Source organism: Astatotilapia calliptera, chromosome 9, assembly GCF_900246225.1.
Source record: "Astatotilapia calliptera chromosome 9, fAstCal1.2, whole genome shotgun sequence".
Taxonomy (NCBI): domain Eukaryota; kingdom Metazoa; phylum Chordata; class Actinopteri; order Cichliformes; family Cichlidae; genus Astatotilapia; species Astatotilapia calliptera.
In genome coordinates this window covers 3,257,309-3,329,397 of record NC_039310.1, presented here as the reverse complement: position 1 = coordinate 3,329,397, position 72,089 = coordinate 3,257,309, and the positions used below count along the sequence as shown (strand labels likewise).

General features: G+C 43.6%; 1 protein-coding gene across 4 annotated transcripts; it reads left to right on the top strand.

Moving 5' to 3' along the window:
* The first annotated feature begins 16,827 nt into the window (after positions 1 to 16,827).
* Positions 16,828 to 57,409, top strand: LOC113028780 (polypyrimidine tract-binding protein 2-like). Of its 4 annotated transcripts, none has more exons than XM_026179225.1 (14): positions 16,828 to 16,848; positions 18,496 to 18,523; positions 21,123 to 21,183; positions 22,215 to 22,387; positions 22,642 to 22,782; positions 23,022 to 23,168; positions 23,243 to 23,353; positions 24,339 to 24,549; positions 32,574 to 32,689; positions 34,521 to 34,554; positions 35,197 to 35,289; positions 55,359 to 55,575; positions 55,818 to 55,895; positions 56,027 to 57,409. In XM_026179225.1, exons 3-14 carry the CDS (start codon positions 21,144 to 21,146, stop codon positions 56,154 to 56,156), a joined length of 1,491 nt encoding a protein of 496 aa, XP_026035010.1. In that variant the 5' UTR covers positions 16,828 to 16,848; positions 18,496 to 18,523; positions 21,123 to 21,143; the 3' UTR covers positions 56,157 to 57,409. The 4 variants fall into 4 exon arrangements, with proteins under 4 accessions (XP_026035010.1, XP_026035009.1, XP_026035008.1 ...); XM_026179224.1 differs by lacking the exon at positions 16,828 to 16,848 and adding an exon at positions 17,268 to 17,471 and having other exon boundaries at positions 21,123 to 21,141; XM_026179223.1 differs by lacking the exon at positions 16,828 to 16,848 and adding an exon at positions 17,268 to 17,471 and having other exon boundaries at positions 24,339 to 24,537.
* Positions 57,410 to 72,089: the final 14,680 nt, after the last annotated feature.

The window sequence follows — 72,089 nt, the reverse complement described above, 5'->3', positions numbered from 1 at the left end:
GCCTCGCCTGGTCCAGCTTCATCCGAGTCTTCATCCTCGTCTGGTCCAGCCTCCGCCTCGCCTGGTCCAGCTTCATCCGAGTCTTCATCCTCGTCTGGTCCAGCCTCCGCCTCTGCCACGCCTGGTCCAGCTTCTGCCTGTGCTTCGCCTGGTCCAGCTTCATCCGAGTCCTCATCCTCGTCTGGTCCAGCCTCCGCCTCGCCTGGTCCAGCTTAATCCGAGTCTTCGTCCTCGTCTGGTCCAGCCTCCGCCTCTGCCACGCCTGGTCCAGCCTCCGCCTCTGCCACGCCTGGTCCAGCCTCCGCCTGTGCCTCGCCTGGTCGAGCTCCAGCCTGTGCCTCGCCTGGTCGAGCTCCAGCCTGTGGCGTTGTGGTCAGACTTCCCAAAGGCCGGGTGTGAAACAACCTTGTAGCCCTACTTGTATGGCGTGTAGCAATGGTCCAGTATCCTATCTCCCATCGTCGGATACGTCCAAGGTTCGCTTTATTAAAGTCTCCCACTATAATGAGGGCTGAGCCCGGATCTCTGTTTTGAAAGGCACTAAGCACATCATGTAATTCGGAAAGAGCAGTGTTGGGTAAGTTACTTTAAAATAGTAACTTAGTTACATTACTAGTTACTTCTCTCAAAAGTAACTCAGTTACTTCAAGTTACTCGTTACTTTCAAAGTAACTAGTTACTAGGGAAAGTAACTTTGGTTTTACTCAGAATTCTCCTGTTAATGTGTTGCTTCCATAACTTTGCCAGTCTTCTAGCTTGCTTACTTGCCACAAGTGCACTGTGCCACCTACCAATAGAAAGGAAAAGATAATGTGCACATTTCCACGAGAGAAATCCCACGCCTGGACCGTCGTTGACTGCTGCCATGATTCTAGCCTACGTCACAGCGTCATGTGCACCTTTTACATCCAACACAAAAACTGCAGTCGTGGTGCTTTCGATTGTACTCAGAACTCGGAAATTCTGCCTTCTGAATAGGAAGATGTAGGCAACACCAGACTGCAGATGAGCTGCATACAGGGCTGGACTGGGACAGAAAATCGTCCCGGGCATTTTGACTAGAGACCGGCCCACCATTATAGGAAAAATCATAAAGCCTTTGAATGAAAACAAACACTGTTGTGACAGTGATGTACACTTTTTTGATGGTATATATGTATCAATCTATCAATCGTTTGTTGTAAGACTCAGATAATTATTTTTTAAAAGCGAGACATTTTAAATGAGAATAAGAAAGAAAAGTATTTCTTTGGGCCCCCCCCCGGCAACACTTTGCTAGACCCGCCCCTGCACAGTTATCAGCTACCTAAAAAAGGATCCTGGTGTTATTTGTCTCTCAGAAACAGTTCATAACTTCCCTTCAACTCATTCATGTCACCTAAAAGGTAAACCTGTTTCTCCATCACCTGTTCAGCTCTGATGATCCAGTAAGGACATCTCCTGGTTTCATCCTCATGTTTCCCTCTCACCAGATAACCAAACCATATCATGACCAGCAGCTTTACAGCTGTGGCTCCAGCAAACATCAGCTGATACTAGAAATTAATATTAAATAAATTCTAACAACAGCTGATCAAGCTTAAACGTGCTGCTGTTGTTTAGCGCGACATCGGCTGGTTTCCTCTTTCGGCGCAAAGTGAGCGATAAACAAACAAGAGAGCCGATCAGCTGATCATTGATCAGTTTCATGATTGAAATAGAAACGGGAGTGGGAGGGGGGAGAATGAGAGAAGAAGAGGCAGCTGTGCAGCAAAGACATAGAATAACTCCAGCTTTGTGTCTTTTTCATTGTAGCTGAATTACGGGACAAACTGTTCCTTTTCACCTCAATAAGAAACGCGTAATATTTTCTCTGAATACCAGACGGGACGGTTGGCAACTCTAATAACTTATGAACAAAATAAAGTTCAACATCATTAACTTCATAGCACCACCCAGCTGTATAGAAACTCCGTCATGCTAGCTAGCACGCAGTACGGAAAAAGTCAGAATAACGAAAATAAACTCCACCTAAACTTGGTTTATATCTGACCCAGAGAGACTGCAGGTTATAACTTCTTACCTGAAGTTCAGTTCACACTTGGACCGGCGGCCGCCTCGGGTCTCTTTTCCTTCTGCGTCCCCTTTCCTTCATTCACCTGCTGGCCTCCACCACTTGCTAATGTTACTGAATCTGTGGAAGCTCCGCGATGCCACCACACGAAGTAACGAGTAACGAGCCTATCTAAATCCCAGTAACGACTAATGCGTTCCTGATTTTGGCATAATAACTACTTACCGTGCTCGTTACCACAATGGTAAATGGTAAATGGTAAATGGCCTGTATTTATATAGCGCTTTACTAGTCCCTAAGGACCCCAAAGCGCTTTACATATCCAGTCATCCACCCATTCACACACTGCTGATGGCAAGCTACATTGTAGCCACAGCCACCCTGGTGCGCACTGACAGAGGCGAGGCTGCCGGACACTGGCGCCACCGGGCCCTCTGACCACCACCAGTAGGCGGTAGGTGAAGTGTCTTGCCCAAGGACACAATGACCGAGACTGTCCAAGCCGGGGCTCGAACCGGCAACCTTCCGATTACAAGGCAAACTCCCAACTCTTGAACCACGATCACCCAATAATAACGTAGTTACTGTAACGCGTTACTTAATAACGCGTTAGTCCCAACACTGGTTATATCGCATCAGCAGAAGCTTCTCAAACCTTCTATCAGACATTCTGTTCCTTTTTGGGGGAAAGCACCAATCCACCTAAACTGAACAGCCACTGGTGCACTGGATGGAGTTAGACTGTTGTATTTCATGTACATCTTTGTGAGATTTGGGAACTGATTCAGAATCTCGAGCTCATAGTCTGACCTTAAAAAGTCAGTTACTTCTTTTTCTGCTGAGAAGCTTTCTGTGGGCTGATTCTGAAATTCAAAAAAGTCCATTTCAGCTGGGCTGGCTGGCATTTGGGACATATTAGTGTTGTCAGTTGCAGGAGCAGCTTTACGACACTCTGTTATCAGGAGCTCCTTCACATACTCTCTCCTACGCTCATCTCTCAGCCAACAAAGTTTAAACTTGGGACAAGTGGCCGCTGCGAGAAGTCCTTCTTGGCTGTCCAGAACAGCATCAAAACGAGTCTTCATGGCCTGTAACATACAACATGATGCATCTAAGAATAAAATTATTTTACTATATAATTACCTATTGTCATTATTTTATGGGCTTTACAGCTCTAAACCATCTGTATTTTCTATTATCAATACTGTATGAGATTTAATTTTGGTTTTGTTGATATTATGATTAATATTCATGATTAATGATGATCAATGTCCCTGATATTTAACAAGGGGTGAATACTTGGTCTTTTATTCTATCATTTTAATAATTGTACCCGCTGCTTAAAACAAAGTATAACATCCACCCACTGTGAATGGTATAATAAATTTAACAAATCCACCCAAAGCAGTTAATAATAATCTTACCTTTACAATGACATCTGGAAGGCTGGCTGTCATAGAGGTCATCTTTCAGGGCAAGGGTCTTTGACATCAGGCTTGTGAGTGTTGGCAGTAAAGCCCCGTAGGTGCACTCATCCCCTTGTAAGATGTCCAGAGCCACTGTCAGGGGCTTCATCACAGTACAGTACTCTTTCAAGAACTGGTACTCCCTTTCATTAAGGCACTTGATTCCCAGTTTTACACACAGGGGATTAAGTTCATTCAAGGGAATTGTGATGATTCTAGAAATGGCCTCATACAGGGAATTCCACCTTGTGGATGTCGGTACCATTAGTTTCCTCCGGCTGACTTCCTCCACCTGTTCAGAGGCTAATGTTGATCGACTTGCTTTAGTCCAAAGAGCAGAACATTTTGCAGTGCTACTCCTATATGCAGCCTTGGTGTCTGCACAGGAATTTAGATGTTTGTCAACATCGCTTGCTGAAATCGAGTTAATTGTGTGCGATGCACATCTGTAGTGTGGAGGGAGGCTGAACTGTGCATCACCAGATGCAGCTGAAAGAGCTTCTATGACATCAGTAAAGGTCGGTTCCTCGTCATCACCTTCTTCATTTTCAGATTCAGACTCCAAATTACAGGGCTGACATACTCTGAATGCTTTGGCAAAATTGGATGCATTATCCGTTACAGATGCAATAACTTTGCCTTGTAGTCCATATGATGAATGGATTTCTTTGAGCTCTGCTCCGATTACATCATAGGTATGGCTGCCTCTAATTCTCTTGCATGCTAGAGCGGCCTTGTTGCGCTGTAATGTGGAATTAATCCAGTGAACTGTTACACCCATAAAACTTTTATTATTTACCGTCCAGATGTCAGCAGTGGTGGAAACAAACTCTGCCTCTTCGAGTGTAGCCTTCAAGTTAGAGTTCATTTTGTCATATTCTCTCTCAAGGTATCCTACAAATGACTTTCTCTGGGGCAGCTTGACACCACTTTTAGTTGGTATTTTTTCTACGATGCGTCGGAATGATTCAGAGTCAACAGTGGAAATCAGCAACATGTCCTCGACGATATAGGCAGCGACGAGCTTCTTCAGTTCAGCGGCACTAAGTCCTGTCGCTCTTACGTCTAGTTTAACCTGTTTAGCAGGAGTGAGTCCATCTGAGGTTTGCCCGGTGGAAGTAGATGTGGTAGCCACAGCGGTCACGTCAGTGAGGGGATCCTGGGGGTTTTCTGTCAATTTAACATTCTTGTGGCAGCGTGCTAGGTGCTTGCTCAGGTTGGAAGTGGAATTTTTCGACGTAGAAAGAAGTTTTCTTCTGATGCAGAGTGTACAACGTACGCTTATGTTTTTGTCGCTTTTTAAAGAGTCAAATTCAAAGTAATGTCAGTATTTCCAAGTATTAAATGCTGCACGATCGTACTCTATCCCTCGCTCCATGTTTTCTATTGTTGACACACATGCTACCACAGCCGTCACACTCGCTTACGTCATTGTCATGAGACATTCTCGCAAAAAAATCACGGTTTTAGTAACGCAGTAACGCAGCGTTCCTACGGGAAAGTAACGGTAATCTAATTACCGTTTTTGCAATAGTAATCCCTTACATTACTCATTACTTGAAAAAAGTAATCCGATGTGCCCCGTTTAGGGCAGCTATTGTTAACTGGTGGAACTGACAGAATTTGACCTATAAGGTGACTCAGATTTTTAATGTCAGGGTTAGCAGGCAAGACACCTGGACGATTTCGAGGTAGTAAGTACTGGGCAAGAACACTCACCCACATTGGCTGCAGAACCTTGCATTATGCACTGGGTAAGACTCATAGGATCAGGGATTAGAACATTTTGATCAGCTGAAATCAACTTCCTGTATACGGTTTTATGTGGGTCTTGCTGGAGATCAACAATATAGGTCAAAATGCCCCTTAGGGTGGTCCAGAATGACCAAACCGAGATCCTGTGGGACTTCCAGATACAGACAAACAAACTGGTGAAAGATAACCAAGTGGACAAAGTAGCAGTGGACAAGCAGAGAAAGGCAGCCATAGTGATAGATGTAGCTATTCCAAGTAGAGCTGGCCGATATATCAAAAATTTATCGTTACCGAAATTTATGACTCTCATCGACGTCATTTTGCCCATGTCGGTAAATTCGGTATTTAAAAAAAAAAAGAATGTGCAGGTTGGCGTTGTTCATGTCCCTTTAAGACTCTACTACCTGTAACAAGACGAGACACGGGTGAACAAATGGAGGACGATTTAAATGTTGAAGCAGCAGCGACGGAGGTAGAGCTGGTGGAGGAGGAAGAGGAGACGCTTGTTAACAAAAAAATGTTCAAGCCCTGCCTAATTTTAACTATCAGTGTTCTATTGAAGTTTTTTGCAAACAGCACTATTTAATGTTTTTGTTTAACAGTTTATAGTTTTCACGAGTCACATGGCAGTGCTTAGTATTTATTATAGTTTTTTCTGTGTTCAATTGACATTTGTGTTTGTGACATTATTTGTTTACAAGTTATATTACCTCAAGGCCTTAGCAGAGATAGGCCTTTGTCCATGATGGCATTACATTTGCACAATCATTGTTTACTTTGTGAATAGCCAATGTGAAACATATTTATTATTAAACTATTTTGTTTACAAGGGATACACATTTTTTAGAGAGCATGGTTACATATTGTATCCTACACTTTTTATTTTGTTCAGTTAATAAATCTTAACCACTAAAAGTGCTTACTACTATTGTCTTCATTTATTTTCAGTGACATTTTACAGTCCTTTAAAGTGGTAATAATATAATTGCAATGAATAGGTCTAGGGGGAATAATATTATCAAAATAACTGGAGGAACTATGCTGCCTGCCACAGCCCCATCAAATGAAAAAAAAAAAAAAACGTTTGTTTTTTTGGCACTTGGGGTGGTTATCGTCCATTTATCGTTATCGAGGTTAACTGCTCAATTTATCGTGATATTGATTTTAGGCCATATCGCCCAGCCCTAATTCCAAGTGATAACAACATCAGGCAGAAGGAACTTAAGAAGTTGGAGAAGTACCAAGGGCTGAGAGAAGAACTCAAGAAGATGTGGAGGGTGAAGGTAACAGTCGCCCCAGTGTCAATCGGAGCACTCGGTGCAGTGACACCCAGGCTAGGCGAGTGGCCTAAATCCCATGAACAACATTTGAGATCTCTGTCCAGAAGAGTGCAATCTTAGGAACAGCTAAGATACTGTGCAGGACCCTCAGACTCCCAGGCTTCTGGTAGAGGACCTGAGGATAAAAGACAGGCTGCGGGGTTGAGAGGGGATTTTTTTTTTTTTATACAAAGATAGGTTTAGAACAAATATAAGAACACATTATTAGTGTGTACAAATAAGACCAAGCACAAATAAGTGCTCGGTCTGCCACCATCAGCTGGCCTACTGTGCCAAGCATGTAGGCTTGCTGTCCCCTCTGGCAGCAGACTGACAATGAACCTTAGCAGTCATGGTATTCTGATCAACTATCACTCCTTCATTCATTCATGACTCACATCACTTGCAAGACACTGAAGCACATTTTGTTATGCTAACATTACAATATTTTCTTGTTTTGAAAGGACCATGAAGACGATCGATGGTGGTGAGCATCAGGAGAATCCAGAATAATGCTGACCAGACTTTCTTACTTAGACTTAGATCATCCCGCGCCGATCAGTGCATCGGGCGACAAGAGAATGCCATCGAACTTGGTCCATCGCAGCGGTTGCTGCTTCATCCCATGACAGTTTGACTGAGCATAAATCTTCAAGGAACGTAATCCCCCACATTATTTTGGGTCTTTCTCACCGTCTCTTTCCATTTCTCAGGTTCCACAGGACATGACGCAGGTGGGTCTCGGGTTCAGTAGCCGAAGGATGTGACCGGCAAATCTAAACCGACGCTTGGTGACTTGGACATGGAGCGGCTCTACTCCTCTACACGGTGATATACTTCCTTGTTGGTAACGCAATTCTGATATGTAATCTTGAGCATATTGGGCTGTTGGAAGACATTGAGATGGTGGTTGATCTTTGCAGTCGATTTCCAAGTCTCCGCTGTGTACCGTGCCGTCGGTATAACAATGGTCTTCAGGAGCCGCAACTTGGTTGGTAAGGGCAGTGCGGTGGTTGTCCATATAGGTCATAGTCGTTGAAAGGCAAATTGATTGAATTGAACTGAAAAGCTGCCCATGCTTTCCCAATTCATCACTTGACGTCATGCTCCATGTCCCCGTCACTGCTGAGAGTGCAACCCAGGTACACAAACCTGTCCATCTCTTCCAGCTGCTGCTGCTTATTCACAGTGACCGCTATGTTTGATGGTGCAGCGTAACCAACTCGCAGAATCTTCAACTTCTCACTGCTAGTGGCACTAGTGGCGCTAGTGCCGACCAGCACAAGAATATATTGACCCACATCTTAGACGATGTGGAGGAGAAAGAGCCAAGCTGGCTGGAGTGACAAGCAGGCAGGCTGTTAGACTAATGTTAGCTCAACAGTTAAGCTAGTACAGCTCACTGGGAAGTAGATCTCAGAGTGTATTTAGCTGGATTAGCAGATGTTAAGGTCAAACTTTATACAAATCAGCAGTTCTGAAGATTGGATCACAGTTGAAAATTCCAGCAGAGATGCTAGAGGGGGGACTGCAGTCCAACCTGTTAACCTGTGAATTTCTGGCTTTTCATCTGCTTGTTTTTGCCATGTTAGATAGTTAATTAAGAAGGATTTTGGTTTGCATCATATTTCCACTGAATCCCCAACTGATTTCCTGTTGGGTGATTATCATTAACTCAGAGCAAGAGAATAAGTGCATCTTTGAATTCAGTTGTGGTCATCCATTCTCCAACCTTTCCTCACAACAGATAAAATCAAAATCAGCTTTTGCTCAGAGTGGGTTAGTTATAATTATAAGTATTGTTTAATTGATTTGATTATTGTTTTAATATTTGATGTTGCTTTTGCTCTTGCTAAATTGGTTTAATAAAATTTCCTGCAATTGAAGTACAAATTGTGGACATTCACTGTGTAACCTTTTGTGAATCAATAAAGGCAGAAGTCTGAATATTATTTTTTGTTAGTGCAAATAGCTCTTACATGTGTCCCTAGCAATAACATTAAAAATAATCTTTCCTTGGAGCCTGCTGTCCAGACTACTAAAATCATCCTGGAAGTAACAAGCAGTGTTGGTCAAGTTACTTGAAAAAAGTAATCAGTAACTAATTACTGATTACTTCCCCAAAAACGTAATCCCCTTACTTTAGTGATTACTTATTTTCAAAAGTAATAAGTTACTTAGTTACTTTTAAAAACACGATTTACAACCTGAAGAGGTGATAAAGCGATAGATCTTTCAGCCCAATTCTACTTTTTCTACATAATCCATCATATAAAATGTAATCAAATGGAAAAGTCTCTTTTTAAAACTCGTTTTATTAGTTTTAATCTTTTAACTTTATGCATCAAGCAAAAATTTAATTATATGCAACATTCTCTGACTGGAAGAAATTTGTTTAACATTTAAACCTATTTTCTGCACATTCTAGCACATAAAATAAAACATTTTTTGTGTTTACACTCACTCTTTCAAATAAATGCAAGTGAAACACAGCAGAAAATAAATAAATCAAAGACTCAGCGGTCATGTTGCTCTATTTTCACCTGTATAGCAGGTGGAGGTTTGCCCTGGTGCAGGTGTGTCGCAGCAGTCAGTGGAAGAATCCGTGAGTTTGTCTGTGAATTTCCCATTACGTGATAGCGTATTTGGTGCTTGCTCAGAAGTTTAGGGTTTTTTTCGCTGTAAAAAGAAGTTTTCTTCCCACGCACAGCGGACACTAATGTTTTTCTCACTTTTTACGAAATCAAACTCAAAGTAAGGTCAGTGCTTCCACGCTTTAAACGCTGCACGCTCATACTCTATCCGCACTCGATATATGATCCATTGATGATCTGCACACAGCTGTTGTCATGAACGTCGCACTCGCTTATGTCATTGTCATGAGACACTCACAAAAAAATCACGGTTTTAGTAACACAGTAACGCAGCATGCTTACGGGAAAGTAACGGTAATCTAATTACCTTTTTTACAATAGTAATCCCTTACTTTACTCGTTATTGAAAGAAGTAACCGGATTACAGTAATGCGTTACTGCCCATCTCTGGTGATGACACAGCCACTCCATCTCAAGTCACTGCTGCGCAGACTCTAGCTCCAGAAGTGCAACAACAGCACCACCTGGAGGAAGCTGGATATAAGTCCAGAATCAGCTGCAAGCAGAAGATCTTTGGTGATTTTTACTAGAGCTGTTTCTGTACTGTGACATGAACGAAAGCCGGACTGAAACTGTCCGTACAAGTTATTTCCAGTAAGATGATGATGAACCTGTGCAGCCACTATCTTTTCAAGAATTTTTGCTAGAAAAGGGAGATTTGAAATTGGCCTGAAATTATTTCGATTGAAGGGATCTGAACCATTCTTTTGCAGTATTGGGTTTATTATTGCAGTTCTAAGAGAAGATGGAACAGAACCAGATATAAGAGAGGAGTGTACGATATTAGCAATCAGTGGGGCAAGAGAGGGGAATGAGAGTTTAACAAGATTTGTCGGCAGTGGATCAAGTTTGCACGATGATGACTTTAAGTTAGTAATTATGGAAGATGGCTGAGTTATTGTGGGAAGTTCAAAATTGGATAGAGAGAATGACAGCTGAGAAGGACAAAAAATGCAGATAGAACAATTGACCACATCACAGCACGAGGGCAAGTGTTGGTAAAGATTCTCAATCTTGGTGTAAAAAAAGTCCATAAATTTGTTGCAAACTGCAGCAGAGTGTGTATGTATGGCAAAGGTATCTGGGGGTTTAACAATATTATGCAATGTAGAAAACAAAGTGCAAGTGTTTCCTTCAGCGGATTCAATAACAGAGGTGTAGTAAGCAGATTTAGCATGATGAATAGCTTCTTTATAATGTTGTATATGACTGAGATACATATCCTTGTGAATAGTAATAATAATAATAATGGATTGCATTTATATAGCACTTTTCTAGGCACCCAAAGCGCTTTACAATTCCACTATTTATTCACTCTCATATTCAAACACTGGTAGAGGCTACAGTTGTAGCCACAGCTGCCCTGGGGCAGACTGACAGAAGCGAGGCTAACATATCGCGCCATCAGCCCCTCTGGGCAACACCAGTAGGCGGTAGGGTACAGTGTCTTGCCCAAAGACACAATGACAAGGACAGAGAGAGCTGGGGGATCGAACCGGCAACCTTCCGGTTACTGAGCCATGGTCGCCCCAAAGTAAGTCCTGTTTTCCTGGAGAGACGTTCCAGGCGGCATCCAGTAGCTTTAAGGTGGCGAAGTTCAGATGAGTACCATGGCACAGAGCGAGATAAAGAAACAGTTCGAGTTTTTTGGGGAGCTAAGGTATCTAATAGGTTGATAAGTTCATTGTTATAGTGAGATACCAGGTCGTCTATGGAAGCTGAGGCATCAATGGAAGGTAAGTTATTAATGCCATGGGAAAGAGCTGATAGATCAATGCCCCTAATATTTCTAAAAGTAATTGAGCGGTTTTGTTTATTTTTGTATACTGGGAGACTAGCATTGAATAAAACTAATTTATGGTCTGAAAAAGGCATGTCCAATACAGCACAATTTTTAGGGGTGAAACCAATACAGCAAACAAGATCCAAAATGTGTCCTTTGGAGTGTGTGGGAACGTCCATATATTGGTGTAAGCCAAAATTTTCCAGACAGGATTTAAAATCTCTTGTGGCTGAATTTGATGTGTTGTCCATGTGGATGTTAAAATCGCCCAGCAGTAGTATATTTGGAGATAAGAGTAGGATTTCAGCGAGAAAGTTAGAAAAATCAGTTAAAAAGTCAGAGTTGATTTTAGGTCGTCGCCGGTTCGATATGAGGGGAAGGAGAGGGGTAGACAGGCTTTGACAAGGATAGTGGGGATAGGATCAAGCTGGCAGGTAGAAGGCTTTGATTTGCTGATGAGATCAGCAATATCAGTTAGAGACGGAAGTTGAAAAACAGAAAGGAAATGAGAAGGGGGGAATTAAGACGGAGGAACTACATTGAGCATTAGGGAGCAAGTCTGGGTGTATTTTATGAATTTTTTAAGTGAAGAATAGCATTAAAGAGTCGCAGAAGTTAGATGAATAGAGATGAGCGGGCAGAAAATCAGGTGGCCTGTAAAAGGGGTTGAATAATGAGAACAGGGTCTTGGTGGAGTCCTCACTTGAACAGATAATGGTAGAGTAATAGGCAGATTTGGTTTGATTGATACATTCCTGATAAAACAAAACATGGTTATTATATTTCCTTATGAATAGTAAGGCTGGTTTTCTTTTTTGTGGAGCAAGAGAATTCAAAATACTACTGAGACTATGCCTACGGTTAGGGCGACCACAGCTCAGGGGGTTGGGAAGTGCATCTGTAACCAGAAGGTTGCCGGTTCGATCCCTGGGCTCTCTGTCCTGGTTGTTGTGTCCTTGGGCAAGACACTTTACCCTACCGCCTACTGGTGTTAGTCAGAGGGGCCGATGGTGCGATATGGCAGCCTCGCTTCTGTCAATCTGCCCCAGGGCAGCTGTGGTTACAACCATAGCTGCCTCCACCAGTGTGTGAATGCGAGAGTAGCATTGTATAGCACTTTGGGTGCCTTGAAGAGCGCTATATAAATCCAATCCATTATTATAATATAATACTAGATCATCTTGAATAGATTGTTTAGAGACAAGCAGCTAGAGAGAGTAGAGACAGGCTATCAAGATTTATATTCTTGATATTCCGGAAAGAAATAACACGAGGATTGTTAATTATGGAGAAAGTCATGAGAACATTAAAGGAGAGAAATAGATGATCCGAGATTGGCAGCTCGTCAGCTGTGCAGTTGGAGGGGTTAAGTCCAGAACAACTTACGGTCTGTTATGAGATCCTGGATGAGATGTCCTTTGTTCGTAAGCAACGGATTCTAAGCAGGCCAAAGTTGACGAAAGTACTGTCAGACTGGATGAGAGTGTTAGCCGACCTAGGCAGGTTAGCCAAAACATTGTGCTCAACAGACCTGCCGGGGTTCCGTTGACAGCGACCATAGGTGGACTACTGGCTTGGAATTATGCTGATGGAAATACCGACGGGAGCCCCGATGTATGTACTTTCAGCAATGGAGGAAGGCAATGTCCGTGTGGAGATGAAGAACAGCCAGCGGTGGAGCAGCCAGGGAGAAGCGGAGCCAGAGAAGCTCATCAGCTGTATACTGATGGAGCCCAGTGCCGAGTCAGTAGATTGATGACATAAAGATCCAGACCCACACAGACTGTGCATAAATCCTGAGAGGCCACATCACGGACTAGAACAACTTGACAGAAACAGAGACACCGGTGGGCCGCAGAGACAGGAACAGGACAGGAATCCGGTAGCGACAGAGTTAGCGACAGAGTTAGCGACAGAGTTAGCGGTGAGTAGCGGCAGCAAGTTGCGCCAGCGTTTACTCAACCAGAAGTATGTATTTATACTGAGATTCAGTATAAATATGTTATCTGTACATTGTTGTATGTATATGAATTTTTTTTTATCTGTTAAATTTACCAACATCAAGAAGTCACAAGGACAGGGAGACCATGCCATGGCACATGTTTAAACAAGGAAAGTTTATTGATATCCATTCATCCAGTCTCTTCCACTTATCATTATCAGCGCTGCGAGGAATTAAACAAATAGACACAACATTTTTTTAGCCCAAAAAAAAAACATATTCAAAGCACCACAATGGTAGCCCAATATCAGAAAGAATTGTGAACTCTTTAAAGTGGGGAGTCAAGCTTCTCTTCATATTTTTGGCCACCAGATGCCACCAAAGAGGACTGTGTTGAAAAGCTTCTGTCATGGACTGGGTCTTTTGACCCAGCATTTTGAGTTTGCTGCCTTTTAAAGGCATGAAACCAATTATGTTCTTGTTTAAAATACAAACAAGAACACAATAAGACAAAAAAGGTCATCTGTTGTATTTAACGCCATGTTTCCATGTTACTTGTGTCCAGATTTTTTAATGTCTAATTCTAGACATTATGATTATGCTCAGGATTTTCTATGAGTATGCTGTGGTCAGTGCTATCCTTTGTGCTGTTGCATGCTGGGGCAGCAGGTTGAGGGTTGCAGATGCCAATAGACTCAATAAACTGATCCGCAAGGACAGGAATGTTGTGGGGATGGAACTGGACTCCCTTAGGGTGGTGTCTGAGAGGCGGATGTTGTCCAAGATTGTCATAACCTGACGGTTTGCCCAGGGAAAGGACTCAAAAGCAGACTCACTGGTGAACAGCTCAGAAAAACTTTATTTAACCCGAGGAGCCACAACAAGAGCGGAAGGCTGGGATAGAAAAAAGTGAGGGGCAACATGTCGACAGGTGCGGGAAATAAAGAGGGGAACCAACAGGAACGGAGGAACCGTGGAGGGTCTGCAAGGAGACGGAGGAACAATAATTAACATGAGGGCAGGAATTATTGACTGGAGGGAATAGCTGAAGAGAGCAACTGTCCTTACTTAATAGGCCCGATACAGAGAGCTCTGAGGAGGGGCGGTCAGGGGGAGTTGAGGCAGGTAACCAGGCTGGAGAAGCATCCGAGGATCACCAGAACAGGTAGGTGAAAACACTCCAAGCGGTACAAGCCACGCCAACCTCTGTTTATAATTAATCGATTTGTATATATTAATGCTTATTTCTTAAATTTTGTAAACATCGTACATTAATATTATTTAATTAGTCTGTCACTGTTACTGTCTTGGAGAAGCTGTAGCCCCAATTCCTTAGGGATTAATAAAGTATTCTGATTGTGGTAGTTTACCCAGTTTAGGTTAGTCTTTAGTTTCATATAGGTTCGCTTTGCCCTTTGTTTTGTGCTTTTCCCACCAGCTATATTAAACTGCTCACTTTTTGTTAAAATCAAGTTACATTCCACGCTTTGTTTTCTCAACGTTTGGCTCCTCTGTGATCTGCCAGGGTAGATCATAACAGTAATGAATGCTTTTTCGATACAAGTTTCAGTGCTTTAGAAAGCTTCATTTGGCCGTGACTACCAAATATGATCTAAAATATGCATTTATGCTGAAAATGCTGTAAAATTCTTGGCTAGGATTAATGATGATATGGAGGGTTTTGACAAATCATGGGGGTGTGTTTTTGGCTGAGATTGATTGATTTTATTTTGGCAGTGCAGTTATGTTATGTTTGTTGTGTTGTATGTTTATTTAGGCACTCAATAACGGAATTTGATTTGATTTCATTGTCCCTTTTTTGTGTGTGTTCGTATTTATATTTAGTAACTATGCAAATGTGAATTAACCATGGGATTGGAAGCTATCGTTTTTGTTTTGTTAAATCTTAAAAACAAATAAAGACTTCAATTACAAAAAATATGTCTCTCCAGAGCCAGGGCAATTATAAAGGACCACCTCCATCCTAACCACGACCTCTTCAACATCCTGCCCTCTGGAAAAAAGCTCAGATCCATCAGGTGCAAAACCAACAGACTAAAGAACAGCTTCTTCCCGTGGGCTGTCAGAACTCTTAATGCAAACTAAGAGTGTGTAAAGTTCCCCAACACATCCACCCTGACACTGCTGTTGATCATCTATGTGCAACATCTCAGTCTTTCCATGTTCTGTGCAATATTTTTGGCTCATGTGCAATTATTTTGGTCCCAGTCTGTTTCAATGTTTCCTACACATACACCATGTATATAGTTCCACTCACATATGTATACATATACACTGCTTTTTATTTTATTCTATTTATTTATTATTATTATTTATTTCCACCTTCGTTGTATATTGGTTTCTCTTCTTCTTACTTTAGCAGCTTTGTGGTCCAGCTACCCAATTTCGCTGTGCAAGAAACTGCACAATGACAATAAAAAGCTCTAAGTCTAAGTCTCTAAATATGCTCAAACACAACTTTGATGTAAGAAACTGTCCACTTTATTCAGAATGATTCAATAAACTATACACACTTTTATCCTGTACACTTTTTCCATGTCCAGTTTTCTGTATTTTCATTTTGAGCACCACTCCTAGTATTCTTTAAGAGGCATTTATGCAACTTTAGGGTAATCAAAACATTGAGATGTTATGATGGCACTGTTTCAATCTTGCCCAACCTCTGTGTAGATTAACCAGAGGTTAGTTTTCCAACCCTCAGAAGTACTGCAAAGTCTGCAGATTCTTAGGATTTCAAATCTTCTCATGTGAAGAGGTTTATCTGACAAGGGCTTAAATGTAACAGATTTTAATTTATATGTTCAAGTACTAAAACCACAGTGTGTTGAACACAGAAAATCATGTTCCTGCTCCCCCCTCCCCCTGTGGTTGTGGCCCTTAGAAACTACACAGACTGGCCTGCAACCCAACAAAATGTCCAACTTTGCGGCCTTTTGAACAAGCAGTTTATAAGTCATCAGTTATTTGTGGTTGATATTATGTGTTTTCCACATCTAACATCTCTGGATAATCCAGTAATATAATGCACAAGGTAATTTAGAAGTGCGAATAATATCCTGCCTTTTAAAGGTTAATCCCAAACCCCTGTGTTTGTCAACGTAATAATAATAATAATAATAATAATAATAATAACAACAACAATAACAATAACAACAACAACAATAATAATAATAATAATGATAATGATAATATGTCATTAGAACTAGGGATGGGTATCGAAACCCGGTTCTTGTTGAGAACCGGTTCCCACTGTTTCAATTCCTTGGAATCGTTTGCCATTTTTGCAAACGATTCTCTTATCGACTCCAGTCGCCCCAAATGACGTCACCACGTTGTGGAGCGTCATTTACCTGGCAGGAAACATGGCGGCTCAAACGCTCAAAAGTTTGGTTATACTTTACGAGAACGGATGACAACAGGACAACTTGGAATACTTGCAAAGTAGATATTTCATTTAAGGGAGGAAACACTACGAACATGCAAAAGCATTTGCTCACAAAACACGCGATGACCTTAAATGAATGTCGTGTTTTTAATTCCGCTCGACTCGTGAATCTCAACCCAGCAGCAGCGGTAACGTTTGCACGTCCTCTCCCGTTAATGCAGCAGGTAAATAATCAACTAACAGTGCATATTATGTTAGCGCGATCTGCCTTATTACAAACCTGCCATTACTGTGCATTTAGTGACCATGATGAGAGAGGCAGTCTGGCTCAGATGCTGGCAGCTCTCGCTGCAGTCTACCGGTAGCGTCTCCTTTCAGGCCAGGATAGACGAACGTCACCGAGCAGTGACTCAGTTTGTGGTCAAAAGTTTGCACCCATTTGCCACAGCAGATGCCCCGATTTCACTTTGGTAAGTGAATGTGTTTAATTGTAGGCAGGACATTACTGGATATTTTTGTGTAATTGCTACAGAACAATTTATGTTATACTTTGTTATTGCTACAGAAGAATATTTATTTTATTATTTTACATTTACAATTTTTTTTCCTGGGGACCCTGTGACACCCCATTGAAGAGCTGTAGGCTGGATCTCTTAAGATGTCACTGTTGGGTTTCTAAGGCCATACTCCTAAATTACTCCTAAATTTCTATCTTGTTCAAAGAGAAGATATAAAACAAAGTTCTGAGCTAATCGACCTTAGTGTTCTCCTTTTTAAAAATAAGAATCGATAAAGAATCGAATCGTTAAACAGAATCGAAAATGGAATCGGAATCGTTAAAATCTTATCAATACCCATCCCTAATTAGAACGTATGTTGCTAACTGCAAACGGTCCATTGGAGTGAACGGAGCTCTGCAGCGAAGCGGCGCGTTCACAGTTTCGGCACTTCTCGGGTGTTTGCGTCACCGACTCGGGCCACAGCGCCTCCATTTTGATTTCACTTGCATGGTAGCTTGTGTGCAGTGTCGGAATAAACGGGAGAAAAACAGGAGCAAACACGGAGGCGCCGAGATTATTACAGAAATGGACGGGTAATATTAAATCAGTGAAGCTAACTACACGGCATTTCACACATATTACGGCAGCAGAGCTGTAACTATGTGATAACGTCATTTTATGAGAGAGCTACGGGGGAAATGGGAATGTTGTGTTAGCGGGTTTCCATAGCGCCGCATTTTTCTTTGCTATTTAGGAACGGCTTAATGTTAGCATGCTTTTCTAACTTAGCACCGAGTCGCTGTTTTTCTTATGAACTGTTCTAGTTGTTATTTAAAAGCCTCTCATATAAAGCGACGCTTTCAGGGAAAAATGCTTCTTTTTTTTCCTAAGTTGTACTTGACAGTAGCTTGCTACCGGCTCGGCTAATAAAGTTTAGCAAACCGTTATGCTAACTACATGCTACACTACCACTGCTCCTTTGTGTAGCACCTGACTGCGTTTAAATAACCAGTGTATGTAAAAGGTAAAGAGAGTGAAACGTGCCCTTACTTTAAATCAGTATTCCTAACTTCCGATTAAAAACATCCTATTTTGTGGAGTTTTACGGTTAAAGCATAGAAACAGTTAAGCTATGCCTCCTGTTGATATCAAACTTAAACTTGACGTATCACGTTGAGTTGAGTTACTAGTATTACAAGTGTACTACAGTGTGTCATTTATAGTATCTGTTCATTGGGGTCGAAGCGAGAATAACGTGAACGTTAATTAAAGATGTTATGAATCATAAGTGAGCTCATGGGGAGGCGGGTGGATGGAAAGGCAGTAGGTCATGTAGGCGTAGAATACACGTTTGGCAAAGCTATTTACTTATCAGCACAGAAAAGGAAATAGACTGCATGTATAAGCGGCTGTAATAACATTCATAAAGGGTCCATGTATTCAGTCCGTGCACAGTGTGGAGTTAAGAAGCAGCTTTGGTTCTATGTGTTATGGACTGGAGTGTCATGAGAATACGCTGACATCTACTCATATCTAGTGCTGTTTTGTATGTTTCTGTTTTATGTTGTTCTGATGTTTTAAATCCCTTAATTGTGAAAACAAAATTATTTCTTTCAGCATCAGTGATGTTGCAGTTGGTGTAAAGGTGAGTTTCTTTACATGTGTGCATACTTAAACATGCAGAACACTTTTCCCTTCCCGCTGTCACCAAAGCGCTTGCTCATAGAGGGTCATATGATTGTTGGGTTTCTCTCTGTGTGCATTACTGTAGGGTCTATCTTACAATATAAAGCACTTTGAGGCGACTGCTGTTGTGATTTGGTGCTGTATAGGGCTGGGCGATATGGCCTAAAATCAATATCACGATAAATAGAGCAGTTAACCTCGATAACGATAAATGGACGATAACCACCCCAAGTGCCAAAAAAACAAACGTTTTTTTTTTTTTTTCATTTGATGGGGCTGTGGCAGGCAGCATAGTTCCTCCAGTTATTTTGATAATATTATTCCCCCTAGACCTATTCATTGCAATTATATTATTACCACTTTAAAGGGCTGTAAAATGTCACTGAAAATAAATGAAGACAATAGTAGTAAGTACTTTTAGTGGTTAAGATTTATTAACTGAACAAAATAAAAAGTGTAGGATACAATATGTAACCATGCTCTCTAAAAAATGTGTATCCCTTGTAAACAAAATAGTTTAATAATAAATATGTTTCACATTGGCTATTCACAAAGTAAACAATGATTGTGCAAATGTAATGCCATCATGGACAAAGGCCTATCTCTGCTAAGGCCTTGAGGTAATATAACTTGTAAACAAATAATGTCACAAACACAAATGTCAATTGAACACAGAAAAAACTATAATAAATACTAAGCACTGCCATGTGACTAGTGAAAACTACAAACTCTTAAACAAAAACATTAAATAGTGCTGTTTGCAAAAAACTTCAATAGAACACTGATAGTTAAAATTAGGCAGGGCTTGAACATTTTTTTGTTAACAAGCGTCTCCTCTTCCTCCTCCACCAGCTCTACCTCCGTCGCTGCTGCTTCAACATTTAAATCGTCCTCCATTTGTTCACCCGTGTCTCGTCTTGTTACAGGTAGTAGAGTCTTAAAGGGACATGAACATCGCCAACCTGCACATTCTTTTTTTTTTTAAATACCGAATTTACCGACATGGGCAAAATGACGTCGATGAGAGTCATAAATTTCGGTAACGATAAATTTTTGATATATCGGCCAGCTCTAGTGCTGTATAAATAAACTGAACTGAAAACAAGTAACGCAGCACTTTACTTAATCCTCCTGGGAGTAATTAACAGGTAGAAACAGACTCCTGTTCTCTACAAGAACCGGCTCTCGGTTCCAATCCCTAGATGGGGGTATATAAAACTTGGAGACCACCAAAAATAAAGCAGGTGGTCTTTTGTTTGTTTTTGTCTGTGTGTGTGCTGCATTAGCGTAGCTCCAAGGTGTAGTGGTTAATAAGTTTGCTTGACAAGTGAAAGGTTGTTGGTTCAAACTCAGGCAGGGCATCTGGTGTTAAACTGCCCAATCAAAGAGGTGACGCTACTTGCTGTGGTGACCCCTTATGGCAAGGAAGAAGCTGCATTAGTAATGACTGTTGTATGTATACTGTTTCCTAAGAGCATGCTGTTTGAGCTTAATATTACATTTTCTTAGGAATAGAACTTTTATCCTGCAGTATTGAACTAACCACTAATCATCCACAACCTGTAGATGATGTTTAATTCAGGGAATGATGGAGTCCATTCATAAACATGAATAAGTGTTAATGTTGTTTTCTATTTAAATTCTGAATAATCATATCTGAAGCTCTAATGTGTTGCAAGAAAGAAAAATATGTGTGTGACTTATTTGCTATCGGTTAACAGATGGATTCATGTGCTTTGACTATTAAACAAGTTCCACTTGAAAACATCCGTGTTTTAATCTGACATGTGCCTCCCAGTTATTGTGTCAGTGTGTTTATTCAGACTGAGGATAAGAATGGGTGAACCTGAAACCTTATATTCCTTATATTGCTCCAGTAAATATGCATGTGGAAAAGTTACTCCACATTTCACACTTGTTTGCTCGTGAATGCGTTTAGCTGCTCCGGGCAGCTAATCTTATTTGTTGAGTGCCAGGTACATTAAGGTGTGTAAAGGCTGAACTGCCAGATTGTTCTGATAGTGTGCTCCTGGGAAATGAGTTTATCTCATCAGTATTTCAGTGTCTGAGGCAAAGACCAGTGGGCTTCCAGCTGTTAGAAGACCCATTACTCCTACCCTGTTGGCTGTGACACTTGTGTGCTCACCATTTTGGCCTTACTCGGGCTACTTTTCCCCTTTGAATTTATCTGTACCATGTTTCTGTAGCTGAGCCTGCAAGTGACAGAAGAACAAACAGTTCAAATTCGGCGACACCTCCACAAGGAGGTGGGATATGAAACTATTAGAAAGTTGTGTGTGAGATGGGCCCCTAGCTATGTTGGTTGCCACCCCATCAGTCAGGGTTTAAGAGCAGAGGGTGCCTGGCAGTGCCAGCAGGCCTTCAGAGACCTTGTATAGCTCAGGGTGAGATGACACATCCCTACATCTTACTTTTAGCAATTTAAACTGACACAGGCAGAGGAGCGAAACCATTAGTGTGATGTTTTGTCTTCAAGGGCCTGTCAGGAAAGTCTTTTTCTCAGCAGTGCCTGATGCTGTTTTCTTTTCCTTCCACAGAGAGGATCGGATGAGCTGAGTATGTACAACAATTCCAACTCTGGCATGAGCAGTAACAGTGGTGAGTTCGTTCCAACCGCCCATGAACTCTGAGGGGATTGATGGAATTTGCATGCAGCCAGTCGATACAGCAGACCTAAGGATTAGGTGAAGTAGGCTGCATGAGTTTAGGTGGAGAGAGCTGTTTGGTGGGTAACATCACGCTCCTTAGTAGGAGGGCACCTACACACCATAGCCAGTGGCTGGAACAGACATGGAGGATATCCCTCCTCTCTGTTTAAATGTTATCATTCCATGCATGAAGGTTTTTCTGATGTTCTTCCACTTCCCACACCGCCCCTGTTGAGTTTGTGACACGGCCTAAGCATATCTGCCAGCTTCCTTGTGCAGTTGAACTTCCCTGTATGCCAGCTTTCGATACTCTGATGGAGTTTCCTTGTTTCACAAGGATCTATCTGGACACAAGCTCAACTGTTCTTTTCCTCGCTGTACGCAGCCACACTTTCAGTCTCTGGAACAGCTCCAGTCCTGTCTTGGAACATTTGAACTGGGAAAAAGTTATTGAACAGGCTTACTGAAATGTATTTAATGCTATTTAATACTCAAGATGGCTCCTGTATGGAGAAACTAGTTACACGAGTGATTTTGGCCCAGTCTTCCACACGGACAGTCTTAAACTGAAGGATCTGTTGGCCCCTTCTAGGAACTCTGAGCTTTAGCTTCCATAGATTTTTCAGTTGGGTCTTCTTTGAAACAGTTGTACCTGCTGATTCCTGTCGCTCTCCACACTTCCTCCTTGGTTCTTGAACAACTCGTTGGATAATCCTTTTCACTCACTGCATTGCAGTTTTGTCTCCACAATTAAATCCATCACAAAAAATTAGCGCATTGTAATCGTCACAGTGCTGTGTGGATCCTAGCATACTTGCTGATGCAGGAAATGTTCTGTTTGTTTTTTTTAAGTTTGCCTCATTGTTTCTAATTCTCGACATTTGTTGACAGTAGCAGAAAATCACGAGCTTTACCTTTAAGATCCCAGTGTGTCATTGTAGTGCACCTTTCAGTTAATCAGCATTTCTCCTGAAATCTTAGATGGGGCTCCCAATGGCAGTGATAGTAAGAAGCTAAGGGTGGAGGAGGCCCTGCCGTCTCGTGTGATCCACATTAGGAAGCTGCCAAACGAGGCCTCAGAGACTGAGGTCATTGCCCTCGGCCTCCCCTTTGGCAAAGTAACCAATATTCTCACACTGAAGGGAAAGAATCAGGTAAGTGAATCAGGCTGTTTAGCATTTGTATAATTTCATCCAAAACAGTTGTTAGGCTCAATTTGAAAGCGCAGATAAATTCACACAGGACAAGCCATTCTTAGACACCAGCCTGTAAATGCATCTGACAATTGTTCCAAACGCAGTCGAACTGCAACATGTTGAATTTCATTATTAAAATAACCAAGTAAGAGTGAGTCAACAAATTCAGCTTTTTCTTTCTTTCTTCTTTTGCCTTCTCTTCTAACGTTCAGGCGTTTTTGGAGATGGGGACAGAGGAGGCAGCTGTCACTATGGTTAACTACTACTCCAAAGTAACTCCCCTTATCCGTAACATCCAAGTGTTTATTCAGTACTCCAATCACAAAGAACTCAAAACTGATGCTGCTAATCAGGTTAGTGGAAACTAACAGACTGATATGTTAGTTGTTGCACAGCTTCATGTTTTTAAAACGTGCTTTCAACTCGTGTGCCTCATCACTGCTTGATTGCAAATGCATGCTGTTATTTGGCTGCATTAAATGCTTGGAAATATCTGGAATCATTACAAAAAAAACAACAGCCGTAGAAGGTGCCTGTTTGATATTTGCCATCTACATTAATAGCTGTGTGCTGTGCTTGTGTTCGGGTATAGCGGACCCAGGCCGTGCTGCAAGCAGTGTCAGCAGCCCAGTCACCAGGGTCCGAGGTACAGGAGGTCCTGGCTGCAGTTTCCAGTCCTGTGCTGCGCATCATTATTGATAACATGTTCTACCCTGTAACGCTGGACGTACTGCAACAGGTAGGCAGCAGTTAACAAAGAGTATTTGCTGCTTGTGGCTGAACAAGAAACCTCCAGTTTCTTTGTCTTGACAGATTTTCTCCAAGTTTGGCACAGTCATGAAGATAATCACGTTCACCAAGAACAATCAGTTCCAGGCTCTTCTGCAGTTCAGCGATCCTGTCAGTGCACAGCAGGCCAAACTGGTATGGTCATGTTTTCTTGCATGTCTAATAGGATTGTCCCAGTACTAGATTTTCAAACTCTATATGAGTCTTAGGAAAATACTCTATATCATTTTTGACACCCCCCCAATCCTGCAACAATATAAGTAAAGGTGATGAAGTCTTATCTTGAAAAACTTGGCCTGTTAATTTTCATCCAATATTCCTATTTACAAGTTATATTTAACAAAATAAGTGTTTAAGTTTCAGATTTTTTTTATTTTATCATATAAAAACCTGAGCGCTTACTGTCAAAAAGATTGTAAGTTACTGTGAAAGTAGAAAAGTTACTTTTTACTGTGTTGTCCACATCTGCTTTCAGCTTCCCTCAGTCTGCAGTTTTTCAGGCCGTCACCTCTGGTCCTCAGGCCTGAAAGCTCAGGCTGCCCTGCCTGCATTAGTTATCCATGCTCTGGACTCTGCAGAGTTCATCTAATAATCAGGCCCCATCTTATCTTAATGTCTCTCTTCCACAGCATGTCTTTATCCTGTCTTCCTTCTCTCACCCCAACCAATCACAGCAGATGGCCCCGCCCCTCCCTGAGCCTGGTTCTGCTGGAGGTTTCTTCCTGTTAAAAGGGAGTTTTTCCTTCCCACTGTTGCCAAAGTGCTTGCTCATAGGGGGTCATATGATTGTTGGGTTTTTCTCTGTATGTATTATCATAGGGTCTACTGTTGTTGTGATTATATAAATAAAATTTAATTGAATTGAATCTACAGTTCCCCCACAGCCAGCATGATCATGGATTTGTAATCTGTTCTGTCATGGCTCAGTATTCAGTCTGCTGTTCATCTTTTATCTAACCACAGTCCAGTAGCAGCTACGTTAATCATAAAATATGGCTAATGGTTAAATGGTCAATGTGCCAGACTCAGCGAAGCGGCGTCGTGCTGCTACCATCAATAATACAAATGGTGTAACGACCTTTTCAGTTCTTGAGCACAGATGTCATTTTCCTCCTCCTAGGCACTGGATGGCCAGAACATCTACAATTCCTGTTGCACACTCCGTATTGACTTCTCCAAGCTGGTCAACCTGAATGTGAAGTACAACAATGATAAGAGTCGCGACTACACCCGACCTGAGCTGCCAGCTGGTGATGGCCAGCCCAGTTTTGACCCCACAGTTGCCGTTGCTTTCAGCAAAGACTCCAGTTCTCTCCTCGGTAAGATCCCAGGTAGATCCCACTTTTATCTTTCCTCTTTTGAACTTGACGTTGTTTGTTCTCACTCTGCATTCTAAATCAGGTTGGTGTGACGGGAATTCACACGAGCATCTTCAACTTACATTTGTAAATATTACTTTTTCCCCTCCTTTTTAAAAACAAAAAAAAAAGGTAAATTATCAGATAAACTAAGTTCAGATTGATAACCACATGAACTAATTAAACTAACAACTAAAAAAAACAACTTTCTCTTTTGCACATAATTAACATAATCTGGTCCTTAGCAGCAGGCTAATGAGCTAAATACAGTCTAGATAAGGACCGGCTCTTATTCAGTGCTTTTCTGCTAGAAATGCTTTATAGACTGATGAACGACAGTACATGACATTTATTTAACATAAAATATACATAGAAGCAGGCCTGTCAAAAACTAAGCACACCCTTACTGCTTCCATAGGAATTGAGTGGTTAAGTAGCAGCTAGATACTGTAATACACTTGGATGCACTTGATCGCAATTGATCATAAGATCACCTCTTTAAAAGTAAGCTGTTTCTTTGTTTGTTTTTCCTTTGCTGGTCAGTAGGATTCAGGTTTTTTGAATACAGTGGCAAGAAGAAAAGATATTAGGAAGGATCTTAAAGTGCCTGTTGTTCCTGCTGCGGATAACTCTACATCCTTTCAAAAGTGGATTCAAGCACCAGAAATATTTGTCTCTCTGGAACCATTAATTTGAAAAATCCGATTAGCCACTTACATTTTTAAATTGCTCACTCACTTCCCAGTCATACTTTGGAATTAGTCCCAGTATGTTTCACAAAATAAAATGAACATGGTTGACACTGAGGTGTCCCTCTTCTCATACTGACTTTGTCATTTTCTCTGTGGAGGTTGAGCAGAGCAAGGGTGTATCTAATACACAAAATAAAAAGCTCGTCTGTTTAACCCTTTAAAGCCGGTCGGAGCGGGCACGCTCCGTTTTGCGTAACTTTTTTAAAATCCCGGTAGCTCTGCAACCACTTAAGCTAGCGCAATAATCTTTTTTGCATATGAAACCAGAGGAGTTGTACTTACATCTTATGCCATCAGCTTGTCCTCGGTCACAGTTTCCTTCCACATAAAGCTTTGCAAAAACTGCATAAAAAGCACTTGCAGCAACAAAAACATAATATTCCAGAAACACGCTTTGCCGATCCGATCAGCTGTTCATAACACTTCCTACGTTGGAATAGACGTCAGCGCGAACTTTTGCATGTCCACCATGACCTGCCCGAAACCGGAAGTGACGTCATTTTCGCGGGAATGTAGTTTTTTACCATCAGGGCCCTCATGAGCCTATGCTGGTCTTTTTAAAAGTTATGTTTGACTTTATGACTTTGTGTCATTTCTGGGATGCTGAGGACTCATATTGCACTGCTGGAAATAGTTTATTTTGATGCATATGCTACTTTTTTTTGCAAATTTGCATCATAGGATTGTTTTTTCGTTTTTCCTGCAGTATATGAAAATTGGTGTATTTCAAAAATAAAACTATGAAGACACTTAAAATAAATTTCCTGTGGTGGGAAACTAGTTTGTGCAACTTTTTTGTATTTGCAGTTTTGAGGGATGAGCCTCTTAAATTTCTCTAACTAGAAATATATGTTTAAAAAAACAAAAGACGATTTTCAAATTCTTTGTAGTTTATTGCACTTTTTTGCAATTTCTGTAGTTACTATGGACTTAATGCAGACATATTATTAGAATTTGGGCTATAATGGTTGTATTGATGTATAGCAACTTGAAATGCTCCCAAAAATGGCTCCACAACATGTAAAAATATAATATAAGCTCTGGCGGACTTGGCTCTATGGTAGGTCTTAAAGGGTTAATTTAAACCCCCAAATCTGTGTAATTGCAGAAATGTGTCTGGTCTCAAATATTGCACATGCACATTTCTGTGCAGGTAAGACCACAGATTCAGGTTTGCATCCACACGGTGTCAGCTTCTGACAGTTTCTGCAGTAGGTAAAAGCTTGGTTTTGCACCAGTCACATTTCTTGGACCGTCACCACCACAACATGAGACTTGGTACCACTGACTGACTCGGTTCCCTTATTTAGACTTAAACCAATTGATGAAGTTTCTTCGTGTGTACGTGAGTTAGTGCCCTTTCTTAAATCTTGCCGTATAGTCTAATGTACATAGCTTATCATACCATCTACATATTGTCTCTTCCTCACGTCTTGTACCAGCTGTGTGAGGTCACAATGAAGGTAGGGGAGGGGCTGATCGCATTAAGAGATTTGATTGGGTAGTACAGTGTCTAAATGAAAGAATGGGCTGCTGTCAGTGTTCGTACAGCTGGTGCAACAGCTCTTCAGGCCGGTCCATTGGCCCGTTATGCCAGATTACCAGTCCAATTCTAAATTGCCCACAGTCTGAATGGTTGTTTGGTTCTCTGTGTTAGCTCTGCGACATACTGGTGACCTGTGTAAGGTGTACCCTTCCTTTCGCCCTATGGTAACTGGGATAGACTCCTCCTCCTCTGCGGTCATGATGAGGATAAGCAAAAGAGAATAAATGGCGTAGTGGAGTTTTCACCTAGGAGAAAATCCTGAGAGTTGTTGACCCACCCTCTCATCATGGGAGTCATTAAGGTGTCATGGGTCAAGTTGTGAGTGTGTGTTGAATTACCGTAAAGGAAACTCAAAATAGAACGTTAACTACCGTAGGTAATGTTTGTAACGCTATAAGTAAGTTGTTCCATCTATTCAATATAACCTCTGTCTTGTGTCAGGGTCTAATAGAGATCGACAGACCACGTGACTTTCGCGCATTGCATGCAAATCAAATCAAATCACTTTTATTGTCACATCACATGTGCAGGCACACTGGCACAGCACATGCAAGTGAAATTCTTGTGTGCGAGCCCCACAAGCAACAGAGATATGCAAAACACAACAACACAAACGAGCAAAATACAAGAATGGCCAACCTGAAACTAATAAATATATGTACAATATATAATAGTGTATGCATTTCTGGATGTGTATACTAAATATTTTCCTGTGTGTGTGTGTGTGTGTGTGTGTGTGTGTGTGTGTGTGTGTACACATTTTTACAAATTAAATAGTAAAAAAAAAATAATAATAATAAAATATATAAAATATACAGAGTTGAATATGTGCAAAACAAGTGGCATTTATATACAGTGTGGAGTGCATAATGTTGAAGTTCCAGTAGTGAAGCTGAGGTGTCTATGACGTGTTCAGCAGTCTGATGGCCTGGTGGAAGAAGCTGTCTCTCAGTCTGCTGGTACGGGACCAGATGCTGCAGAACCTCCTTCCTGATGGAAGCAGTCTGAACAGTTTATGGCTGGGGTGACTGGAGTCCTTGATGATCCTCCCCGCTTTCCTCAGGCACCGCTTCCTGTAGATGTCTTGGAGGGAGGGAAGCTCACCTCCAATTATCCGTTCAGAGCACCGCACTACTCTCTGGAGAGCTTTGCAGTTGTAGGCGGTGCTGTTGCCATACCAGGTGGTGATGCATCCAGTGAGGATGCTCTCAATGGCACAGTGATAGAAGGTCCTGAGGATGCGGGGGCTCATGCCGAATCTTTTCAGTCTCCTGAGAAAGAAGAGGCGCTGCTGCGCCTTCTTCACTGTTTTGTTTATGTGTCCTGACCACGTAAGATCCTCAGCCAGATGTATTTAGTATTTAGTATTTATTTATTTATTGTCATTGTCAAGAACAATGAAATTGCGTTTGGGGCTTCCATACAACCCAAAAAAAAGAAGAAAATAATAAATACCCCTTAAAACCCAAGTGTACATATTTAACCCAGTGTGACTCCAATGCAATAAGACAATCCTTAGCAATAATGTTCGTAGAAATTCAGACAAAGACCTGAGAAACATGACATGTATTCCAAGGAACCGGAAGCTGCTCACTCTCTCCACAGCAGCGCCGTTGATGGTGATGGGGGTGTGTACTTCTCTGCACCTCCGGAAGTCCACTATCAACTCCTTTGTCTTTGCGACGTTGAGGGTGAGATGGTTGTCTTGACACCAGTGGGTCAGGGCGCTGACCTCCTCCCTGTAAGCCGTCTCATCACCATTGGTGATAAGACCCACCACTGTAGTGTCGTCTACAAACTTCACAATGATGTTGGAGCTGTTAGTGGCTGTGCAGTCGTAGGTGTAGAGTGAGTACAGGAGAGGGCTCAGTACACACCCCTGTGGAGCACCAGTGTTCAGTGTGACGGGGGATGAGGTGATGCTGCCCAGTCTGACCACCTGGCGTCTGTCAGACAGGAAGCTAAGGATCCAGCTGCAGAGGGAGCTGCTCAGTCCTAGATCCTGCAGTTTCCTGTCCAGCTTCGAGGGAACGATGGTATTGAATGCTGAGCTGTAATCTACAAACAGCATTCTCACATACGTGTCTCTCTTCTCCATGTGTGACAGGGCAGTGTGTAGTGTCAGGGCTATGGCATCATCAGTGGACCTGTTGTGGCGGTATGCGAACTGTAGAGGGTCCAGTGAGTCGGGTAGTGCAGAGCAGATGAAGTCCCTGACCAGCTTCTCGAAGCATTTGCTTACGATGGGGGTCAGGGCTACAGGTCGCCAGTCGTTCAATGAGGAGATGGTGGAGGATTTGGGTACAGGGACGATGGTGGCCATTTTGAAGCAGGCTGGGACTACAGACAGAGAGAGGGAAAGGTTGAAGATGTGCGTGAACACTCCAGCCAGCTGAGCCGCGCATGACTTGAGGACGCGGCCGGGAATCCCGTCCGGACCAGTAGCTTTGCGTGCGTTCACCTTCCTGAAGCACTTCCGCACATCCTCCTCAGACACAGTGTGCGCACTGACGTCATCCGCGGTGCGCACACTGTCCGGTCTCATGGTGTTCGCTGTGTCGAATCTAGCGTAGAATACGTTTAGATCCTCACACAGAGAGGCCGTGGTCTGCGGTGTGCTGGTTTTCCCTCTAAAGTCTGTGATCGTGTTTAGTCCCTGCCACATACTCCGAGGGTTGTCAAACTGTTGCTCCACCCTGTCCCTGTACTCACGTTTGGCTGCTTTGATCGTCTTCCGGAGTTGGTAATGTGCGTGTTTGTAGTCCGATGTGTTCGCGGAGGCAAAGGCGGTGTTCCGTGCCGCGCGAACATCTCCGTTAATCCAGGGTTTTTGATTTGGGAAGGATTTGACTGTTCTGGATGGGACGACATCTTCCACGCATTTCCTGATAAATCCACAGACTGAGTCTGTGTACTCATCAATGTCCCTAGCAGCCACGTTAAACACTTCCCAGTCCGCGTGATCAAAACAGTCCCGCAGCGCAGACTCCGATTGGTCCGTCCAACAGTGCACCGCCCTCTGGGTTGGAGCTTCCTGTTTCAGCTTCTGCCTGTAGGCGGGCAGGAGCAGGATGGAGCAGTGATCTGATTGGCCGAATGGGGCGCGGGGGAGGGCTTTGTACGCATCCCGGAAAGAGGTGTAACAGTGGTCGAGTAGCCGGTTTCCACGTGTGTTGAAAAGGATGTGTTGATGGAGTTTTGGTGAGACTTTCTTCAGGTTTCCCTTATTAAAGTCCCCGGTCGTGATAAACACCGCCTCTGGGTGTGCGGTTTCCTCGCTGCTGATCGCGCTGTACAGTTCCCTGAGTGCTCGTCAGTGTCGGCTTGTGGGGGAATGTAAACAGCCGTAATAATCACTGCTGTAAATTCCCTCGGTAGCCAGAATGGCCGGCACTTAATCATCAGGTACTCCAGGTCCGGTGAGCAGAAGGATTTGACCGGGTGCACGTTCGCATAATCACACCAGCTGTTGTTGATCATGAAACACACACCACCGCCTCTGCTTTTCCCAGTAAGATCCTGTGACCTGTCCGCGCGGTGCACAGAGAACCCCGGTAGTTGTATTGCGGAGTCCGGTACCTTGTCCGATAGCCAGGTTTCTGTGAGGCAGATCACGCAGCAGTCCCGCATCTCTCGCTGGAATGAGATCCGTGCCCGAAGCTCGCACAGCTTGTTCTCCAGAGACTGCACATTAGCCAGTAATAAACTGGGTAACGGTGGTCTGTAAGTGCGCCGTCTCAGTCGAACCAGAACGCCAGATCTTCTCCCTCTGCGTCGGCGTTTGCGGCCTCCAGGGCCAGAGAACAAAGGCGTCTCAGGTGAGATGAATGGGGGGTCTGCAAACGGAGCGTCCGTGTTGCAAAACTTGAACTCCGGAAAGTTATAAGAAAGACCGTCTTTTATGTCCAGTAAGGTTTGTCGGTCGTACACAAGGAGACAAGTGCTGCTCGTGAAAAAATAAAGGAAAAGTAAAATTAAACACAGAAGAAAGCCGTTGCTTGGGGGAGCTCGCGACGAGGCTGCCATACTCGGCGCCATCTTGTCTTATTGTCTTGTCTTGCAACGCAAGCATTTGCAGCACCACAAAACGTTCATTCTTCGGTTCCAATAAATTCTTGCTCTTTCTTTGCCCCCCAAAATGTTATGTACAAAACGTGTACAATGCCGGTCCGTACAAAGACAGACTTGATGAAAAGTCAAAGAAAAGATACGAGGATAAAAATCAAAGGAGTGAAAGTGTTAGATCCTTACGAGCACACAGAGGGACAAAAGACGTTAGCGTGCTGCCCAACTTCACCACGCTCATATTTATAATTATACGGTTCTTGGAGTGAGTGCACACACTCATGAAGTTTAGTAACTTCCGGTCACTGCAACAAGCCCAGGTACAGTTTACCGACGGATGGGTGCAGGACCTTGAAATGCACCGTGTAGAAAGTAAAGACCATCGTACCTATCATAAGTTTACCAGTCTCACAAATCGTCTTCATAAATACACATTCCTTAACCGTTTATTAATAGGACCTTTGAGATCAACGGTAATTAATTAGTAGTGGAAATAATTTCTGGTAGCATCACAGAAATGTAGCAGTGACAATAATATTGTATGCTGTAATCGCACTGGGCAATTAGTGATACAAAACAACTGTTTTATCCTGTGAATAAAAGTATATGTTTTTGTCAATGTACCATAATAACAGAAGCGAAATGCAATATTGTGTCAGGACAATTCACTATTTATGCACAATAAACAAAGGAGCGACAATTTCTGTTCAGCGCCAGACTTGCTTGTAACCTATATCACCAATTATGTTAAGAAAAATGACGCATTAACTACAACAGCAGACTGACCTTTGTGTAAATGCTTGGAGCAGACTAACCTGTGAGCTGGAGTGTTCTGGGACGTTATATTTGGTCTTTGAATGGCTGCAATCCAGTCGCGTCTTTGTTACTTCGGAAACACGACTCGAACAATTTCTCTTCAACGACGTAATCCGATAACAACCGATCTCTTTACCCGTCGGCTTCCCGTGGCTGTCATGTGACTGGCTATTGCAGTTAATAATACAACAGCTTCTTGACATTTTTGTGTTTCTTTTTATCGCTGTGTAACTGATTTCAATTGAAAGCCTGCGTGCGCTAGTACCTCTTGCCACGAGTTCCCAGAATCCTTTGCGGTTTTACCCCTGAGTGACGTCACATTTTCAATCTCTATGTAGAACAACAGTCTGTGATCTGCCCTCAGTTTGATTGGCTCCAAAGCTGAACTGTGTCCCTGGTTATTGGTGCGAAATCACAGCTTCTAAACGCCACTGGTAGGAGTTGGTTGGGTGAAACAAAAACTACTATTCCTACAACTACATGTCCACATTCTTATTTTGAGATTATTTTAAGAGGGTAACACCATTCACCTCGCATGTGATAGATACCCAGGAGGAAGAGAAACACAACCCAGTGTGTCTGGGCTGCATTACTGCATTTGTTACAGTTACTGTGATCATTTTTGGAAAACAATGATAAAGTGCATCCAGTGTATCAGACAGTAGAAAATGTCTTTGTGTATGGTACAAAGAAACAGTTTTGTGTGGTCAGACATGCAAGGTTTGAGAGGGTTGTACTGTGTTCTTCCCATGATGTATTGTCACCATCATCAACATCGTTAATGATTTTCCACTCCGTGATTGTCTGCTTCCCGTCAGGAGCTCTGAACCCTCTGAGTGCGGCGGCAGCTGCTGCTGCTGCAGCGGGCAGGGTGGCCCTCGCTGGGCAGACAGGCTCCAGTGGGGTCCTGCTGGTTAGCAACCTCAATGAAGAGGTTAGTAATACTGACACCAGTAACACCAGTAAAATGGAAAGTCTACAATTAAAACTCCACCGCTCCTACACACCACCTCCATTCATCTGTTCCTGTTTTTTCTGTTGCTCGCTGTGGGTCAGTTTTTCTATTTCCAGATTTGTTTTCTTGTGCTTGTCATTAAAGATGTGTATAAAAAAACTCATGTTTGACACTTGAATCTGTTAATCTTGATAATTTACTTTGCTTTTGTGTGAGACACACACAGACTGAACACACAGTTTGCTTTTCATGAACTTTCTAGTCTTAGAACTGCAGGAAAAACAAGGCTTCCTTTATGTAAGCTGTAGTTTCCCAAAGGTTCCTTTGATTGTATAATATTTGTTCGCATTCAGATAGCCTGTTGCCTATATGTGTTACCTCCTAACCAGCGTGTGTAGACATCATTTTCATTGTAATCACTGAGCTGTGTGGAGCAGTTGATGTTCTACATCTGGGCTCCTGTTGTAGGTCTAGTTTTATAAGATACTTTTCCTATGAACATTTCTTTACTGTAATTTTGTGTTGTTCTTAAAAGCAAGAACTTATTCTCCCCCCCTGTTTTTCCTTTTTTGGTCCACTTGGTGACTGCAGGATTTGACGTTTATTTCATAGGCACCCGAACCCTCTCCCCTCTTTCCTGTTCTGATAATCAAACCTTCCCTTTTCTTGTCAAACTGCATCTAACTCTGCTAACTGTCTGTCTTCTCTTTTTCTCTCTAAGCTCTCCTCACCTCTCCTCAGCTCATATGAAAGCTCATATGAAATCATTCTGTGGTCTCCTAACTGTGTCTAAGCCCTGGGAACAAACACCTGCTGCTTGCTCTTTTATCCCTTTTCTTCTGTTTTTGGTTTGTGTGTTTAAACTGATTTGGCATCTGACTTGTCTGCTCTGCTCATCTCTGTGAATGGTTGTGTTATTCTGCCTTTGGACAGTATCTACACCACTTAAAGCCCTGATGCTAAGATACTGTGCTCATGCTTTCTTTTAGCTTTGTGGATTTGTGTGAATGCCATGTTATACTGAAGTGGCCTTCACATCAACTCTTTCATGCAAGATTTTGTTGCCTTTTATACTGCATGCTATCTAATCTCCTTGTGAACTCGTGTCACACCATTGCTGAAAGACATTCAGTTTTCTCACAGCTGCTGCATGTTCTATTTGTCCCATTGTTGTGAATGAGTTTGAATATTATTATGATTTGAGATGAATGTACCTTTATCCCATGCTTGTCTAGGATGAAAGCCAGTTTTTTTTTTAAACTTTGCTCTATTTTCTCCAAAGACAACATTGATCCAAGCCATTATCTCTGACCAAACTACTTGCATTATTCCAGTGTACTGACCTGTATTTTATTTTTTTTGTCCCTCCCCATTCCTCATTTTTTAAATCTCCTTACCCAAATTTGCATTTGCCTCCCTGATTTCTCTCTCTCTCTCGCTCGCTCTCTCTCCCTCTCGCTCTCTTTCTCGCTCTCCCCCCCCCCCCCCCCCCCCTCTCTCTCTCTCTCTACCCTGCTCCACCTTCACTCCGTGTGCTGGTGGGGATTTTATAAATTTATAACCTTCAATCACCCTTTCTTCCTCCCATATTAACCAACCCTTCTTCCCCTCCATGACCCCTCATCCACCGCTTGCTCCCCTCCTCCATGACCCACCACCTCCATCACTCTCCGGGGAAAAACAAAAACCACCATTCCTCCTACCTACCTCCGTTCTGGATCGATCTGTCCATCTCTACCTCCGCTCCGCTCCGACTCTTCTACCTCTCTACCTGTCTCACGCTGCTTGTTGCTCTTCTCTCCCTCTAAAGATGGTTACGCCCCAAAGTCTGTTTACCCTCTTCGGTATGTTATCGTTAGCTCTCTCTCTCTTCTTTCTTTAGCTCTACTTTTCTTTCTTGTATCTACTCTTTCTATTCTACTTTCATTCTGACTTTTTGTTGTTGTTGTTACTATTATTATTGTTGTTGTTATTATTATTATTATTATTATTATTATTATTATTATTATTATCATAGTTATTATCATAGTTATTATTAATATTGTCATTGTTAGCATTACAAGCTTCTCTATATTTGTTTGCTGATTGTAGATTTGGTCATTTTGAATCCTCATTGACCGCCTGTTAATTGGTTTGGGTTATGTCATGTCATTACTTTGCCCTAAAATTTACTACTTAGTAAGAAGTTAATGCATGTCTAAGCCATTGGTTTTTGCATGCTGTTTTTATTTTTAGCCATCTCACATAGCTTGATAACGTTTCTGCTTAGAGGGTGCTTCTTCTTTATCCTTTATCTGTTTTTTCACACACTTTCATACACCTCACACTCTACAGTCTAAAATAAACCTGTGTTTCTATGCTGTCGTCTCTGCTGTACCTTGTTTTTAAATATCCTTGTCTCCTGTGAAACCTTGAGATTTTTCTAACTGCCTGCTTTTTTTCGTCCCAACCTCTTCTCCTATTGCCGGCTTCTGGGTCTGTCACAGGAGTGTATGGTGATGTCCAGAGGGTGAAAATTCTTTACAACAAGAAGGACAGTGCTCTCATACAGATGTCTGAGTCCAATCAGGCCCAGCTAGGTAAGTGGATATCTCTGTTATATGGATGTCTGACTCGTCTGTAGTGCAAGTCCCATAGTATGCTGTGTAATAAATATTTTGGTCCTGTGTTGATCATTACACTTTTCTTAAATATAATGCAGCACAGTCATTACTTGCCAGAGAAAGTAATTCTGTTACTTTTTTACTCAGTAAAATGAGCTGAAACGCAGGCTTGTATAATTGGCAGCTAACAATATAAACATTAGAATACAGTCCCACACACCAGCACAAATGCATATCGTGAGGACACATACACACTGTCTTTTAGTTTTTACATAAGAACTCAAAGCAAAGATGGCAACCAGTGATGTCACTGTAGAAATGGTAAATGTCTGTATTTATAATGAGGCGATCGTGGCTCAAGAGTTGGGAGTTCGCCTTGTAATCAGAAGGTTCGAGCCCCGGCTTGGACAGTCTCGGTCGTTGTGTCCTTGGGCAAGACACTTCACCCGTTGCCTACTGGTAGTGGTCAGAGGGCCCGGTGGCGCCAGTGTCCGGCAGCCTCGCCTCTGTCAGTGCGCCCCAGGGTGGCTGTGGCTACAATGTAGCTGCCATCACCAGTGTGTGAATGTGTGTGTGAATGGGTGGATGACTGGATATGTAAAGCGCTATACAAATACAGGCCATTTACCATATATAGCGCTTTACTAGTCCCTAAGGACCAGTGTGTTACTAGTCCCTAAGGACTAGTAAAGCGCTTTACATATCCAGTCATCCACCCATTCACACACACCAGTAGGCAACGGGTGAAGTGTCTTGCCCAAGGACACAACGGCCGAGACTGTCCAAGCCGGGGCTCGAACCGGCAACCTTCCGATTAAAAGATGAACTCCCAACTCTTGAGCCACGATCGCCCGATAGAAACACACGTATAGGTAGAAATAGAGGCTACAGTGCTCAAGCCTGACTTCCTCATCCTTTTGTTACACATGGTTCTGGGTCAGCATGCACTCAGCTTTTTCATTGGCTAGCTCTGTGTCTGCATGTTTTCTGCAGGTACTTGCGCCCCAGTACCAGGGTGGCTGTGGCTACATTGTAGCTTGCCATCACCAGTGTGTGAATGTGTGTGTGAATGGGTGGATGACAGGTTGTGTAAAGCGCTTTGGGGTCCTTAGGGACTAGAAAAGCGCTATACAAATACAGGCCATTTACAGGCCATTTACTTTAAAAGAGATGAAGTTAGCATTGTAACATGGTTATTTGTCCTGGATGCAGTTTGCAATTTACCAGCAAACTGTTATCCATTTATGCAAAAACAAAAAAAAATAAAAAAAATAAAGAGTCCTTCTGTGTGTCATCATACAGGACACTTAAGCCTCTTTTCAATTAGTACCTATTCAGGTTGGCTCGTCACAGTTTTCAGGGTTTGCCATTAGGTCATAGTACCAGGTAACAGGTCCTTTTTTTAGCACCTACTTGGCCATGGTTCCAAATGATCCCAAAATGTGACGTCAACAGACTGCATGCCACCAGTTGGCTAGTCAGTGGCGTCACGAGAGTGTCTCATTCATGAAAATCAAAACCGCCGTTTTTAAAACCTGGCAACAAAGGAAATGGCTAGAAAAAACAATGCCATGGTCCACAGACTGAGCAGCAGGCATATCGTCGCCTCGATGTCCACTTTGTAGCGTGCGCGTCACATACTAATTACGTCATGGGACGCTCAGCTGTGTTGCTATAACGATGGACACGCGCAGTTCTTCCATTTCTAAGACTTCCTGTTGCCAACAAATCTGTGAGAAGGCAAGGTAAGGAAGACAGAGCCCCTGCAGGACTACAGCCAGGGACATGCTCTGTGATCCACATGGGGTTGACATCAACTGCATCACTGACTACATACATTTCTGTGAAGATACCTAAAGCGCCTTGAGGCGACTGTTGTTGGGATTTGGCGCTGTATAAATAAAATTGAATTGAATTGAATCCCAGCCAGGACTGTATGCTGTTTTTCCAACAATAAGTCCTGGATCAACATTGACAAGAAGGCCCTGCTGAATGAGTTGAATGTGGGGCTAATAAGGTGTAGATGCATACAGACCAAAGTCCATCTGAATAACACCAAAGAGGTGTGGAGAGATGCAGCTGATGCCCTCAATCAGATAAATTGGCAGTAGCCTGCACACAGCACGAACAATGAACTGACTCTCTATCTTAACAGGGTCAGTACTGGGTCCCCTGCTGCCAGTCCTCATACCGGACTGTGATAGTAGGGATGGGTATTGTTTAGGTTTTATCCGATACCGGTGCCAAACTGGTACTTTTGAAACGGTGCCGGTGCTTAAAGAATGGAGAACACAAACTTTGTCCATAAACCTCTTAGCAGTCTCTTTTTTTTCTGCAAAATGATAACCAAGTTAGCCTTTTCTGTTGATACAACATACCTCCTTTGGTTGGAACCGGTGCTTAAACAATGGAAAACACAAACTTTGTCCTAAAACCTCTCATGTTTAGCTGTGTTTGTTTTTTTTTTTTTGTAAAAGGATAACAATGTTAGCCTTTTCTGCAGCTATCACCTTAAAGCACTTGTTGCAGGCTGCTGAGTTTGCATCTCTTGCTGTGTACAGCCAGACTTTTGACCGCTTTGACCATTTTTAATCTGTAGCTCTGCTCTAAAAGAACATACGTACCGTACCGCCTACTATCCTTGGAAAGGTAAAATGATTGGCTAGAATCCAAAGTGTATGACATCTCAAGAAAAAAAAAAAAGCACTGAAATGTGCGCTGCTTTTCGGTCTGGTTACTACCGGTTATGTCAGAACCGGTGCCATAATGGCACCAGATACCGCTACCCATCCCTAGTGATTGGTGTCCAGCTAAGAGCGTAAGTGTAGGGACTACACCAAAGCAAAGCTATAGACCCTGGTCGCATCAGGTCTGAATGACTTCAGACCAGTTACCTTGACGTTAACATGTCATCAAGGTGCTGGAGAGACTGGTTCTTGCCCGACTTAGCTTCCAGGTGAAACATGCTCTCAACACTCTTCGGTTCACTTACCAGCCTCTTGTGGGGGTGGATGATGCTGTTATCTGCCTGTTGCAACATGCTCGCTTTCACATGCGTGGAACTGGTAGCATTGTGAGAATCATATTACTTGTCTTTCCAAGGAAAAACAATTCAAGTGAGAAGTTGCTCGGGATGGGTATCACCACTTCTCCTGTCTCCTGGATTGCCGACCACGTCTTTAAGGTTGGGCAGGAGTGGTGAGGAACTATGTGGAGAAGTCTGGAAGAAGAGCAAGCATCTTTTATTGTTATTATATGTTCACACATAACGAAGTTTTGTTTTGGTACCTCGGCACACATCAGACACAAGTTGTTGTTTTTTTTGTGTGTTTGTTTTTTAAAAAATACGTGTTTACAGAAACCTATTCCAATTACAGTTATATAACCGATATGGACAATGTGTAGACTTTCAGCTTCCATTTGAGGGTATCCACATTGAAATTGGGTGAAGGGTTTAAGAGTTTTTGCTCCTTAACACGTGCCAAAAGTAATTAGCTAATTGACTCAAAGTCGATTCCATGGCCAGGTGTGGGCAATTCCTTCATTATGTCATTGTCAGTTTAGCAAATAAAAGGCATGGAGTTGATTTGAGGTGCACTATAAAACAGTTGAATGGACACTATCTATGTGTGCAGGAAGTCACAAATAGAATTTAGATGTATTTCACAGATCTGGGGGAAAAGCTCTCCCTCAGTCTGGTGGTGCATGTTTGTATGTTCCTATACTGCTTACCAGATGGAAGCATTTTAAACAGTCCATTGCCAGGGTGGGTGGGGTCTGCAGTGATACGTCAGTGCCGGAGATGGCAGTAGGATCAATAAAGTAATCCGCAAAGCTGGAAGCATCATAAATCAGAACTTGGAGGCATTTGAGTCATTGAGAGACGGGACTGTGCTCCACCATGGATAACCCATCGCACCTGCTCTACTCCACACTTCTAAGGCAAATTTATAGTCTACATTTTATTTATTAAATGCAACTTACACTTCTCTCTTACACAACGCCAGTCTTACATTTACTTTTTTTTAACCAACTTTTACTTTACTATTTAAACCATTTTTACTTTTCATTGTTTTTTGTCACTGTTGTATACTGCAGGAATTATATCTCATAATATAAGGCCCTTATTGGACACCTGTGACACTCTTATTTTAACTGTGTTGTTTATTGTTGTGTATTGTAGACTCTACTATTTTTACTTTATCATGCTGTTGTGACACAAAAAAATTCCCTTATGGGCTCAATAAAGTATCCATCTATTTAACATAACAAAATCCTTTTAGTGCTTTGTTCGAGATCGAATGCATTCCCCTCTCGCCCCTTTAGGCGGTCTTTATCCTCCAAGCTCTGGTCCTCTACCAGAGGCCTGGGAGCTTGAGGGTCCTGCGCAGTATCTTAGCTGTTCCTAGGACTGCACTCTTCTGGACAGAGATCTCCGATGTTGTTCCTGGGATCTGCTGGAGCCACTCGCCTAATTTGGAAGTCACTGCAATAAGTGCTCTGATTACCACTGGGGCCACTGCTACCTTCACCCTCCACATCTTCTTGAGCTCTTCTCTGAGCACTTGGTAATTTTCCAGCTTGGTTAGCCACCACCATTTTGTCTGTCTGTATCTGGAAGTCCCACAGGATCTTAGCTCGGCCATTCTCCACCATTCTTGGGGGCGTCTCCCATTTTGACCTTGGGACTTCCAGGCCATACATGGCACAGATGTTCCTGTATGCTATGCTGGCCACTTGGTTATGGCGTTCAATGTATGCCCTGCCTGCTAGCTTCTTACACCCTGCACTTCTGTGCTGGATAGTCTCTGGGGCATCTTTACACAGCCTGCACCTGGGGTCTTGCCTGGTGTGATAGACCCCAGCCGCTATGGATCTTGTGCTCAGAGCTTGTTCCTGTGCTGCTATGATTAGTGCCTCTGTGCTGTTTATTCATAAGGTTAGTTAGTAGAGTTGCCAACCGTCCCGTAAAAAACGGAATCGTCACGTATTCAGAGAAAATATTACGTTTTGTATTGAGCTGAAAAGGAACACAGTTTGTCCCGTACTTCAGCTAGAATAGAAAAAGACACAAAGCTGGAGTTATTCTGTGTATTTACGCTGCATAACTGGCTCTTCTTCTCTCATTCTCTCTCCTGTTTCTACTTCAATCATGAAACTGATCAATGATCAGCTGATCGGCTTTTCTCTCGTGTTTGTTTATCGCCCACTTTGCGCCAGAAAGAAGAAACCAGCGCATGTCGCGTTAAACAACAGCAGCACGTTTAAGCTTGATCAGCTGTTGTTAGAATTTATTTAATATTAATTTCTAGTATCAGCTGATGTTTGCTGGAGCCACAGCTGTAAAAAAGCTGCTGGTCATGATATGGTTTGGTTATCTGGTGAGAGGTAAACATGAAGCTGAAAGCAGGAGATGTCCTTACTGGATCATCAGAGCTGAACAGGTGATGGAGAAACAGGTTTACCTTTTAGGTGACATGAGTGAGTTGAAGGGAAGTTATGAACTGTTTCTGAGAGACAAATAACACCAGGATCCTTTTCTAAGTAGCTGACAGCTGGTAACTGTGCAGGGGCGGGTCTAGCAAAGTTTTGCCAGGGGCCAGGTAGGGCATTAACAGGGAGAGGGGGGCACAAAGAAATACTTTTCTTTGTTATTCTCACTTAAAATGTCTCACTTTTATTAAATAATTATCTGAATCTTACAACCAAAGTTTTTATCAGATGTAAAATGTATAGAAATCATACATATACCAACAAGACTGTACATCACTGTCACAACAGCGTTTGTTTTCATTCAAAGGCTTTATGGCTTTTCCTATAATACTTGGTGGGCCAGTCTCTAGTCAAAATGCTCAGGCTGATTTTTTTGTCCCAGCACAGCCCTGGGCACGTCACGCAGTGAGTTAATCTGAGCAGGTGCATTAAAAAAATAAAAGGCTGGGCCAGCGGTGCATATCACAAATTAGCTCGCATAGACACATTAGTTGTGCTGCTTCTTAATGACGGTAACCCCAACTACCAGATTCAACCTGTAATTGGCTAAAAATAACTTAGCCAACTGGTGAGAGGGACGTTGCTAGCTGGCAGTTTTTTCAAGCGATGTTGAAATTTCCACATTCCAACACTTCAAATGCTTCAGGAGCTGTCTGCTCAGCGCTGCATCGGCACCATGGAAATATACAGATACATCCGTAGACTCGAGACAGAATTCACAGGCGTATGGACCAATGTTTTCTTTTCTGATCAAACCAGAAAGCTTTAATGAGCAGCTGGGTTTGTCTTGCCTTAATTTCCTGGACACAGAGGACATCGAAATGCAGCTGATTGAACTGAAAAGCTCGACTCTATGGGAGTCTTTGCAGAACTACGAATGCAGCTGGAATCCACAGCTGTGTGCGTTCATGGAGCTTGCATTTTCAATTCAATTTTATTTATATAGCGCCAAATCACAACAAAAGTCGCCTCAAGGCGCTTCATAGGTAAAGAGAAAAACCCAACAATCATATGACCCCCTATGAGCAAGCAGTTTGGCGACAGTGGGAAGGAAAAACTCCCTTTTAACAGGAAGAAAGCTCCAGCAGAACCAGACTCAGGGAGGGGCGGGGCCATCTGCTGCGACTGGTTGGGGTGAGAGACGGAAGACAGGATAAAGACATGCTGTGGAAGAGAGACAGAGGTTAATAACAGATATGATTCAATGCAGAGAGGTCTATTAACACATACTGAGTGAGAAAGGTGACTGGAAAGGAAAAACTCAATGCATCATGGGAATCCCCCGGCAGCCTACGTCTATTGCAGCATACCTAAGGGAGGATTCAGGGTCACTTGGTCCAGCCCTAACTATATGCTAAAAAAAAAATCAACTGGCATGGTGTCCAATTGTGTGCCAAAATTGGACATTTTTGTACAACGTCTGGATATTCATGTATTGACAGGGCTGTAGTTTTTCATTGTTTCACTTTAGAAACATAAATCTTTGCACAGATGATGTTTATATGTTGGTTACTGAATTTCTGGAACCAAATGTGATCTGAGGCATATTTTTCAATGGGTTATATGCTAAAAATTAAAAAGAAATAATTAGGTGAGGATAAAATCTACTTACTTTTTCTGTGTTCCAGTCTCAGTAACTTTGACACAGTAATATCTGCTTCAATATTTACACCACTGATGAAATTTCCCAAGTGTTAGCTTTATTTTGATACCAATATTGTAAGGACAGAGTTTGTAACTGCAGAGAAATAATAAATTAAATTTGGGCGTTACATTTTCGAGCAGGAAGCTCAGAAACTCCCTTGGGGCTTAAGAGGTTAAGATAAGATGGGGCCTGATTATTTAGGACCTTGTATGCGAGGAGCAGGATTTTGAATTCAATTCTGGATTTAACAGGAAGCCAATGAAGGGAAGCCAAAACAGGAGAAATATGCTCTCTTTCTAGTCCCTGTCAGGACTCTTGCTGCAGCATTTTGGATTAACTGAAGGCTTTTCAGGGAGTTTTTAGGACTTCCTGATAATAATGAATTACAGTCGTCCAGCCTGGAAGTAATAAATGCATGAACTAGTTTTTCAGCGTCACTCTGAGACAGGATATTTCTAATTTTAGAGATGTTGCACAAATGGAAGAACGCAGTCTTACATATTTGTTTAATATGTGCGTTGAAGGACATGTCCTGGTCAAAAATGACTCCAAGGTTCCTCACAGCGTTACTGGAGGACAAGGTAATGCCATCCAGAGTAAGAATCTGGTTAGATACCATATTTCTAAGATTTTCAGGGCCGAGTACAATAACTTCAGTTTGATCTGAATTAAGAAGCAGAAAGTTAGCGGCCATCCAGGTCTTTATGTCTTTAAGACATTCCTGCAGTTTAACTAATTGGTGTGTGTTACCTGGCTTCATGGATAGAAAGAGCTGGGTGTCATCTGCATAGCAGTGAAAATGTATGCTAGTGTAAACAGAATTGGTCCTAGCACTGAACCCTGTGGAACACCATGACTGACCTTAATGTGTGAAGAGGGCTCTCCATTTACATGTACCAATTGGAATCTATTAGATAGATATGATACAAACCTGCTGGGTCTATAGATGGCTTTTTGAGTAAAGGTTTAACTACAGCCACCTTAAAAGCCTGTGGTACATAGCCGATTAGAGATGGGTTGATCATATTTAAGATGGAAGAATTAATTAATGGCAGTAGCTGGTATTTTGCGCCTCTGGTATTCTTTCCAAATCCTTTCTGTGCCATATACTGACCCATGTACCTGTTCATCTTAGCCGCTATGATGCCTGACACAGGCTTACATGTGGTACTCAGGCAGATTATTGGTTGTTAGATGGAAGGGACCAGTCCCTTCTGGGGGTCCTTGGGGATCAGGACTGTCTGGCCTTCGATTAGCCATTCCATGTGTCTCTAATCAACTAGCAGCTCGTTCACTTGTACTGCCACACACTCAGGGAGTAAGTAAAATTTTATTTATATAACACATTTCTAGATAAAAGATCACAAATGGTAAATGGTAAATGGCATGTATTTATATAGCGCCTTACTAGTCCCTAAGGACCCCAAAGCGCTTTACATATCCAGTCATCCACCCAGTCACACACACATTCACACACTGGTGATGGCAAGCTACATTGTAGCCACAGCCACCCTGGGGCGCACTGACAGAGGCGAGGCTGCCGGACACTGGCGCCACCGGGCCCTCTGACCACCACCAGTAGGCAACGGGTGAAGTGTCTTGCCCAAGTACACAACGACCGAGACTGTCCAAGCCGGGGCTCGAACCGGCAACCTTCCGATTACAAGGCGATCTCCCAACTCTTGAGCCACGATCGCCCCGAAGTGCTTCACAAGGTATAAAACAAAAAGAGACAAAAGTTAACAAAATGCACTTCTAAAAAGATGTGTTTTTAGTTGTTTTTTTAAAAGTGACCACTGAGTCTGCAGATCTTGAGAGGAAGAGAGTTCCACAGTCTGGCGGCCACAGTGGCAAAAGCTCCATCACCCTTGGTTTTCAGCCTTGTATGCTGTAAATAACAAGTAGGCCCTGATCACAAGACCTCAGGGACCTACTAGGGACATAGGGCTGTAAAAGTTCAATGATGTAGGCTGGTGCTTGTCCTTGAAGAGCTATAAATGTCAGAACCAGTATCTTAAAATGGACTCTGAATTCAACAGGGAGCCAGTGCATCTGTATAAGCAACGGTGTCACATGGGAGTACTTAGATGTTTTTGTCAGAAGCCTTGCTGCAGCACAGTCACCTTTTCCGCCAGTAGACTTGAGCCATGTCAGAGCCTGGTGCTGTCCAACTCTTCATACTGGAGGCCATTTCTTGGATGTCTGCCGCTGTTCAGGGAGGTCGCAGATGCCAACAGACTTAATAAACTGATCCGTAAGGCCAGCAATGTTGTGGGGATGGAGCTGGACTCCCTCAAGGTGGTGTCGGAGAGGCGGATGCTGTCCAAGATAAAGACAATGTTGGATAACACCTCCCACCCACTCCATGACATGCTGGTCAGTCACAGGAGCTCGTTCAGTGAGAGACTGAGATTACCGAAAAGCACCACTGAACGACACAGGAAATCATTCCTGCCTGTGGCCATCTCCCTGTACAACGCATCCACTTAACACACTGTTTGCTGCTACAGCTACACATGTTTCTTTTCCAAATATTTATTTATAAGTGACTTATGTATGTATGTATGTATGTATGTATGTATATATATGTATATATTGTACTATTCTTAGTTAGCGTATTGTCTGTCTTGTCTTAATGTTGGTTTAAAATGGAGCACTGTAACAAAAAATAATTTCCCCCAGGGATCAATAAAGTATTCTGATTCTGATTCTGATTGCTGTAGTCTGCCCTCAGATCCACTAGCCACTGAGCATTGGCGTTATGGGTTGCGTCCTTCTCCCATATGCTCTTACAATATTGTTCCGTCTCCAGCCTTGGTGGTACTGTTCTCATATTGTTCCCCTGTTACTGGGAGTACACCTTGGATGGTTCTGTTGGCAGCTTCCAAGGCCTCAGATATGGACAGCTTGCTGTACTCCTTAAGCACCTTTTTTTATTGCACCTTTCTGCCACTCCGATAGTTGGCTAACCTCCCGCTGTGCTACCTTGATCTTTACTTCTAGTCTCCTTCTCCATGGAGGGTACTGCTCCTTGTGGCTGTTCAACTTGTAGCTAAGCATCTCACTGATCACTGCTGCCGTGGTGTAGATCAGCTGGTTAGTCTCGGTTATGGTGGCGGTAGGTATTGTCTGTAGTGCTGCATTCACATCATCTAGTAGATCTTCTGAGGGTACTTCACTTAGTCTTAGGAACTGGATCCAGGTTTCAAGCTTGGCCATGATCCTATTAGGTCAGTTCCTCTTACACTCAATGATCCTTCTTCCATTGCACTTGGGGTTTGGTACCCAATCTCAGTTGGGGGTGATGATGACTCCCCCTGACCTGTCATCCTGGCTCCCCCTTGCCATCCTCTAGCCATGAGAGTAGTCCCTTCTTCCAAATATTGGAACACTGAGGTACTAGTTGATTTGCCATCAATGTGGATGCTGGGTATCGACGATTCCATAGTTCCGCCATCCTGTTCCTATAACCCCTTCCGCTGGGGTTACTTACATAGTAGCATTCCAACAGTGCCCTATTTTTTTTTCTCTTGCCCACCGATGCCGTTCCAGTAGCCCACTTCCATTCATGGTGCCCTGGTTCCTCAACACCTGACCCTGCTGTCCTTGTCCGGGCGACGTCCGAGCTGGTATGATGGCTTCATATTTATCTCTCTCGCTCATCCCCCACATTCAGACACTCGTACATCATACATGCCAGACATGTTGCTATAAAATAGTCACTTGAATAAACTAAAATACAAAATGAATTACAAAATATTGATAAAAATAATAACAATAACAATAACAACTGTGTGAGAATGATAGATAATTAAAACCTTAAACTAAAACACTACCATGACTGTTGATTGAGATATGTAATGTACATATCTTGATGATCATCTCTTTCGTTTTGGCTACGTTTAGCTAGGGCTGCTCAATTAATCGAATTTTAATCACAATTACGATCTGGGCTTTCAATGATCATTAAAAATGACTGAGCCGATTATTAGCCCCTCCCTCGTGCTTTACTCTCGCGCTGCTCCGTGTGGCAAATCAAGCGCACCTCTCCATGGAGAAGGAGGCTAGAGGGCAAGATCAAAGTAGCACGGAGGGAGGTTAGCCAACTAATGGAGTTGCAGAAAGGTGCGACAAATAAGGTGCCTAAGAAATACAGCAAGTTGTCCATACCTGAGGCCTTGGAAACTGCCAAGCAAAGACTCACAGCCTTGGCCAGCCGCTTGAGGAGGTACACCAGAGAGATAGAAGGCAGGAGAATAAACCAGCTGTTCTCCACAGAACCAGCAAAGGTGTACTCTCAGTGGCAAGGGAACAATAAGAGAACAGCACCACCAAGGCTGGAGACGGAGCAATACTGGAAGAGCATATGGGAGAAGGATGCAACCCATAACGGCAATGCTCAGTGGCTAGAGGATCTGAGGGCAGACCACAGCGACCTCCCTGAACAGGGTCCAGTAACCATCACAGTGGCAGATATCCAAGAAAGGGTCTCCAGTATGAAGAGTTGGACAGCACCAGGGCCCGACATGGTTCACGCCTACTGGCTGAAGAAGCTGACTGCACTCCACGAGCGTCTGGCAGCACAAATGAACCAGCTGCTAGTTAACGAAAGACACCCGGAATGGCTAACTGAAGGCCGGACGGTCCTGATCCCCAAGGACCCCAAGAAGGGACCGGTCCCCTCCAACTACCGACCAATAACCTGCCTCAGTACTACATGGAAGCTCCTGTCAGGCATCATATCGGCTAAGATGAACAGGCACATGGGTCAATACATGAGCGGGACACAGAAAGGAATTGGCAAGAATACCAGAGGTGCAAAACACCAGCTACTGGTAGACAGAACAATCAGCCGAGACTGCAAGACCAGACTGACCAACCTGTGCACTGCCTGGATTGATTACAAGAAGGCCTATGACTCAATGCCCCACAGCTGGATACTGGAATGCCTAGAATTGTACAAGATCAATGGGACCCTAAGAGCCTTCATCAGGAACTCAATGGGGATGTGGCGTACAACACTAGAGGCCAACTCCAAGCTCATAGCACAAGTTACCATCAAGTGCGGGATCTACCAAGGAGATGCTCTGTCCCCACTGCTGTTCTGCATAGGCCTGAACCCCCTCAGTGAGATCATTAACAAGACTGGCTACGGATACCGACTACGGAACGGAGCAGTTGTCAGCCACCTCCTGTACATGGATGACATCAAGCTGTATGCCAAGAGTGAACGAGACATCGATTCACTGATCCACACTACCAGGCTATACAGCAATGACATTGGAATGTCGTTCGGACTGGAGAAGTGTAGTCGGATGGTAACAAAGAGAGGGAAGGTAGTCAGAACTGAGGGGATTGAACTACCAGAAGGCAACATTGCAGACATAGAGGACAGTTACAAGTACCTGGGGATCCCGCAGGCAAATGGGAACCATGAAGAGGCCGCTAGAAAGGCTGCAACCACCAAGTACCTGCAGAGGGTCAGGCAAGTCCTGAGGAGTCAGCTGAATGGTAAGAACAAGATCCGGGCCATCAACACATACGCCCTGCCCGTGATCAGGTACCCTGCTGGGGTAATAAGCTGGCCAAAGGAGGAGATAGAAGCCACTGACATAAAGACAAGAAAGCTCCTGACCATGCATGGAGGGTTTCACCCCAAGTCCAGCACCCTGAGGCTGTACGCTAAGCGGAAGGAAGGGGGCCGGGGACTGGTGAGTGTCAGCACCACAGTCCAGGATGAGACAAGGAACATCCAAGAATACATTGGGAAGATGGCCCCAACTGACCGAGTGCTCAGTGAATACCTCAGGCAGCAGAAACCCAAGAAAGAGGAGGGAGACGAGGAACCATCATGGAAGGACAGGCCCCTGCACGGTATGTACCACCGGCAGATAGAGGAGGTGGCTGATATCCAGAAATCCTACCAGTGGCTGGACAAAGCTGGACTGAAAGACAGCACAGAGGCACTAATCATGGCAGCACAAGAACAAGCTCTGAGAACAAGATCCATAGAGGCTGGGGTCTATCACACCAGGCAAGACCCCAGGTGCAGGCTGTGTAAAGATGCCCCAGAGACTATCCAGCACATAACAGCAGGGTGCAAGATGCTAGCAGGCAAGGCATACATGGAACGCCATAACCAAGTGGCCGGCATAGTGTACAGGAACATCTGTGCCGAGTATAACCTAGAAGTCCCGAGGTCAAAATGGGAGATGCCCCCAAGGGTGGTGGAGAATGACCGAGCTAAGATCCTGTGGGACTTCCAGATACAGACGGACAAAATGGTGGTGGCTAACCAACCGGACATAGTGGTGGTAGACAAACAGAAGAAGACAGCCGTAGTGATCGATGTAGCGGTTCCCAATGACAGCAATATCAGGAAGAAGGAACACGAGAAGCTGGAGAAATACCAAGGGCTCAGAGAAGAGCTCGAGAGGATGTGGAGGGTGAAGGTAACGGTGGTCCCCGTGGTAATCGGAGCACTAGGTGCGGTGACTCCCAAGCTAGGCGAGTGGCTCCAGCAGATCCCGGGAAAAACATCGGAGATCTCTGTCCAGAAGAGCGCAGTCCTGGGAACAGCTAAGATACTGCGCAGGACCCTCAAGCTCCCAGGCCTCTGGTAGAGGACCCGAGCTTGAAGGATAAACCGCCCGCAGGGGCGTGCTGGGTGTTTTTATATATATATATATATATATATATATATATATATATATATATATATATACATATATATACAGACAATATAAACATATTTAAAATTAAAGGAATTTGAAATGTACATTGTGCCTGGGTTTAGAGTGTCTGGAAGAGAGTCCTGTCTCAGTCAATTATAGATGATGTGAGAGGGCAGGTGTGTGTGTTTAGGGGGGTCCTTCACACAGCTGTTCCCAAACCACGATGTCATGTTCTGTGTGAGGATGCTCTCCACAGCGCCTGTATAGAAAATCCTGAGGATCTTTGGAGAGACCCTGAACTTCCTCAGTTGTCGTAGGTGGTACAGGCGCTGCATAGCCTTTTTGGTCTGGACCTGAATGTGGGCAGCCCATGTCAGGTCTGAGGAGATGTGGACACACATCGCGATAGAATATGGTTAAAACACGCATGCGCAGTGCATTTGTTTTCATATGCACATGGCGGCAACGGAGAATGAGAAGGGGGAAAGCGGATCGTTGAGTGAAACGGATGAACCAGAATTAGTTTGTAAAAATGGTGCAACTTCAGTGATGTGGAACTGGTTTGGTGTTTGTCCGTCAGATACCCACCAAAGCACTTTTTTTTTTTGTAGAACATGCAAGCGGGCCGTCGTTATTACTGTATTTGTCGGACTAAGGTGCTCGTAAATCTGGGAGTAATCTGGGTCCTAAACTCCATCAAGTCAAACGAACACTGCGACACACTGAGAGTTAAAAACTGTCTAAATTCTTTCATCTTTAATAAAATGATCAGTGTTGCTGTTTTATCATGTGTAACAATTAAGTTTAACATCCAGGCATCCATGAAAACAGAATTTATTACATTTAACAGACTTAGAAGTTAGCAGGAAGTTAGCTTGCTAGTTTCCACCTAAACATGATATAGCATGTTCTGACTGAGAGATTTCTGAAAAAATTCAAATGTACAGCTCTGTTATCACTTCCAACATAAATGAAGACAAAACTAAACAGCAGTGACGTTTGTAGGGTTACTGAAGTTGGGCTAGCTGCTATATAATGATGTGCTATGTGATCGCTAGCGACACAGCTATGTTAGCATAACATAAACAGTGAAGCTGGAGGACGAACACTAACACTTTTCCACTCGATAAAAGTTAACATGAGGGTTCCCGATGGTTAGAGACAAATGCAGTCACATGGCAGGATGCTGTAAAAGGAATCAGGGCGGCTGGGTCACGGTGAGGAGGAAGCATAGTCCTAAACAGAAGCCCCAGGTACACCACCAACCCGTTCATGTGTCTAACCGTTTTTCCCCACTCGGCGACACACCCGCCGGGGGTCAAACTCTGGTAATTGGCGATTCTGTTCTCAGACATGTGAAGCTAGAGACACCGGCAACCATAGTCAATTGTCTTCCAGGGGCCAGAGCAGGCGACATTGAAGGAAATTTAAAACTGCTGGCTAAGGGTAAACGTAAATTCAGTAAAATCATAATTCACGTCGGCAGTAATGACACCCGGTTACGCCAATCGGAGGTCACTAAAATCAATATTGAATCGGTGTGCAACTTTGCCAAAACAATGTCGGACTCTGTAGTTTTCTCTGGTCCCCTCCCCAATCAGACCAGGAGTGACATGTTTAGCCACATGTTCTCCTTAAATTGCTGGCTGTCTGAGTGGTGTCCCAGAAACGATGTGGGCTTCATAGATAATTGGCAAACCTTCTGGAGGAAACCTGGTCTTGTTAGGAGAGACGGCATCCATCCCACTTTGGATGGAGCAGCTCTCATTTCTAGAAATATGGACAAATTTATTAAACCCCCCAAAATATGACTATCCAGAGTTGGGACCAGGAAGCAGAGTTGCAGTCTTACACGCTTCTCTGCAGCTTCTCTCCTCCTGCTACCCACCCAAAAACCCATCTCCATAGAGACTGTGTCAGCTTCCAAAAAGACAAAAAACAAACTAAAAACCAGCAACAAACAACTTAAACATAAACAATCACAAAGAAAGAACAATACAGTATCCACATCTGAACCAAAGAGTAAAACAGTGAAATGTGGATTATTAAATATTAGGTCTCTCTCCTCCAAGTCTCTGTTAGTACATGACTTAATAATTGATCAACAAATTGATTTACTCTGCCTTACAGAAACCTGGTTGCAGCAGGATGATTATGTTAGTTTAAATGAATCAACACCCCCGAGCCATTCTAACTACCAGAAATCTCGAAGCACAGGCCGAGGGGGCGGTGTGGCAGCAATTTTTCACACCAGCCTATTAATTAATGAAAGACCAAGACAGACTTTTAATTCATTTGAAAGCCTGATGCTTAACATTGTCCACCCCAGCTGTGAAACTCAGAAACCAGTCTTACTTGTTATCATCTATCGTCCACCTGGGCCTTACACAGAGTTTCTGTCTGATTTCTCAGAGTTTTTATCTGATTTAGTTCTGAGCTCAGATAAAATAATTATTGTGGGTGATTTTAACATCCATGTAGATGCTAAAAATGACAGCCTCAACATGGCATTTAATCTGTTATTAGACTCAATTGGTTTCTCTCAAAATGTAAAAGAACCCACCCACCACTTTAATCACACTCTAGATCTTGTTTTAACATATGGCATCGAACCTGAACATTTAACAGTGTTTCCTGAAAACCCTCTCCTGTCTGATCATTTCCTGATAACATTTACTTTTACAATAATTGATTACACAGCGGTGAAGAGTAGACTTTATCAAAGTAGATGTCTTTCTGAAAGCACTGTAACTAAGTTTAAGAATATAATCCACCCACTGTTATCATCTCCAATGCCCTGTACCAACACAGAGCAAAGCAGCTATCTGAACGCTACCCCAACAGAGGTCGATTATCTTGTTAATAATTTCCCCTCCTCACTACGTACGACTCTGGATACTGTAGCTCCTGTGAAAACTAAGGCCTCAAATCAGAAGTACCTGACTCCGTGGTATAATTCTGAAACACGTACCCTAAAGCAGATGACTCGTAATCTGGAGAGGAAATGGCGTGTCACAAATCTAGAGGATCATCATTTAGCCTGGAGAAATAGTTTGCTGCTTTATAAGAAAGCCCTCCGCAAAGCCAGAACATCTTACTATTCATCACTGATTGAAGAAAATAAGAACAACCCTAGGTTTCTCTTCAGCACTGTAGCCAGGCTGACAAAAAGTCAGAGCTCTTTTGAGCCAACCATCCCTTTAACGTTAACTAGTAATGACTTCATGAACTTCTTCACAAATAAAATTTTTATCATTAGAGAAAAAATTACCAATAATCATCCCACAGATGTAATATTATCTACAGCTACTCTTAGTACCATTGATATTAAGTTAGACTCTTTTTCTCCAATTGATCTTTCTGAGTTAACTTCAATAATTACTTCCTCCAAACCATCAACGTGTCTTTTAGACCCCATTCCTACAAAACTGCTCAAAGAAGTCCTGCCATTAATTAATTCTTCGATCTTAAATATGATCAACCTATCTCTAATAATCGGCTATGTACCACAGGCCTTCAAGCTGGCTGTAGTTAAACCTTTACTCAAAAAGCCATCTCTAGACCCAGCAGTCTTAGCTAATTATAGGCCAATCTCCAACCTTCCTTTCATATCAAAAATCCTTGAAAGAGTAGTTGTCAAACAGCTAACAGATCATCTGCAGAGGAATGGTTTATTTGAAGAGTTTCAGTCAGGTTTCAGAGCTCAGCACAGCACAGAAACAGCTTTAGTGAAGGTTACAAATGATCTTCTTATGGCCTCTGACAGTGGACTCATCTCTGTGCTTGTCCTGCTAGACCTCAGTGCAGCGTTCGACACTGTTGATCATAATATCCTATTAGAGCGATTAGAACATGCTGTAGGTATTACAAGTACTGCGCTGCAGTGGTTTGTATCATATCTATCTAATAGACTCCAATTCGTGCATGTAAATGGAGAGTCCTCTTCACACACTGAGGTTAATTATGGAGTTCCACAGGGTTCAGTGCTAGGACCAATTCTGTTTACATTATACATGCTTCCCTTAGGCAGTATCATTAGAAGACATAGCATACATTTTCACTGCTATGCAGATGACACCCAGCTCTATCTGTCCATGAAGCCAGATAACACACACCAATTAGTTAAACTGCAGGAATGTCTTAAAGACATAAAGACCTGGATGGCCGCTAACTTTCTGCTTCTTAATTCAGATAAAACTGAGGTTATTGTACTCGGCCCTGAAAATCTTAGAAATATGGTATCTAATCAGATTCTTACCCTGGATGGCATTACCTTGGCCTCCAGTAACGCGGTGAGGAACCTTGGAGTCATTTTTGACCAGGACATGTCCTTCAACGCACATATTAAACAAATATGTAAGACTGCTTTCTTCCATTTGCGCAACATCTCTAAAATTAGAAATATCCTGTCTCAGAGTGACGCTGAAAAACTAGTTCATGCATTTATTACTTCCAGGCTGGACTACTGTAATTCATTATTATCAGGATGTCCAAAAAACTCACTGAAAAGCCTTCAGCTAATCCAAAATGCTGCAGCAAGAGTCCTGACAGGGACTAGAAAGAGAGAGCATATTTCTCCTGTTTTGGCTTCCCTTCATTGGCTTCCTGTTAAATCCAGAATTGAATTCAAAATCCTGCTCCTCACATACAAGGTCTTAAATAATCAGGCCCCATCTTATCTTAATGACCTTGTAGTACCATATCACCCTATTAGAGCGCTCCGCTCTCGCTCTGCAGGCCTACTTGTTGTTCCTAGAGTATTTAAAAGTAGAATGGGAGGGAGAGCCTTCAGTTTTCAGGCCCCTCTTCTGTGGAACCAGCTTCCAGTTTGGATTCGGGAGACAGACACTATCTCTACTTTTAAGATTAGGCTTCAAACTTTCCTTTTTGCTAAAGCATATAGTTAGGGCTGGACCAGGTGACCCTGAATCCTCCCTTTGTTATGCTGCAATAGATGTAGGCTGCCAGGGGATTCCCATGGTGCATTGAGTTTTTCCTTTCCAGTCACCTTTCTCACTCACTATGTATTAATAGACCTCTCTGCATTGAATCATATCTGTTATTAACCTCTGTCTCTCTTCCACAGCATGTCTTTATCCTGTCTTCCTTCTCTCACCCCAACCGGTCGCAGCAGATGGCCGCCCCTCCCTGAGCCTGGTTCTGCCGGAGGTTTCTTCCTGTTAAAAGGGAGTTTTTCCTTCCCACTGTCGCCAAAGTGCTTGCTCATAGGGGGTCATATGATTGTTGGGTTTTTCTCTGTATCTATGAAGCGCCTTGAGGCGACTTTTGTTGTGATTTGGCGCTATATAAATAAAATTGAATTGAATTGAAATTGAATTAAAAGGACCAAACTTCAGTCAGGAGAACAACTGAGATAATCCATCCACAATACGAGGTTAGTCATTAATATACTGCAACAACATGGGAACAGAGCAGCTGTGATAGAATACAGCATTAATGAATCGATGGTACAGAAGTGGAGGAAGCAAGAAGAATGAGTTTAATAAAGTTTGATTTATCTGACTGCTTTGTTTCGCTTAATGTGCCTTATAATCCCGTGAAGTTTATGGTCCGAAAAATACGTATTTGACTTTTTTATTTGGCACACTGCAGTTTAATGTTGCAAAGCACCTCTTTTTAACTTTAGTGGATATCATACATGGTTATGCTGAGGATGTGTCAGCCCATTTCTACTGGAAATGCCCTTTGGTTAAACATTCAGCAAGGAATTTGCATTTGCACTGTTACATTTTTATATAGCTTTAATGCACATAAAAAACAGCTGCTTGTTTAAGTGAAAATGAATGGATGGGTTTTTTGCGCTAGTAAAGTTGTGGAGTTGTATTTTGTCTCGCATCAATTATATCGTCAGTTATATCGTTATCGCAAATTTTCAAATGTATATCATGATGAATATTTTTGGCCAGATCACCCTGCTCTTGTTGCAAGCAAGCATTGTAGTTCAAACAACGTACTTTGCCCTGATTTTTAGTAAGGTCTCTTGGCTGCAAGTTTTACAGCCAGAATGTTGGATTTGCAAAACAAACAAAACTTCCTCTCTCACCTGTCCCCAGACGAGCCGCTGCGTCCATGCACACCGCCATCTTACATTACATCTGAGTGGATGTGTTGAAAGATTTCACTGTGTTAAAATGGCATAGGAATGTAAAAACTTTGGGATCTGTTGATACATAGCATTCATCCAACTGATATTTCTTTTACCCCCACTAAAGCTATGAGCCACCTGAATGGACAAAAGATGTACGGGAAGATCATCCGGGTGACACTGTCCAAGCACCAGACGGTGGCATTGCCTCGGGACGGCCTGGATGATCAAGGTCTGACCAAGGATTTTGCCAACTCCCCACTTCATCGTTTCAAGAAACCAGGTTCCAAGAACTTCCAGAACATCTTTCCACCCTCTGCCACTCTTCACCTTTCCAATATCCCGTAAGTACTGGTATGGTCAGTTGGCATCACACAGAGGACATGCCACCGAAGGATTTCTGAAATACTCCTACTAACTAGCACAGCTGTTAATGCAAGAGATTAACTCTGTTCTTGGTGTGGTGGCTAATGAACAGATCTCATTGTTAACAGTTTATATTAAAACTGCTAAATGATTAGACTTGGAGAAAAGAGCTGATGCTAAAATCATGTATGATTAGAGTCTGTGTCTTTCACTTTGGCAGACAAGATGTGACAGAAGATGACCTGCGGCTGCTCTTCTCCAACACTGGAGGCACTGTGAAAGCATTCAAATTTTTCCAGTATGTACAGCTGTCCTACCTACTGGACAAGTCCAGGCTAACATTTGTTAAAGATTCCCATAAACCTCCATCCTGCCACTTCCATCCATCTAGTTAATCTGTGGCATTTGTCTCTGCTTCGTGTTTTCAAGAGATCGCAAGATGGCTCTGATCCAGATGTCAACAGTGGAGGAAGCCATCCAGGCACTGATCGACCTTCACAACTATAACATGGGAGGCAACCAGCACCTGAGAGTCTCGTTCTCCAAGTCCACCATTTAAGAATGTGACCCACAGGCTCCGGACACTATGACTGTGATGGTTGAACTATTTCAAGCTCCTAGATTGTCTGAACACCAGGGGGACCACATAGATTGAATCAGTTATCTTGATTGTATCATTCCTTGATATCCTTTTATTTTCTTTAAAAAGAACAACATTGGATCTCCCCAGCTCTTTCTGAAGTGTCTCTCCATATTTTTTTGTCAAGCAGAACCTTGAAATGGTTGGTTGTCCCCCTGTACGTTAGTTGGATGTAAATCGGTGAATCATTTTTAAATGAAAAGATACAGTACTCGTGTGCCTTACTCAACTATCTTTTCCTACAGTTGGATATGTTAATTTATCAAACTCCTACCGAGGCACATTAGTATTAATGAGTTGATGAGAATGCAAGATGTTTTCTATTCATCTAGACAGAACAGTCTAGAAGCTGTGCCTCTGACTAGGCATAGCCGTGTTTCTTCTCCAATTTTAGATGACATTTTCCTTTTTAGTTTAGCAGCAGGAGAGCTGAATATTCCTGAGGTAAAATGTTTTTGGTAGCCTATGACATGCAGTTTAACTGGAACGCCTTTATTCCAAAGGGATGTTCAGTGGAAGATTGTTCTAGCACAATCCATGCATAAGAAACTATGACAATGTAGTAAAGTATTTTGTTATGTGATTTTGAAGCCTTCCTTGCTTTTCTTTTCTATAGCAGTGAGGTTTAATAGTTGGTGACAGTGTTCTTTAAAGCATGCATGATGATAGGCTCTCACATAAGTGTTGCATGCTGTGGAAGCAGTAAAAAGATGAGTCCACTGTGATTGCATTGTCATGTGACACTGTACTTGAGAGGGCTACTCAGTTGGACCAAAGTTTCGGTGCCTTTAGTGTTAAATCATATAAACAAAAAAGAGCATTTTAATTGTTGTGTATATGGGGAAGATGTCCACGATTCAAAGTGTTCACTGAATTCTTTTATTTTTAAATCACAAACCTGATTTCATAGGCATTTGTTCTGAACTAATCCTGGTGTATATACATTTTTTTTTTTTTAATCGTCAAAGCTATGTTTTTGTTTTTTTAATGTAGTTCAGAATGTAAGGATTTGGACTCAAGCTGGTGCAATTAAAGGATAAAAAATTTTTCTAACAACGGAGGTTCAACTTGGTTTTCTGTTTTTTGAGTTTCCCCTCTCACGGTGTCTCTTATGTGTTCCGCATTACCTCTGTAGCATGTCTAATAAAACTCTTCTGTAGCTCTGCATTCACTTCCTCTGTCTCACTCCTCTATTTTATGTCTGCTCACTTCGGAAACCATCTTCAGTCCTAGGTGGGAGAAGACCAAAATCAAGTTGGAGACACTTGAAAGCAAGCTCTAATAAACCAGATTGAACCCTGTGAAGTTTCTAGATTATAGGACACTTTCTCGATATGTTTCCCACTCTGCCAGCTTACTCAATCTGTTCCTTTAATATCTCGCTCTTCTCTCCTCTGGTATTTCCCCATTTTCTGATTAGCCTAAGGACCACTGCTGTCCTGACCATCTGTTTGGGAGAGCTTGACACAACCACAGGCATCAGTAACAGGCACTTTTTAGTCTTTGCACACAGCTTTAGCCTGTAGAAATGTGAGGGGTTTTGATTTAGCCAGCACTTGGGTCTACAATAGAAATAAAACTCAGCTGACAGGGAACATATAAACCACACAGAAGGCCTGCAGCTAAACTGGGGGTTTAAACTGGGAAACTATCTGTGCACTGACAGATCCCATTACATTGTATAGAATAATAATAATGGATTGGATTTATATAGCGCTTTTCAAGGCACCCAAAGCGCTTTACAATGCCACTATTCATTCACTCTCGCATTCATACACTGGTGGAGGCAAGCTACAGTTGTAGCCACAGCTGCCCTGGGGCAGGCTGACAGAAGCGAGGCTGCCATTTCACGCCATCGGCCCCTCTGGCCAACACCAGTAGGCGGTAGGGTAAAGTGTCTTGCCCAAGGACACAACGACCAGGACAGAGAGCCCAGGGATCGAACCGGCGACCTTCCGGTTACAGATACGCTTCCCAACCCCCTGAGCCACGGTCGCCCATGCCATTCGCCCAGAATGGCATGAAATGTAATGGACACAGCATTTAAATGTGCAGAAAGTGAATTTCAATCTGTAAATAAAGCACTATTAATCTACTTTCTATTAACCGGAAGGTTTCGTTCGTGGTTCGTTCCCCGGCTGCTCTAGTCTACATGCCAAATATCCTATGGCTTCAAGTTGCTCTCCGATGCAGCTGGATGGATAGAAAGCACTAATCTAGAAAAGCATAGACAAATGTGCTTGGCTGGATAAGACAAAACACTTGGCTTTGCTCATGCAGTCCATTTACTATTTACTCCCTGAGCTAGAAATGACTGAAACACTGGGAGAAGTGCTAGTACTCACACTACACCACAGTTTTTTTATTAATTTAAAGAAATCAGTGCATCTAGTGGCATAGTTCTAGTGATTAACAAAAGTGGAAAAATGTGATTGTCAGTCCGTGATTGTGAGGAACACTAAGTTTGAACAGTGTGGTATCTTAGACTAGAATAGAATAGCCCTTTGTTGTCACCGTACATGTACAACAAAGTTGTGGGTGCTTCACACAAACTCTAATGTTCTCCATGTGGTAAGTGTCCATGTGCTCATTGATCCTGGTCCCTCCTGTTTAGGTCTAGAGGTAACTTAAAAAGGAGCCAAAATCAGGCAGTGCTCCTGAAAACAAACACAAATGGCCTCCCACTGGTGTTTTTTGTGTCCTGTCTCCTCCTTCATGCTAGAGTCAACACACTACTTCCATTTACTGATCACAATCATTTTCATAAGGTGACAGTGCTACCTGTAATATTAATATTCCCTTTTTTCCCTTTAGAAGCTAACTTTCTTCTGTCATATTCATCAGACTCTGCTGATGAAAAAGTGAAAAGTAAAATAAGCCCACATGCACACACCCACGGTGTTGTCTTTTACTTGTGTTTTTTGTATTTATTTCTGATTTTTTATTATTTACTAAATAAAGGAAAAGTAAGAAAAATGTATTTATAAAGGGCAATAAGCAGCTGCACAGCATTATAGAACAAAACGGTAAGATAAAAAAGGAATATTAGTGAAAGTGAAGTAATTATGTAGTTTAAAAGCCTAGTTAAACAAAACTGCTGCTTTCTACGAGTCCAGATGGTCTGCTAACCAAAGATGTACTGGGAGACTGTGCGAAAGTCTTGGTGTCACAGACTTAACTAGTACACACCATACAACACCTCACCTGGTGTTGGGTCTCTCTGCAGTAGACTATCACTTCCTGTTCCTGTTACAAGTGACAGTGGTTTTATCTGCGTAACCCATGTAATTAAAAAACCTTTAGATAATAATTAATTAGTGAAGGTTACAAATAATCTTCTTATGGCCTCTGACGGGGGACTCATCTCCCTGCTTGTCCTGCCAGTGCAGTTCTCCACAATATTGACTGTAATATTATCTTACCGCTATTACAGCATGTTGTAGGTAGTAAATATACTGCATTGTATCAATAGACTGCAGTTTGTTCCTGTAAATGGGGACTCCATTACAAAGAATGACTCCTAGCATGTATAACCTGACAATAATGAACTTGTGTATGTAAAGAACAGTGGAACATTTAAAAGGATGAAAATAATAAAGTTGCTGTCGCTGTGTTGATGTAAACAGGCTTCGTTCCATCAGGGACCGGGTACATCCACATGACTTTGTGATGATGGACGCCCCTGTCAGGATTGTTTGAAGAAGATTGCACTCCACAGTCCAGTCCTGGGCTTGTGCAGATGGCCTGATCCATCATCATGCAGACATTTGCAGCTCACTATTAGTGCCATGGGTTTTTATTTTGTGAGCGTTCAGTGGAAGTGCTTGTGTCCTGGATTGGGCTCTGAAAACAAAGATGACATGATGTATCAATGCAAACCAGAGGAGCTAATCAATACCTAGTCTTTGCAATGCATCACTAGGGCTGGACACTGTGATCCTGCTCTCTGTCACACAGATTATAGATGACAGGACAAAGTCTCATGGATGCTGTTAGCTCATGGGTTTCTGCACTCCTGACTATAAAAACACATTGGAACTACGAGTTTGAAAGTAGGAAATTCTCATTCATTTTCTATCTGAAATAATAATAATAACTTTGTTTGTATAGCACAACACAGGGTTACAAAGTGCTTCACAGTTTGAATAAAACCCACACACTGAAGTATACAAGTTAAAACATGCAGACACAATCAACCACACAGTCAGACATTCATTTCAACAGACTCACATATACACAACCAGTTCCAAACTATGGCCGAAAATAAAGGCGCAAAGATTAAGGGAAAGCTAACCTGTAAAAATTTGTTTACAGTAGTCGTTTAAAACAGTTAGTAGAGTCAGCCGACCTAATTGACTCAGGAAGGCTGTTCCGAAGTTTGGGTGCAACAACCTCCAAAGCACGATTACCTCTAGTTTTGAAATCAGAGCAAGCGACAGGTAGGAAACCTTGGTTAGAGGATCGGAGAGGCTGATTGCTCTGTAGCTCTGCTACAGATACAGCCACTTAAAATGACCTAACTAGTATAATTGCAATAGTATAATTAATTGCAAGCTAGCATTTAATGCAATACAAATAGCCAGACATAAAGCACTCAGATTGCACAATAATATGTATGTACATGGGTACTTCTGTTGGAAATATGTGGTGCTTTGTTCTAAGCATTTCCTGTGATTAATAAAGTCAGTGAAAAGCTGCTGCACTAGAGGGACCCAAAGCTTTGGCACTGTGCTTAAAAACTATTGGTAATCCTTGCCATTTACCCATTCCAAACAAATTAACAGATATAGCTGTAACGATCACAGTCACGCCAGCTTTCTTGATGGATGGTATTACTCAAGTTGTCTGCCGCTAATCTTAGTACTTTCATCTTTGTGATTTATTTTAATACTCTGGTTAAAAAATGTTGAGCTGTGAAAGGGACACTCAGAGTGCAACAACAGGCACATGTCCCATAAATAAATGTTCAACATAATACTGCAGTATTCATTCATTCCTAGTTAGGTACTTAATGGTGCAAAAACTTCATGTACTGACAGGTAGGAGAGAAATAATATTAGCATATACCCCAGCCTGAATGAGTGACCATGCAAATAGTGCTCTTAGCCTTCATAGATGGCGATCTTTTCAACTATGCAATCAAGACATTGTCTATTTTATATGTTTTCTATATCGTTTCTTGTGTGTAATCACATTGCCCGCTGTGAACCACCAGTACCACATCCATCGAGTTAACACTGATGTAACACTGTGTTTGACAAAGTCTCTAGTGCGGAGACTGCCGGCTATCGGTTGATTAATCTGAAGCAGGGTAGGCGAAGCATGACTGACTTTTCTGTTGATTTCTGAACCCTAGCTGCACAGACCAAGTGGGGACCTGAAGCTCTGAAGACCACCCTGTTACATAATATCCGTGAAGAGCTCAAGGATGAGCCTCTCTAAATGCCTTAAAGTTCCTTTGTATTCAGGTGGATGATCGCCCGCGGGCGCGCCGGAGCTCACGAAGACAGCCGTTTCGAGAGCCTCCGGCTTCTCTGGACCTCCAGCCCGACGCACGGGAGGCTACAGCTTTCAAATTCAAATTTCAAATTCAAATTTTATTTGTCACACACACACAACCATACACAGTATGAGATGGGGGTGAAATGCTTGTAGCTGTACAATGCCCGACCATTAAATGACAGAAGAAAAGTTTTACAATATTTACAATTTACAGTTTACTACAAAAATTTACAAATTAACTTAGGAATTTACAGTAAAGAATGTGCAAATAGCAGAAGAGATTATAAAGATAAGGATTATAAATTATAGGAATTATAGGATTATAGGAAATGTGTGGTGGTGCGTGTGGTGACGTGTGTGAGAGTCCAGTCTTATAGTGACGTGTTTGGGAGAGTCCAGTCCTACACCTGGTTCAGGCCCCGAATAGCCTGGGGGAAGAAGCTCCTCCTCATTCTCTCTGTTTTGGCCTTAAGGGAGCGGAAGCGCTTCCCAGACCTCAACAGTGAGAAGAGTCCATTGTTGGGATGGGAGAGATCCATCATAATCTTCCTAGCTTTGGACTTGCACCGCTTGGTGTATATGGACAGCAGGTCAGGGAGCTCTGATTGAATGATGCGTTCTGCCGAGCGCACCACCCTTTGCAGATCTCGTCTGTCCTGCTTGGTGATGTTCCCAAACCAGGTGCAGATGTTTGCCGTCAGGACGCTCTCGATGGTGCAGGAGTAGAAGTTCTTGAGCACCTTCAGTGGCAGATGGAAGTCTCTAAGTCTTCTGAGGAAGAAGAGACGCTGACGGGCTTTCTTAACCAGGGTGTTGATGTGACAGGACCATGACAGGTCCTGAGTGATGTGGACACCCAGGTATCGGAAACTGTCCACTCTCTCCACTGGCGTGCCACTGATGATGAGGGGTTTGTAATTCCTCGCCTGCTTTGTAGTGAAGTCCACGATCAGCTCCTTAGTCTTGCTGATGTTTAGGAGGAGTTTATTCTCCTGGCACCAGGTCTCCAGGTTCCTAATCTCCTCCAGGTAGGCCGTCTCGATGTTGTCGGAGATCAGGCCCACAACAGCAGTGTCGTCAGCAAACTTGACAATGGAGGTGGTGTCTGATGTGGCTACACAGTCATAAGTGTACAGTGAGTACAGCAGGGGGCTTAAAACACAGCCCTGAGGCACTCCAGTGCTGAGTGAGATGGAGGGGGAGACTTGCTTTCCTACCCTCACTGATTGGGGTCTGTCTGTGAGGAAGTTGAGGATCCACTGACACAGTGCTGAGCTGAGTCCTAGATCTGTCAACTTGGTGAAAAGCTTAGAGGGAATTATTGTGTTGAATGCTGAACTGTAGTCCACGAACAGCATCCTAACATAATTCCCTCTGCCAGTGTCCAGGTGACTCAGGGATGTGTGGAGCAGGCGAGATATGGCATCGTCTGTGGAACGATTAGTCCGGTAAGCAAACTGAAGTGAGTCGATGGTGGCAGGAAGTGAAGAAGTGATGTGATCTCTCATCAGTCTTTCAAAACACTTCATCACAATTGAAGTCAGTGCTACTGGACGGTAGTCATTGTGGCAAGCGGGCTGTTGTTTCTTTGGAACAGGGACAATAATGGACTGTTTGAAGCACGTGGGAACCACAGCTTGGGCCAGGGAGAGGTTGAAGATCTCCGTGAACACCGGTGCTAGTTGATCAGCGCAGGCTCTCAGGACCCGGCCAGGGATTGCATCTGGTCCTGCTGCCTTCCTGGTGTTCACCCTCCTGAAGGTGTTCCTCACGGCATGCTCTGTGATGACGAATGCATTTTCTTCACTGGTGCACTCCGAGCGTGCACAGCCGTTTGTTGGTTTAATTGCTGCGGCGTCGAAGCGAGCATAAAACGTGTTCAGCTCATCAGCCAGTGAAGTATCTGCATTCATCATTGAAGAAGCTGGTCGTTTATAGTCCGTTATAGTCCGCAGTCCTTTCCACAGGCTCCTAGAGTCGCACTGTCGTAGCTGTGACTCTAGTTTTTCCCCGTAGCTCCGCTTTGCCTTTCGGACCGCGCTGCGCACGTTGTAGGACGCAGCCTTGTATAGGTCCATATTACCGGAGACAAGCCCTTCATTGTAGGCAGCGGTGCGTGATCTCAGAGCGTCGCGGATGTTTTTATCCACCCACGGCTTCTGGTTGGGAAACGTTCGGATGATAGTTCTTTCTGCTGTGTCGTCCGCTAGTTTCCCGATAAATCCCACAATCGCTTCCGTAAACATGTTGATGTCATCAGAGCTGCGCCGAAACATGTCCCAGTCTGCGTCATCCAGTGCGTCCTGCAGCGCGGCCACCGATTGGTCCGTCCAGCGAGCGACCTCCCTCCTGATTGGTGGTCGCTGCTTTAGCCTTTGTTTGTAGGCAGGCATGAGGAAGATGGCGGAATGGTCCGATTTTCCAAATGCCGGCAGGGGCTGAGCCTTGTAACAGTTCTTGAACGGGGTGTAGCAGTGGTCTAATGTCCTCGTGCCCTCGTGGGGCAGTTGATGTGCTGGTGAAGGTTGTGAAATGTCCGTTTGAGATTCACTCTGTTAAAATCTCCCATAACAATGAGTGCGGCATCTTGGTGAAGTGTTTGTTGATGTGTGAGAGCCTCATGTAGCTCACATAAGGCAGTGTCCGAGTCCGCGTGAGGCGGAATGTAAACAGTGCAGGCAATGACCGCAGTGAATTCCCGAGGGAGATAGAAAGGGCGACACTTAACGATCAAAAGCTCCAGATTGGGCGAGCAAGAGCGTGTGAGTGGGGAGATGTTTGTGCTGTTGCACCATCTGTTGTTCACCATCAAACATACTCCACCACCTCTTTTCTTCCCCGACTCCATTGTCCTGTCCATGCGGTAAACCGAAAAGAACCCAGTCGGCTGCACGGCGTGGTCTGGTATCGCTGGGTTCAGCCAAGTCTCGGTGAAGCAGAGGAGGTTGCAGTCCCGAATGTCTCTCTGGAACTTGATTCTGGCTCTGAGGTCATCAAGCTTGTTCTCGATGGATTGAACATTGGCTATCAGGATACTGGGCATGGGAAGTTAGGGCAGAGCATCCAGCACGGCAGCCGACCTCACCGGCGCCATTTTACAAAGAACTGAGGAAGAGGTACCCATGCAGCTGGGGCGTTCGCGACTCACTCCGGCGGAGCGTCAACGCCGGTTCTCCATGGGTGAGTGCTTGTATTGCGGCTGCAGAGGGCATTTCATCTCTGCCTGCCTGGCACTGGCAAAAGGGGCGCCCGCCAGTAATCGAGAGGGTACTGGTTTGCGATCTGTCTGGCAAAAACCCTCTTCCCCATCTCTTGCTGTCCGCAAAACTCACCCTCCGGTCAACGTCACATTCCCTCTCTGTGTTAATTAACTCTGGTGCAGAACAGAATTTCATTGATGTGTCTCTAGTCTCCAAGTTTAGCATTAGCACCCGGCCACTGCCTCATCCCCTCCGCGTGTTCGCCCTGTCCGGTCACCGTTTGCCAGACATAACGCACATCACCTTGCCTGTCACACTCACCCTCTCCGGTAACCACGTTGAGAACATTTGTCTCTGTGTGTTTAAGGCTCCAGTGACCCCGCTCATACTAGGTTATCCATGGCTTTCACAGCACAACCCACACATTGACTGGAAGAAAGAGCAAATAATGGGGTGGAGTACGGACTGCCACATGAACTACCTTCGGGCCGCCACTCCATCTGTCCCTTCACCCCTCCCTGGGAAGCCTTCAAAAGCGCCAGAGTTATCTTCAGTTCGTCCTGTCTATCATGACCTCGCGGCAGTTTTTAGTAAGGATGAGGCGAGCTCTCTCCCACCACATCGGCCCTATGACTGTGCCATCGATCTCCCTGGGGCGCCTCTGCCCTCTGGCCGCCTCTACTGCCTCACCCAGCCCGAAAGGGAAACCATGGAGAAATACATCAATGACTCTCTGGCAGCTGGAATAATTTGTCCGTCATCTTCCCCGGTGGGGGCAGGTTTCTTCTTTGTTGACAAAAAAGACAAAACACTCCGGCAGTGTATAGATTACTACGGCCTCAACAAGATCACTGTAAAGAACAAGTACCCTCTTCCCCTCCTGAATTCCTCTTTCGAACTACTCCAGGGGGCCACAGTGTTCAGCAAACTAGACCTGCGAAACGCATACCACCTGGTGAGAATTCGAGAAGGAGATGAGTGGAAGACCACGTTCAACACACAGATTGGACACTTCGAGTATCTCGTCATGCCCTTTGAATTAACCAACGCGCCCGCGGTCTTCCAGGCTCTGGTTAACGATGTTTTGAGGGATTTTATTAATCGATGTGCTTTTGTGTACCTTGATGACATTCTCATTTTCTCTAAGTCCCAGGCTGAGCACGAGAGACACATGAGGCAGGTCCTGCAGCGCCTCCTGGAGAACAGGCTATTCGTGAAAGGGGAAAAGTGTGAATTTCACGTTGACACGGTGGCCTTCCTAGGCTACGTGATCTCTCATGGAGATCTCGAACCTGACCCAGAGAAGGTCTGGGCCGTGGTGGACTGGCCCCAACCACCGAACCGCCAGCAAGTCCAACAGTTCCTAGGATTCGCCAACTTCTACCGACGCTTCATAAAGAACTACAGTAAGATTGCTTCACCACTTACCAGACTAACCTCCCCCAAAGTTCCATTTCAGTGGGATCTCTCTGCTCAGGAGGCCATTTCCCTGCTAAAGGAGAAGTTTGCTACTGCCCCCATCCTCCGTCAGCCCAATCTTAGGCAACCGTTCGTGGTGGAGGTGGATGCTTCAGACACCGGAGTGGGAGCTGTTCTGTCACAGCGATTCGAAGGTACACTCCATCCCTGTGCGTTCTTTTCTCATCGTCTCTCCCCTGCAGAACAAAACTACGGCATCGGCGATCTGGAGTTGTTAGCGGTCAAACTGGCTCTGGAGGAGTGGAGGCACTGGCTTGAAGGCTCGGAACACCCTTTCATTGTGTGGACCAATCATAAAAACCTGGAGTACAGCCGGTCCGCCAAACGCCTTAATTCCCCGCAAGCCAGGTGGGCCCTCTTCTTCACAAGATTCAATTTCTCTATCACTTAAAAACCTGGGTCCCGCAACATGAAGCCCGATGCGCTCTCCCATCAGTTCACCAGTACGGAGGGAGACTCTGATCCTGAACCAATTCTACCAGCTGCCTGTGTTGTTGGAGCTGTTACGTGGGAGGTCGAAGCTCTCGTACGAGAGGCCCAGGATACTGACCCCGACCCGGGCCCCCCTGCTGCCGTCCGTGCCCAGGTGCTCCACTGGGGCCACACTGCCCGATTCACCTGTCATCCAGGCGTCCACCGCACCATCACCTTCCTCCGGCGATTTTTCTGGTGGCCCTCCTTGGACAAGGACGCCAGGGAGTACGTTTTGGTGTGTGCCTCGTGTGCCCGGAACAAGCGTTCCAACCAACCACCCTCCGGGCTTCTTCAACCGCTCTCCACGCCAGGGCAGCCCTTATCCCACATAGCCCTGGACTTCATTACGGGGCTCCCACCGTCGTCAGGTAACACCACTATTCTAACTATCGTTGATCGCTTTTCTAAAGCAGCTCATTACATCGCCCTCCCGAAGCTCCCTCTGGCCTTGGAGACCGCCCAGCTGCTCACCGCCCATGTCTTCAGGCTTCATGGCATTCCGGAAGACATCGTCTCTGATCGAGGACCCCAATTCACCTCTTGGGCTGGGAAGGAATTCTGCATGCAGATCGGTGCCAAAGTTAGTCTCTCTTCTGGCTTCCACCCTCAGAGCAATGGACAGACTGAGCGGACTAACCAGGAGCTCAAAGCAGCACTCCGCTGCGTTGTCTCGCACAAATAGACCACTTGGAGCGAGCAGCTTCCCTGGATTGAGTACGCCCACAACTGCCTGACCTCATCGGCCACTGGACTGTCGCCACTCGAAGCCTCCCTGGGCTACCAACCGCCCCTGTTCCCAGCCGTAGAGGGTGAGCATACTGTCCCTCCTGTACAACATAATTTCTGCAGGTGCCGCCGGGCCTGGCGGGCCACCCAAGCCGCTCTGCTACGGACAGCAGAGTGCAACAAGGCGCTCGCCGACCGCCACCGGATCCCTGCTCCTGACTATACAGTTGGGCAAAAGGTATGGCTCTCCTCACGCTTCATTCCCATTCGTGCTAAGTCAAAGAAACTGTCCCCGGTGTTCATCGGCCCGTTTGAGATTGAGGCCCTGATTAACCCGGTGTCTGTCTGTCTGAAGCTGCCTCGCAACATACGTATCCATAATATCTTCCATGTCTCCCAGGTCAAGTCCGTGCTCTCCTGCCCGTTCATTTCCAATTAACGTAGGATGCAGTGGCAAGGCTGCAAACCAAAATTAGCTGCCAGTCAAATGTCACAGCTATTCTTGCAACCCTTCCATGGGTTCCAGTGAAATTCAGAATCAACTTCTGTTACTAACATATAAAGCATGGACAGGCTCCTGATTGTATACAGATATAACCATTCTCAGCATGCTGACATACTAGCCTTTAATGAGAAGATTGTTGTCTACTCTTAGAACTTTGCCTGGAAAATGATAAATTCTTGAATTCCCTGAGGTGCTCTGGCTGTGGTGGAATAGCTGTGATTTATAGGGATTATCTAAACTGTGTGCTATTTAATCCTGTTTTTTCTTATATTGTTTCCAATTTCAGATTTCTGCTCTTCAAAATTCAGTGTCAATATCCAGTTTGCACAATGCACATGCATCTTTACATAATGAAGTTGATATTCTTCAGGTAAATGTCAGTTGTTATTGTTATTGTATATTGATATTGATATTGTTATTATAAAAAGCACTGTGACTTAGCTGGAAATCAGTGATATTGGAGAACCACTGATGTTTGATAAAGTCCCATCTGTAACTGGCAAAGCTATGGATGGGGTTGGTGTTATAAATAGGGGTGGGTTTAAAAACTTGATTTCCCGATTCAAATCATTTTTTTTTTTACTGATTCATTAAATCCTGTTCTCACACCTTGGCTCGTGTGATTAGGTAGATCATCAATAGGGGGTCCACTACCCTCTTGGGGGCACTCCCAGAGGCTTAAAATCATCTGGGACTGTCACAGGCTGGGTCTCTGACCCAGCGCTCTGAGTTCATGTTTGTATTTGTCTCATTTTGTTATGTGATTAGTTTTGTGTCATTTCCTATCTGTCTTTAGTTTGGGCAGTTATTGTTTATTGTTCCTCTGGTTTTCTATGTTTTGGGGTTTTGTATTTATTCATCATGTATTAGGTCTGTTAAGTTGTGTTGTCATGTTTAGTTTTAGTATGTCCTGTTTTATTCTGACAGTGTCATGTGTTCTTTGTTCATTGTATTTAGCTTTCCTCTCCTGGTCCTGTCATTAGGTTTATGTCAGTCAGCTGTTCCCCCATGTGTCTCCACTTCCCCTGATCACCTCATGTATGTATGTTTTCTGCATGCCATTGTTGGGTCGTCTGTTTATTTTGACCTTAGTCTTACGGTGTGTTCACACCGAACGCGATGGGCGCGAGAAAAAAGCCCCAAACGCCCCTAACTTGACGCGTGCACATTCGCACCTCTACGCGTGTCCAAGAAAAATCCATCGCGCCCCAAAATATCATATTTTAACGCGCGTGAACCGGAAATGTGGGAGGGATGTGGGAGGAAGTTTTGCCAGACCGGTATCTTTGCAAGATGGCAGGTGTCGAGCTAGCGCTTGAAGAGAGAGTCTCCCTTCTCTATTTACTGTGGAGAGCAGAGTAGCGGCGTAAAGGACATCCTTGCCGTACCTGGGTCCATCAGGTCCTCCAGAGGTGTGAGCAGTTTGGTGAGTTTCACCACTTGCTCCAGGAGCTGCGCCTGGATGACGGCCGATTCCAGCGCTATCACCGTCATTCACTCGGCCAGTTTGAGGACCTGCTGTCCCGCGTCGGTCCCAGAATCGCCCGCCTAGACACCAATTACAGGCGCTCAATCCCACCTGCAGAGCGCCTGTCCGTCTGCCTGAGGTTAGTAAAAGTGTTTAATACGGTAGTCCTTTATTGAGCTTATGCTTCTTCCTGCTCCTTTTTGAACATGGACGTTATTTGGAGTTGTGTTTGCTCGTTTTCCTTTTGTTTGCTTTGTTCATTTGTCTCTTTTAATTCTATTTTTTTTTATACTTTTTCAACATGTTCAAAATAAAGATTCAATCAATCAATCAATCAATCAATCAATCAAATTGATACCTGTGCTAATATATGCTAAACCATCCAGTTATACACTGCTAACATGGATGTGCTATGCTAACAGTGAATGCTGTCGTGTTTACTGAAAGCAAACTGTGGTACAGAGACGACTATTTATAATATTTCTAGTGATACTCAGAAGCTCTCATCAAGCCCCGATTTAATTCGATTTATGCTGTTATCAGTGTTTGAATGATAGCATGGCTGTGGTGTCACATCAATGTATGCGCTCGGTGTTTGCTGATATCAAACTGTAGCATTAGGACCACTGAGTTAACCTTTGTAGTGATACTCACTCCTTTTTATTTAGACCTGGTTTGAGGCAGCAGGTGAGTAAGTGACGGAAGTGACGGACAAGGTAAGCGACTCATGTTGTAACTGACGTCAGACGCCGGAGATTTTGGCAGAAAATTAAAGCAAATGGTAGTTTAGATTTGAACAAATTCATTTAAGCTTCAGCATTACCAAATACACTTATCAATTGTCTTATAACTAACACTATTTGTCTAAATAATCTCCAACACCCTGGAGAACAACGAGGAGAGTTTAGAGACTCTCCAAGATTATATTGATCAGTGCTTTCAGGATCTCGTGATGAAGAAGACCCCGTGTGCAGCTTCCCCGGCCAAACCTGAGACGCCGTCGTCGAAAAGACAACGCCCGGCAGATTCCCCCGGCTCAACATCGCCAGCCGGCAAAGATATTGCCGACATATTGGAGTCAATCGACAAGCGATTGTCCAGTTTCGACGCAAGGCTGTCCTTGGTGGAGATTCTTCACCGAGAATTTAAATGCTTGCGAGAATCCCTGGAGTACAGCCAGCAGCAGGTGGAAACGCTTGCTGCTGAAAATGCCACGCTAAGGGAGTCGGTGAAATGTCTCACAGATAATGTTACCCAGCTCAATAGAGAAAATAAAAAAAGAAAAGAAACAGTTATCGATCTACAAGCTCGTAGCATGCGTGATAATCTGGTATTTTCTGGCATTCCAGAAGCCGCTGGAGAGGACGCGGAGACCACGGTAAAAAGCTTCATCAAAACCCACCTGAAGCTGCCGGAGGACACTGTGAAGAACATCGTCTTCGATCGGGTACATCGCCTCGGCCCCATTCGGGCTACGGCCGGGAGACCACGTCCTATCGTGGCCAAATTCGGCCACTTCAAACAAAAGCAACATGTGAAAAGCCGCGGCAGGGAATTAAAAGGAACGGACTTCAGCGTGAACGACCAGTTCCCCAAAGAGATCTTGGAACGACGCAGGGTCCTCTTCCCAATCCGACGCGGCTTCATCCAGAAGGGCTCCCGCGCTGTCATCGCTGTGGACCGGCTGTACGTGGACGGACAGCTCCACCGCGACCCCAACATCACTCCGTGGCTGTATTAACCTCACACCAGATAAGAATCAGCTACACCATTTCCCTATCCACTCACACTAACTTGCATTAACATCTGTTTAACTTACCAGTATCAAATCGCATCTTAAAGTGTGATTTCATAGCAGAATTAACACCGTCACTCTCCGTCAGTGATTTAATTGGAATGTTTACGTTTTGTTTGTTTGTTTTTTTTGTTTTTTTTCTTCTCGTTTTTTTTCCCTCTCTTTCCCCCCCTCTTGGTTTTATGCTGCTCACCCCTGTCCTTGGTTTCTTTCTTTATTCCTTTCACTGCCTCGATCACCTGCTTCGACACTCATCCACAAACATCCTTTATTTCGACACATACGCACCATGCACCACACTTAAGCCAAGCCTACTCATATTAGTAACTATGCATACACAAAGTCAGACTCAGGGAGCATCTCGCCACACATTTTTTCTCTCTCTCCTTCTCTTTATTTATGAACAAGTGACGTATTCTCTCCACCTGTCTAAGCGACGCACACAGCATACATCCCTAGTTATACACAAACATCTATGGGTACACTGAGGTTCATTACATGGAATATAAATGGAGCTGGCTCCAGAGAAAAGAGGTTAAAAATATTTAACCAACTCAAAAAACTACAGGCGGATGTTGTCCTTTTACAAGAGACCCACAGACCTCTTAGAGGTTCGAATGAACTTAAAACACCTGAGTTTCCCAATGTGTTCTCAGCTTGTTATAATTCTAGACAAAGGGGAGCAGCAATTTTAATACATAAA

Coding starts and splice junctions, on each gene's coding strand:
- LOC113028780 (XM_026179222.1), top strand. CDS start 17,386: ATGGTAGCTTGTGTGCAGTGTCGGAATAAACGGGAGAAAAACAGGAGC. Junction 23,169..23,242: donor CGCTGGACGTACTGCAACAG/GTAGGCAGCAGT, acceptor TTGTCTTGACAG/ATTTTCTCCAAGTTTGGCAC. Junction 35,290..55,358: donor GTCCAATCAGGCCCAGCTAG/GTAAGTGGATAT, acceptor CCCCCACTAAAG/CTATGAGCCACCTGAATGGA.